Raw genomic sequence first — 72,089 nt, forward strand, 5'->3', positions numbered from 1 at the left:
TTAGGTACTAGAAACGGAACAAATTTACATGATATATCCAAAATCTGTAGAACTACACCACTAATTACGCAAAGAAAACTATAGACAGTAGGACAAGGATGGCAGAAGTAAGGTATATTTTGGTCCCAAAATATCGTGTAACTCGTGCCTAACTTTTATTTTCTACTGTGTAAGGTGCAGTTTTGCTTATTCTAGAACTGAGAACAACTGTGTAAGGTGAAATGACAAGTTTAATGTCCCAATTTTTCTCACAAAATTACACGCTTTTACACAGTTTTCAACCCTACAACAAAAACCTCGCAATGGATAACGCATCTTGCCAGAATCAAAAAGTGAAATAATTTTATGCACAACAATGTTAAATATTAACTCTCAGAAAGAACATTAATCCTGAAAACAATATTATGAAAGTTTAATTGGAAGTTTCTTCACAAAATTGCCCCTACACATACATTATGATGTTGGTCAGTACTACGAAAATCGTACGATTCCGGTTCAAAGTTTGGTACTATTTAGGATGACAATCCAGTCAAAGGTGGTTGGTTACTTAAGTGACAAATCTGAGCGAAAGATTACCCAAGGCCGCTCGAGTTTACAGTGGACACAAGCTGGCGAACCAACAAAGTTTACGCCTCTGCACGCGGCATTTATGAGAAAACATGTACTCAGCCGTAGTCTTATTATGTGGCGATGTACATGCGCATGGTTGGAGCAGCGTGCATATTATAGTGCAGTTCTCGCAAGAACAATTAACTAATCTGGGTGGTTCGTTTCTCCACAGTTGGAGCTAAACATTGCTACAGCTAATTTCTAGCTGAAGAGTAGCCACTGTGAACACAATGTCCACAGAAATTTCTTCTCTGTGTCGTACAGAGCATTAAGCGCTCTGTTCTGTATTTGACGCCAGTTTAGAGAAGAGTTCTCGAAAATTTCTCTCTCGTCCTATTCATGGCAGAACTGCCTCCCCCAACTTGGGTTCATTCGTTTTTCATATCACGGCCCTTTTCGACCAATAGGAGCGTTCCTGTTATTTTGCAGCAACTCTCTCTACCAATTGCAATGTCCCTTCAACCAAACTGCGTCGAAACTTCAGTATTTTTCTCCTTCCTAGTGTGTTTCCTCCAATCGTATGTTTCGTGCCCATTCTAGATGCCTGAAGTACATTGACCTTCCAGTGTGTTGCACTTGCTGGACAAAATGCGTCGCTGGCTCTTGTTCGTATCCCATGGGAATTTAGAAATGCAGCTTTCTTAAGCTTTTTCTCTGTCCCTTGTGCAGATGTGCCGCTATACATGGTCCTCCAACCCAAATCACCTGGCTCAGGGTCAGTTACCTTCCTCCTGCCACCCCTGTAAGTGGTTTCCGTTGTAACCCAAGCAGCGCGCCTTTGCTACGTAGTTGTACGGCTGGCTTTTCAAAACTAAAATTGACTCACATTGCCTGTTCCACCTTCCACTCAAAGACATGCATTCTATAGGAACAGTGTATTAATTAGGATCGATTGGCTGTCATCTCTATTTGCATTCCATACTGATAGGTATATGTTCTCATAACCGCTGGATCATGTTAGCTATCTTCACCTTCTCGTTGCGATGTATGAAGGTCTCATGTAAGGTGTGAATCAGATCATTTATTCTGCCGCCTTACAAGTGGATGACTGTTTGGTTACAGTCACCCCAACCTCTGAGAGGGAACTTATATAGATTAGGTGACTGTCGCTTGTCTGCTTACTGTTACTGTTACAGGCGTGGTGTGGGTTGCACAAAACGAATTGGTAGGGGAAACATTCACTCTGTATACTACTAAATAGCCACTCCAGGCACTATTCTGTTGCTGGTTGCCTATCTAACGGCTTCCAGGCGCAACAAAAATTTTGTTTTCAATATTTCATACAGTTATTGACCAAATGTAAAAAGTCAAAATGCTGTGATAATCTACACTCATTATGAGCTATAATCTTATGAAAAACGTTTAACACAATACAAGTATTAATGTTAGGTACTGTGTATATGTCTTGAGGCAATGTATCTCGCAGTGCGCAAATTGCCGAACTATATTTGCCAGTATATGAGCGTGAAAGAACCTGGGGACTTCCAGCAAACTTTACACGTAATTTTAAACTATTCCGAAACTTTCTCTCACTGACACCAACCCACAAACTAACGAAAGGAAAAATGTTTATCACTACTACATTTTCATTGCGCATGCAGCAGAACTTCAAGATGAGGCATCTTGGTTACGCAAGCATCCACCATACGAGCACCAACAATTTGGCCACGTTCAAATTCACTTAGCTCAGGTATGACTCATCCATAACTACGCAACATTGTTCTGAACGCGACTAACACTTGCAACGCATTGAGGGCATTGCACAGGCTCTGTTCGTGGTTAAATGCAACAGCACAACCTGCAGGCTTTGTTAGTATCTACATTTATGTTCAGGTCTGCATTTCTGGCAGTGTTTCTATATTTTTGACCAATCCCGGCATGTCACTGAACGTGAGCTGCTCGTGCGAGGAACCGAACTATGCGTGAGAGCGTATCTAGCGGAGTAGTGTGTCGCCAGGAACACCCCTGCATTCAGACGTAATACGGCCACATTTTCTGTAGCAAACGCTGATTACCAGAGTTCACTCTTAATGCAGTAAATGCTACGGAGAGTGTAAAAGTCACTAAAGCCTCTTCTTCGCCTTATAATAATAATAATAATAATAATAATAGTAATAATAAGTAGTAGTAGTAGTATTATAATGTGCAGTGAAGTAATTAGATTAATAAAAGAGACGGCGATGGAGACGCTGTACGAATCCTTCTGATGTCGTACGAAGTTTGCTAGCGGTTCTCGTTGGGGCTTTAAAATTAAAAAAAAAAAAGAAATGGTTCAAATGGCTCTGAGCACTATGGGACTTCACTTCTGAGGTCATCAGTCACCTAGAACTTAGACATACTTAAACCTAACTAACCTATGGACATCACACACATCCATGCCCGAGGCAGGATTAGAAGCTGCGACCGTAGCGGTCGCGCGGTTCCAGACCGTAGCGTCTAGAACCGCTCGGCCACTCCGGCCGGCCTTAAAAGTCAGTTGGCCTTGAGACGTACATAGATGTTTGGACAACATGGTTCTGGAGTAACAGCGATTGATATAAAATTATCTTAGTATTAGGAAAACAGTCTTAATCGCTTTTTTTAATTTTATTTATTTAGTTCCGACCGGTTTCAGCCCATCGCAGGGGCCATCTTCAGGGCGAACATATAGTCGACTTCTGGTGGCGTCACGTCTACCAAGTCTCCTGCCACACCTTGGTAGACATGACGTCACTAGCAGTATGTTCGCCCTGAAGGTGGCCCCTGCGATGGGCCGAAACCGCTAGGCTCAAAATAAAAAAAAAAAAAAAACGCGATTAAAACTGTTTCCTTAGTACTGAGACGTACTCCTCGTCTGAGGTCTGTGTCAGTAGCGCTATCAGTTCTCAGTGGTATACGGAGTTCTATGTGTTACACATGGTAACTGCGTGTTATGTTACTGTGTCTACCAATAAATACACCGTAATGGCGTCCTGAACTATTATTTAGCGTAGAATTACTACCACTATGTTAAACCACAGGACAGAAGTAGACCTTTTCCAATTCGAAACTTTTCCAGAGGCTCAACTTTATCTCCTGCGAGGGACGACAGCAACGAGAGGATTACAGAGAACAGGTAGGTGCAACTCTTAAGTGTCGATTTGCAAAGTTCATCCACAAAAAGGGTTATCTTTTCCTTGCAGTCTCAGGTGAAAACAGAAACTTAATTTAACTGCACAGCTCCTACGTCACCGTCTGCAAACTCGAGGCTAATCTGAGAAAGATGCAGTGAGGTTTATTTCACCAGGGGAATTTGCAAGAGGAATAAGCGTTACACACTAGTTAATTGGCTGCTTGTCATTGTTAACAGTGTCGTCTACGGAACCGTCTGTAAAATAAAACGGACGTGACATCCGGACCTTGTTTTCATGAAAACTAATCACCAATTATTTTGAATTTAAGGAAGGTGTGGAAGAGACACGGGCAGGGGGGGGGGGGGGGGGGAGGAGAAACGCTCAAAAATTGGTGCAAGAAATCGTTGAAGTCATGATTTCTGAACTGTAAGTTGAGAAAGTACCTCTTTCGTTTCCGCCCATATCACAGGCTAGAAACTCGGACTCTGCATCGGTGGACACACTACGATGTCCAGTGTGTGAACAGACCATCATCCACATCCAAATTTTTGTATCACAGCCTCATTGTCGCGAGTCTTCGAACAGGCCCATAAGAATTAAATCTTCGGTTCCTGATTTCATCTGCCATGTTTGACTATTTCTCTATTACTTATCTGTCCTCGTTTTTCTTGGGCCAAGAATTTTCATCGTAATCCCTTGTTCTTCCCTCAGAATATTTTACAAATCTCGTATTCCGCTGAGGATTGAAGTTTTGTTTGTCTAATCTTTGTAAGTGTGGACATCTATTTATTGCTGGACGTCACGGGCTATCTCGTAAGCTCTATTGAGTTTCTGTAATCTCTCCGTGATTTTTTTTTTTTTTTTTAGCTCCGTTGTTTCTTAGAGCCCTCCGAGAATCTGAAAGTGTCTGGCTCATTTGATTTACCAGTACTTAATGCTTAGTTTCTGAATGTTAAATTTAGTGGAGATGAACCCAATTTCTTCAAAAGAGTTTAGGCCAAATTTTTCAGTGCATATCTTGAACTGTATTTAGAAAAACAGACCTTAATGCCATCTTTTGTTCGTCCCAGTTGAGTAGGCATCCGGTGATACTGTCTGTTTAATTCTTGTTCCCATTGAATGATGACTTTATCTAGGATGAGTTTAAGAAACAGTGGCGACAGTTCATGTCTGTGGCGATCAAAATGACAACAGAACTCTTTACGACCCCTGTTCAAGGTTGCCATCGGGGAGAAAAGTCGTGTCTGGCGGGCAGTTGGCCTTCGGTGGGCCAGCTCGGCTCGGCACAGCACAGCACGTAATATTGCGGCAGCTGTTCTGTGCTGCGGACCCCGCTAAAAGTATTGCCCCCTCGTTATGTATTCCCCCACTGGAAGTAACAGCCAAGTTCTCTTTAAGGGCGCAGCCGAGAATCGATAACAGCGAGGGAGAGAGGGATTAAACCCTACGCCTCCACAGCCTAAACAACGTTTGTAACGCAAACTGTACTCCTCTGGGACACTCCAAGAAAATATTCCGTTCTGTGAAATCGTTTACAATCTCTTTTCAGAGGTATTTTACGATAACATTGCGGGAATTATGTCGTACGATCGTCCTTCGTTCACACGTGCGTCATCCACACTGTGTTACACAAAAAGAATTGTCTAGCTGATCAGATGTGTCCACCCTACCCCTTTGTGACGGCCTATACTCTGCTAGGGACAATCAGTGAGGTATCTTAATGTCTCTGGAGGAATGGCTGCCCATTATTCTTTAAAAATCGAAACCACAGAAAATAGTGATTTTGGACGCTAGGGGCATAGAACGAAGTCTATGTTCTAACTCATTCCAAAGGTGTTTCATTGGGTTTAAATCGGGACTCTACGCAGGCCAGTCCATTTCAGGATTTATTTATTCCTATGGCTCACATGCATTGTAAAAATAAGGGTATATAATGTTGTTATATGTATACAACAAGAATGCTGAAGGACAAAGCTACATATAAAACTAAATGTAATATCTCAGTTCCTAACCAATATAAAAGCTGTATCGTCAGCTTTCATGAGGTCGCTCAAACTCCCCTGATACAAACGCAAGGGGGATTCATCTCTAATTGCTTGATTGTTTGGTTTGGAGCCCCACAGTAACAAACCGGAGACCCAGTGGCACCCCATTTGCGAAGTGAGTCTGGGAATCGACCATGCCCAATGCGAGCTCTGTTCAATCTGACCCATGGTTTCCTGCGGTATTCTGAGCCAGCAGCATCACAGTTATACTTTCGGAACCACCCACGGCCGACCACTGTGACCGAGCGGTTCTAGGCGCTTCAGTCCGGAACCGCGCTGCTACTACGGTCGCAGGTTCGAATCCTGCCTCGGGCATGGATGTGTGTGATGTCCTTAGGTTAGTTAGGCTTAAGTAGTTGTAAGCCTAGGGACTGATGACCTCAGATGTTAAGTCTCAAAATGCTTAGAGCAATTAGAACCATTTTGAACCACTCACGCTCTTCAGGATTTTCAATAAGTTGAAAGTTCTGATCCCACACGTCTCTGACGCTCATATTGCTGACGTCTAGCTGTTCTGCTTGCTGTAACGATGGGTTTCTTGAACGGAGTCTCTTTCGTCGTAGGCTTGGTATGTCTTCCTGAATGGGTAATTTCAGGTTCTCCTGTAGCTTGCGGTATTCCCTAAGCAAAGCCTCGCTTCTACGGATTTCGGATCGATAGATTATGCTCAGCAGAGGAAACAAATAGCTGGGTGTTGGTTGGATTGTCCCAGTTATTAACAGCATAGTGTGGTTGAACTGGACGTCGATCAAGTTGGTGTGGCAGCTGTTTAGCCACACAGGGGCAAAATGCACTGCTGCTGAGGAGACCATCGCAATGGATGATCTGCCGAAGCTCTCCATGTCATTCAATACAACTTTTGAATAATATTGTCACGAGTTTTTATTTTGGCAGTGGTATTTTCAAGATGTTTTTACATGAAGGGTGCGGTCGAGGGGGACACCAGGGTACTTAGGGTACTTGTTATGGCAAAGAGTGGCTCTGAGGTCATCAGTCCCCTAGAACTTAGAACTACTTAAACCTAACTAACCTAAGGACATCACACACATTCATGCCCGAGGCAGGATTCGAACCTGCGACCGTAGCGGTTGCGCGGTTCCTGACTGTAGCGCCTAGAACCGCTGGACCACCCCGGCCGGCTCAAAGAGTGTTTCCGTTAAATTTCATTCTGAGTTCCGTGTTAGTTTATTTGTTGTTCAGATGGAATGTAAATACTTCAGTTTTACTTGTACTGGATTTAAGCCACCACTTTCCAAAATAGGAGCTCATAACGGCTAGATCTTCCGTGTGAACTGTCTCCACTTGTCCGAGATCTTTGGTTCTAAAAGCAAGAGCGATATCGTCCGTGTAGCAGAATTTTGTTGATCTACGACTGGAAAGATCGGATATATATACGTAGGCTGAATAATAGGGGCACTAAGACGGAGTCATGTGGTAGACCGTTACTTAATATGCCCACAGGTTCTCTCAAGTAAACGCAGATATACCTATTCTTTATCATGGTGCTGGTGAGAGTTACAGTTTTTTGACATCGGATTGTTTTTAGTTGTTTGTATATCATCAATTTCCTCCAGACTGCGTCATATGCCACTGTTACGTCTACGAACGCAACAAGACGTTTTTACATTTTCTTGGAAACCAGTCTCCATTTATTTATTCGTGCCAGAAGCATTTACGGTGTAAAAAATAATGTACAATATTTAGATGTCGTGTGTATATACGAGGTGCATTCAAGTTCTAAGGCCTCCGATTTTTTTTCTAATTAACTACTCACTCGAAATCGATGAAACTGGCGTTACTTCTCGACGTAATCGCCCTGCAGACGTACACATGTTTCACAACGCTGACGCAATGATTCCATGGCAGCGGCGAAGGCTTCTTTAGGAGTCTGTTTTGGCCACTGGAAAATCTCTGAGGCAATAGCAGCACGGCTGGTGAATGTGCGGCCACGGAGAGTGTCTTTCATTGTTGGAAAAAGCCAAAAGTCACTAGGAGCCAGGTCAGGTGAGTAGGGAGCATGAAGAATCACTTCAAAGTTGTTATCACGAAGAAACTGTTGCGTAACGTTAGCTCTATGTGCGGCTGCGTTGTCTTGGTGAAACAGCACACGCGCAGCCCTTCCCGGACGTTTTTGTTGCAGTGCAGGAAGGAATTTGTTCTTCAAAACATTTTCGTAGGATGCACCTGTTACCGTAGTGCCCTTTGGAACGCAATGGGTAAGGATTACGCCCTCGCTGTCCCAGAACATGGTCATCATCATTTTTTCAGCACTGGCGGTTACCCGAAATTTTTTTGGTGGCGGTGAATCTGTGTTCTTCCATTGAGCTGACTGGCACTTTATTTCTGGATTGAAAAATGTCATCCACGTCTCATCCATTGTCACAACCGACGAAAAGAAAGTCCCATTCATGCTGTCGTTGCGCGTCAACATTGCTTGGCAACATGCCACGCGGGCAGCCATGTGGTCGTCCGTCAGCATTCGTGTCATCCACCTGGATGACACTTTTCGCATTTTCAGGTCGTCATGCAGGATTGTGTGCACAGAACCCACAGAAATGCCAACTCTGGAGGCGATCTGCTCAACAGTCATTCGGCGAACCCCCAAAACAATTCTCTCCACTTTCTCGATCATGTCGTCAGACCGGCTTGTGCGAGCCCGAGGTTGTTTCGGTTTGTTGTCACACGATGTTCTGCCTTCATTAAACTGTCGCACCCACGAACGCACTTTCGACACATCCATAACTCCATCACCACATGTCTCCTTCAACTGTAGATGAATTTCAATTGGTTTCACACCACGCAAATTCAGAAAACGAATGAATGCACGCTGTTCAAGTAAGGAAAACGTCGCCATTTTAAGTACTTAAAACAGTTCTCATTCTCGCCGATGGCGGTAAAATTCCATCTGCCGTACGGTGCTGCCATCTCTGGGACGTATTGACAATGAACGTGGCCTCATTTTAAAACAAAGCGCATGTTTCTATCTCTTTCCAGTCCGGAGAAAAAAAAATCGGAGGCCTTAGAACTTGAATGCGCCTCGTACATTTACAAGACAACTATTTACACTTTTGCCGCCCAGAAGTTAGCGACCTCTATTCCATTTGGCGCTGCATGTAGCAGGTCTTCTGTTGTGCATGTTGCTGGACACTGGGTACACTGGAGCAGGTGGAAGGTCGTCTGCGTTGCTCCACACTCACAGAATGGCGGCTCCTCCAGGAAACCCCATTTAGTCAAATTGCTCTTACATTTCGTGACATCCGAGCGTTGCCTGTTGAGGGATCTCCATGTACTCCAATTCTGTGTAGCCGGGTGGTAGTCTTTCGCTTGGTGTAATCCGCCCCACAGTACTGGTAAGTCTTGCATGCCATAGTTCGATTCGGCATTGCTGTGGTGCCCCAATTACAGCCTCTGTAAATCTGAGGGACCATTGCTAGAACCAGTACATGGCCGCAGCAACTTCTCTGTGGCCTTAAACTTGCTTGCTCCCTTGGAATATGTTCCAGAACGAAGCCGCTAATTCTGTTATAAATGAGCCTCTCCACAAAACACAGATGCTGCAGGGTGCATTGTTATGCTGATACCGGAACAACATCTAGCTTTTTTTTTTTGCGCAGTATGACGACCACATCCACAAACCGAATCACCAGTCCTCCGCACTTGACTATTGGCAACTACTCCTGATGACAGTTAACTTTTCCCCAGGCATTCGTCAAATCCAAACACTTCCATGGGATTGTCACATGGTGTAAGGCGATCGATTGCTCCAATTCACTCGTTTCCAGTTATCCACTGTCCTGTGGCGTCGCTTTGTACACCACTTACAGCCTCACCTAGCACTGATTACAGAAATATGTGACTTATGAGGAACTGTTCACACACTGTGCCCCAATATTTTTAGCTCGTTACACACATTCACAGTGTTAATGGGCTGCAGGTAGCACTTTACGACTCACGAGTGATTCCTTCCGCTGATTTCATGAGATTTTTTACATCCACCTTCCGCTTTGATCGTCGGTTCCTGTCCGTCAATACATGAGGTCTGCGTGGCATTAGTTTAGCTGTGTGTGCTACTTCAGGTTTCCACGTAACAATCTCGTCACTAACAGTGTGTCTGAGCAGGTGTAGAGGGGTTGAAATGTCCCTGATGGATGTGTTACTCTGGTGACATCTAATGACTGGACCAGTTTCGAATTCACTGAGCTCCGCTGGCCGACCTATTCTTCCGTACTGGTTCTCTACTGATAACACAGTACGCCACGCCTCCTTTTGTACGGATGCAGGGTCCTGCTCTCTTGAGATCTCTTCGTCTATAGTCCGCTTAAAGCCGGCCTGGGTGGCCGAGCGGTTCTAGGCGCTTCAGTCTGGAACCGCGCGACCACTACGGTCGCAGGTTCTAATCCTGCCTCGGGCATGGATGTGTATGATGTCCTTAGCTTAGTTAGGTTGAAGTAGTTCTAAGCTCTAGGGGACTGATGACCTCAGAAGTTAAGTCCCATAGTGCTCAGAGTCATTTGAACACCCTATGCGTTGCATTGTTTACTTTGTTCGTGTGAATAGACACATGAGCGGTTCTATCACACAGTGGGACAGTCCTCACGTAAAGCTTGTCTCTTACATCTACAAGCAATTTCGCCGGAAAAAGTATGCATTGTTGAGAAAAATGTGTCGCACTGAAGGGTTAGTATCTCGTGAAGGACTAACACCATCAAAATTATCTTGATTTCTCCGGAATTATAATTAAGAGTTTATAGCTACCGCTCGCAGTTGCCCATATCGATGACGGGCCGAACAACGCGTAAAGGAAGACAACGCCAAAGAGAATGTGGAGAACAGAAGCTGCGCCGTGATTTGGCGCGGAGGGAAAGGGGGCGCTACGCGCTGCTAATTAGCCAGTAGACAGCGGGAGGGTGCGGGGGACGGCGGGGGAGGAGAGGAGAGGAGCCGAGGCGAGGCCAGGACGAAGCCACGCGGGCCCGCGCGATGGATGGCACTTGGTAATTACCACATCCTCAGATTGGGTTAGGCCAATCATAAATGCAGATTGCGCACGCATCGATGGCCGCAGCCGCCAAGAACGGCCCGGGCCGCCTTTATAAATATTGAGTCCCCCGGCATGCATATGGAAAACGAACCGAAGCGGCGCCGCGCTGCTGGCGACGACGGTGGCCAGTTCGGCGTCGGCGGCAGAGGAGCGCCGAGGCAGCGGGGGGCTTCCCCGCGGGTGGCTCCATGGGAAGGGAAGCGCCGGACCGGGCGGCCGCGCATGCGCAGAACAGCGGCAGAGCGGAGAGTGGCGAGGCGAGGCGAGGCAGGGCGTGGGCCGCCGCCGGCGCCGCCGAATTAGCCGCCAATCGCAAATGTAAATCGCCGCCGTTCACCGAAAATACTGGACCGTTATTGGGCATTTTGTCGGCTAATGGAGCGCGAAGAGAGAGCCCGGGCGCGCCGCGCCGACTAGCGCTCTGCGGCCGGCGGACACACTGGTGTGAGCACACACAACGGGAGCGAGAGCGAGAGAGGGGCGGAAATCGGCTGCCGCCTCTGCAGGATGGATGCCGTTAATAGCCGCCACTCCCAGGCGAGACGCCGCGGCAACACGCTGCCGACGTCGCAGCTGCTAATCATTCAGCACCATCTCCCATCTCCTTAGCAGAAGTTTTCAGTACATTCCAGTTGTGCGATTAAAAAAAGTAATGAAATCACCGAGCGGGGAGGAGCAGTTTATAAGACAATGGGCTCGCACTTGGAAGGAGCAGTGTCAACACTCGTCCAGCCAGCCTCTTTCCAATGTTACTTTGTTTCCCAGTGGAGACGTCTTCAGTGGGCAGACTGGTTTAATGCATCTCACCGCTCTTGTCTCTCCTGCGCACACCTGATCATCTCTTAAGAACAACATACACAGAGGTGATGAAAGTCATCGGATACATCCTAATACCGTATCTGACGACATTTTGCCGGGCATACATCTACATCTACATGGATACTCTGCAAATCACATTTAAGTGCCTGGCAGAGGGTTCATCGAACCACCTTCACAATTCTCTATTATTCCAATCTCGTACAGCGCGTAGAAAGAATGAACACCTATATCTTTCCGTACGAGCTCTGATTTCCCTTATTTTATCTTGGTGATCGTTCCTACCTATGTAAGTCGGAGTCAACAAAATATTTTCGCAGTCGGAGAAGAAAGTTGGTGATTAGAATTTCGTGAGAAGATTCTGTCGCAACCAAAAACGCCTTTCTTTTGATGATGTCCATCCCAAATCCTGTATCATTTGTGACACTCTCTCCCATACTTCGCGATAATACGAAACGTGCTGCCTTTCTTTGAACTTTTTCGATGTACTCAGTCAGTCCTATCAGGTAAGGATCCCACACCGCGCAACAGTATTCTACAAGATGACGGACAAGCGTAATGTAGGCAGTCTCCTTAGTAGATCTCTTACATTTTCTATGTGTCCTGCCAATAACACGCAGTCTTTGGTTAGCCTTCCCCACAAGATTTTCGATGTGTTCCTTCCAATTTAAATTGTTCGTAATTGTAATACCTAGGTATTTAACTGAACTTACGGCGTTTAAATTAGACTGATTTATAGTGCAGCAACTCCACGTCGCATGGACTCAACAACTCGTTGAAAGCCCCTGTATAAATATTGACCCACGCTAACTCTATAACAGTTTACAACTACGGAAGTGTAGCCGGTTCAGGATATTGTGGACGAATTGCCGCTCGGTTATGTCACATAAATGTTGCATATGATTCGTGTCGGACGATCTGGGTGCCCAAATGATTCGTTCAAAATGTCCAGAACGTTCTTAAAAACAACAGTGAACAATAGTGCCCTGGTGATACCGCACATTGTCATCCATAAAAATTCTAGCGTTGTTTGGGAACATAGAGTCCATGAATTGCTGCAAATGGTCTCCAAGTAGCCGTATGTAGCCACTTCCAGTCAACTGATCGGGTCAGTTGTGCCGGAGGACCCAGTCCACTCCATGTAAAAACTGCCCACACCGTTACGGAGCCACCATCAGCTTGGACCAGTGCCTTGTTGACAACTTGGGCCATGACATCGTGGGGTCTGGGCCCCACTCGAACCCTACCATCCGCTCTTAGGAACTAAAATTGTGACTCTTTCGACCAGGCCACGGTTTACCAGTCTTCTAGGGTCCAATCGGTGTGGTCGCGAGCCCAGGAGATGGTCTGCAAGCGATGTCTGGCTGATAGTAAAAGAACTTCCGTCAGTCGTTTACTGCCATAACCCATTAACATCAGATTTCACCGCACTGTCCTAACGGATACGTTTGTCACTCGCCCCACATTGATTTCTGCGGTTACCTCGAGCAATGTTGCTTGTCTGTTAGCACTGACGACTGCACGAAAACTTCGCTGCTCTCAGTCGTAGAGTGAAGGGCGTTGGCGACTGTGTTGTCTGTGGTGAGAGGTAGTACCAGAAATTTGGTATTCCCGTCACATTCTTGACCCTCGGGATCTCGGAATATTAAGTTCCCTAATAATTTCCGAGATGGAAAGTCCCATGGGTCTAATTTCAAGTACCATTCCGCTTTCAGAGTCTTAATTCCCATCTTGTGGCCAGAATCACGTTGAAAACCTTTTCACATGAATCACTTGAGTACAAATGACAACTCAAGCACTGCGCTGTCCTTTTAAACCTTGTGCACGCGGTACTACGACCATCTGTACGTGTGCATATCGCTATCCCATGACTTGTTACCTACGTGTGGATTAATTTGATCGTGCTTACCCTGGCCGTGTCTTGGTATCCCTCTGTTATTTATTCCCCTCACTCATTTCCGCAGTACCAAACTGACGATACCTTGTTGCCTCATTGACTGTTCCCATGAAACCGCGTAGCAGACCTGCGGCCCTAATGCAAATCTAGAGCACTGCTTATGCCTCTCCTGAATGGGTCGCCTGAAGTTAAAAAGATCATTCGTTGTTCAACAAATCACACTCACGCTCAGAAAAAAACAGAACACATGGAACTACTAGACATAACACGTTCATATTCACAGGACATGACATTAATACAAGGTGTACGACTTTGCTTCCGCCGTTTGCCGATTGGTGGCGACAACGGTAAGTAGCGATCGAAAGAAACAGATCGCAGACGTCATGCAGCTAGCTTGGACCTCGGTCAACATAACCTCATTCAAACAATAGTCGATTTGTGTCTGTATCACACAGTTCTTCTTGATTGAAAGTGTCAGTTTCCGAGCCTAATTCTCGTCATTTTCGGGAGGTGTTACTGTTTAGTTTCAATATGAAGAAAACAGCGGCTTAGTCTCATCGAATGCTCTCAAGTACGTATGATAAGGACGCTATTAGTGAAAGAACGTGTCGTGGGTGGTTTCAACGCTTCAAGAACGTTGATTTTAACGTCGTAGACAGGCATAGTGGTGGAAGAGAGAATGTTTTCGAAGATGCAGAATTTGAGACATTGGTGAGTAAAGACTCCCGTCAAACTCAAGAAGAATTAGCACAGTAAGCCATTTCAAAACGTCTCAAGGCAATGGGCATGATTCAGAAAGAAGGAACTTGGGTCCCGTGTGAGCTGAAACCGAGAGACGTTGAACGGCGTTTGCGAACTTGTTAACAGCTGCTTCAGAGGCAAGACCAGAAGGGATTTCTGCATCGCATTGTGACCGGGGACAAAAAATGGGATCATTACGATAACCTTAAACGCAAAAAATCATGGGGATATCCCGGCCATGTTTCCACGTCGACGGCCAAACCGAATATTCACGACTCCAAGATCATGCTCTGCATTTGGTGGGACCAGCTCGGCGTCGTGTGCTATGAGGTGTCAAAAGCAAGTGAAACAATCACAGGTGCTCGTTATCGAACGCAATTAATGCGTTTGAGCAGAGCATTGAAAGACAAACGGCCGCAGTACAGCGAGAGGCACGATAAAGCGCAGAAAGCGTTTTTGCAGCACGGCAACGCTCCACCCCACGTTGCAAAAGAGGTCAAAACGTATCTGGAAACGTTAAGATGGGAAGTCCTGCCCCACCCGCCGTATTCTCCAGACATTGCTCCCTCTGACTATCACCTGTTTAGATCAATGACGCATGGCCCGGCTTACCAACACTTCCAATCTCATGAAGTCAAAAATTGGATCGATTCGTGGACCGCTTCAAAAGATGAACAATTTTTTCGACGCGCGAATCGTACACTGCTCGAAAGATGGGAGAAAGTAGGGGCCAGCGATGGAAAATACTTTGAATTATGCATGTGTAAGCAATTTGTTTCATTAAAGCCTCAAATGGGGAAAAACGGCGGAAGCAAAGTTGGTATGTTCTGCAGAAACGATTAGCATTTCAATCAGCTCGGTTCAGCCGGTGTCCCGTTGCCCAGCAAGCACCGGGAACGCCGTGGGCCCTGGTAATTTGCTCCACGCGCGATGGCATCGACGCGCATAAGGCGCGAATGGCGTCCTGTGGTATAGCCATCCATGCTGCTTTCACCTGGTTCCAAAGTTCATCTATCGTCGTTGGCACTGTGTCACAGCGCTGCACCTGTTGTTTCACCGTATCCCACACATTTTCGATTGGCATCAAGTCTGGCGGTCCATCCCAAAAGGCTGACTTCCTGTGACAACAAAAAAGCACGTGTTCGTGCAGCAACATGTGGTTGTGTATTGTCTTGACGAAAAATGGCGTGTCGTGCAGAGAGGATAGGGCTACGAATCGCAGGATGTCATTCATGTAGGTGTCCGCCCCCGGTAGCTGAGTGGTCAGCGTGACGGAATGCTAATCCAAAGGGCCCGGGTTCGATTCCCGGCTGGGTCGGAGATTTTCTCCGCTCAGGGACTGGGTGTTTTGTTGTCCCAATCATCATCATTTCATCCCCATCGACACGCAAGTCGCCGAAGCACCATGCGTACGGTCTACCCGACGGGAGGCCCTCGTCACACGACATTTTCCATATAGGTGACACTGGTCACAGGGGCAAGCACTCGCACCAACTGTAATTTGTGTAGGTACCAAATACCACCACACGCCATAAAGCCTTGAGTTGGCGCTGTATGTCTAGTGCGAATGCAGTCACTGTGATGCCGCTCCGCCTGTCTACGACGAACCAAAATGCGGGCATCTTTTTCAAACAAACGGAACCTCGGTTCGTCCTAAAACGCTATCTGGTGCCATTCCTGTCCCCAGCGACGTCGTTCAACACACCATTGTCGTCTATCATGTTTCTGTACATTCCTCAAAAGTAGGCGGAGGAGTGGACGGCACGCATATAACCAACCCGTGCCGTAAGAAACGGAGACGAACTGTCATGCCTGATGTATGTGTTACACTGTAGCACTGTTGCGCCAGAGCCGAGGAGGACGCAGATCTCTCCAGCGACATCATTCGGATGAGGTGTCTTCTCCGGGGTGCTCCGTATGGCGCGACCTCACCTATTTCGTTGTGTCCCACGGGCTTCCGTGAACCATTCTGCACACACCCGTTGCACTGCCGAAACACATCGTCCCACACGAGCAGCAGTTCCCCAGATGGATGCATCACATTGTCTCATGCCAATATTGCGCCCCCTTTCAAACTCACTTATTTGATGGCGCTATTCGCGCATACATCTGCGATGCATCCTGTACATCTGCTCAAATCACGCTGATCCATTACCTTCAGTTCATAATGACAACGAGAGCCGCAGGCACATTTTACCAGTAGGTGTTGTTGCGCCGCGATATCGAGGTTGAACTTCAACCCGCGGACCGACATGGTTCAAATGCTACTCATTTCTGCAGAACATACTAATGTATATGAATATGAACATCCTCTCTCTAGTCATTCAAGGTGTTCTGCTTTTTCTGATACAAAATGTCTTTACAAAGTATTGTGGCACAGACGTTCGTCCTCGACACTAGTGCTCAACTGGTTAGTTCATTCAGCAGTGATACATGAAGTGCTGTCGATCCAGTACCATGTTAGCCCTCTCATCTACCAATCTAATTATCACCAGTATTCTGGAGCACGACGTTTCAGGAAATACTTCCTTACCGTGAAATGTATATTCGATATTAACTCTTTTTTTTAATTTTCAAAAATGTTTTTCTTGCTATTACTAGTCTACATTTTGTACCATCGCCCGTCGTCACTATTTTTGCTTCCTAAACAACATAATTAATCTACTACTTTAGTACCTACTATCCTGATCTAATTCTCTCACATCGTTCAAATGGCTCTGAGCACTATGAGACTTAACATCAGAGGTCACCAGTCCCCTAGAACTTAGAATTACTTAAACCTAACTAACCTAAGGACATCACACATATCCATGCCCAAGGCAGGATTCGAACCTGCGACTGTAGCGGTCGCGCCGTTCCAGACTGAAGCGCCTAGAACCGCTCGGCCACACCGGCCGGCTGCTAGTCCACAGAGAAAGTGTAGTGTCACTTAAACAAGTGGGCAGAACAGATGTGTGAGACGACTAGAAACATGTCCACCTCAAAAGAAACATGTGTGGAGTTGAATCAAGCCGATCGTCGCATTCCTGTCAGGCGTACTGAAAGTGAACTTAACATCCCCATGGGTGGTGTAATGTGCATACAGCACAAATCAGTGGACTAGCGGAGGACAAATTCTCACTGGGTACTGAAGCAACTCTCGGACTACAATAAAGGCGAGCTAATAGATTCGTTTCTCCAAAACTTCATGCCCTATCAGGCGGAAGGTGTTCCGTTCCTGTGGCGTATAGTCTCACTGGACGAAAAGTAGGTCCATCCTATGACATCTGAGATGATGGAAGCACCAATGCCATGGTGTCGTCCCTCGCCCCTCCTCCGTAAGAAATTCAAAACAATGATATGCGAAAGTTGTGGCTATAGTCCACTGGAACACGCAGGGCCTGCTTCTGATTGGTTTCCTCGCCAACGAAGAAACCGTGAAGGCTGCCACCTGTTGTTGTGGAAAGTTACTCTGAGGAAACCATTTGGTTTGCTTTGAAAAAGTGTTTTGTTGCTATTTGACAAAGCCCGACCGCTTACAACATCGGCGACGCATGATTTGGTTTAGCGTCTCCGGTAGGCTGTTTAGGCACATCTTTCATAGAACCCGAATCTCACATCAAGTGATATTCGCCTCTTTGGACACTTAAAGGAGAACGTTGCAGGTCGGCACTTCACGACGAATGCCGACGTTCACGAGGCTGCTATTAAGTGGCTCCGAGACCTGAACCATGATTTCCTTTATGCTGGTGTCGACTGATGGGTCTAGTGATAGGAGAAATGCTTAGACAATCATGGTGACTACATGGAAAAATAATATACACTAGTACCTTAATAACTATGTTTATCTCTTCGATTTAATGAATAAATCTTTTCTCGTGGATGATCTGTTACTTTCGTTTTTCGAACACCCTCGTACTGACATGATCTAGCGCTTAGGAATGCATCAATATATCCTTTCCAACTGTTTGGTTTTCAAACTTATCGTACTGTAAAAAATTTAAAAATTGTAAGATTCTACTCCAGGTGGGTGTAAAATGAATGTGTGCAACGGAAAATAATAAACGCTAGAAAGAAGATTTGGCTATGTCTGACTACCCCCTGAAGCAGATGTTAGGATCTCTTAATGGACTTTAACATATAAATTACAATCTAAACATAAATGAACGATGAAGGCAACTAATCCTACTAAATGATAAAAGTTGTTCATACTTATATATTTATTGTAGATTGAAAAAACCCTTTAGATTACAAAGTTTACATTCCCTAAGCAAAATTACTGATCAATTGCCCAACTCCGCCCTTATTATGACTGCGCGGTCTAATATCAATAACGCGGAATGACTGACATAATCTACGTACCAAACACTAGAAGACACTACTTCAAAGATGATATACGGTGTTGTGGAACGTCAGTGGAAATAAGCTAACGTGATCACAGCTGTTTAGCTTTTAATAGCCCTAATAAGCCGACGCAGTTTGCGACATCACCGTATGTACTGCGCCCGGTGCGTCGCGGTGGTGGCTCTCGTCTGCGACGGTGGAAGAACTACAGGCACAAATGAACTCTTTCAAATACTAGGACGGCAGAAGGCGGTCCTCTGACTAATATACTCTAATACTGTCTTATCTTCTCTGTGTTCTACAGACGAGAAACGCGAACTCCCAACCACAAGGACGGAGTTCAGATAACGTCTCAACGTAAGTATAGGCAGAGGAAGTGCTCTCAATTACTGACCACTGCGTGCTCAACGACGACTTCCAACCCGGAGGTGAAGTCCAGAATCGTATAGCTTCGCAACAGTACAGTTCCTAACTGTTCTAACTATAAACTCTACTGAGAACAGAGACAGCAAGTCCGTCTGTACCAACAAAGCTGATATCGAGCGACCGTCACACACGGGCGCTCACAATGGAAGACCTCGTCTCTCCACCGCTGGCCTCCCAGCAAGGCTCAGCGCCCCACCACCGTAATTCCGAAACGAAACATATTCCCGAAACCACGGAATATTCTCACTCTCTACAGATTTTTTCGAATGTCGACCCACCATATTTTAGTCTTTTGTCGTCCAGCGCGGAAATTTTGCGAGGAAATACCTATAGTCATACAATGGTACGCTTCTGAGTAAAATCCTTGGAAATAACCAAACCTGCGTGGTCTCCGAGGCGCCGCTTCTTCTTTCCTCTCACCTGCGTCCAAGATTTGCAAAGTCCGGAAGTATTATCCGGTTATCCTACCGGCCCCTACTACGATAGCGGCCGGCGTCACCCTATTGTGCTCCAGAGCTCAGGTGCCAAGGCGTCCGTCTTGCTACTTCCTGTGTTTGAGTAGTGTGGGCCTTCCACCCAGAGCTTGAGTTCTGTCTGAGATTTCATCTCCACTGGCGTTCCAACCTCTCCTAGTATAGGCAATCATTCATTACGCCGTTTTTATAATAAAGATACTCCGTCACCTTTCATTCAATAAGCGTTAACAATTATTTACGAGACGTACGTGACAACTTCAGTCTCCTTTATATATTCATATATACGATGTACAACCTATCACATGATACCTAATTGTGTTTGTAGACCACAGCAAAGTATGTGGATGAGTTTTCGTAAGGTGCGAAATTATAGCCACCATACAAAATAGTTCTGCACTCTTCGCATAAAAATAGTCCGTGGTAAACTTTGTACTAACAAATACCTAACAATGATAACGGAACTGTAAATGTGTGACGAATGGACGGAAGAGGAAGATGTTCCTTTTACTGTAATGTTCTATTTCCATACTGTCAACTGATGGGCGTCTAAGTCAAAATATGGAGAATGCGGAAGTTTTGAGAGCGCCGGTACTCCACCTCGTCTTTCGTTCCGCTCTTCGCGGAGTACGCTCCTCTAGAAGGCTGTGGGGCGGGGGAATATCTCTCTACTCCCGATTCTGAGTCGCCTCGTTTAGCAACGTAATTATCCCCGTCACAAGCAGTTATTGCCGAGTAGCTTTGACCTTCCGAGCAATTACATGTTAAATTGTTTCGGCCGATTCGGCGTGACATTCCTCAGCTACATCCAAAGCGGGGAGGAGGCTGTGCTTTTGACAGCGCTGCCTGCTCCGGCGGTTCTCGAAAATTAATGACCGAGTGTCGCGGGTGCAGTCAGTAATGACGTGCTACAGTCTCGTGTTGGTTTCTCAGAGACGTTGACGGTACGGGAAGGTTCATTGCTGTTGCATGGGAATATAGAGAAGGTTTTCTTCATTTCTAGCGCCCACTGAATTACAGCCGGCCGGTGTGGCCGTGCGGTTCTAAGCGCGTCAGTTTGGAACCGCGTGACCGCTACGGTCGCAGGTTCGAATCCTGCCTCGGGCATGGATGTGTGTGATGTCCTTAGGTTAGTTAGGTTTAAGTAGTTCTAAGTTCTAGGGGACTGATGACCTCAGTAGTAAGTCCCATAGTGCTCAGAGCCATTTGAACCATTTTTGAACTGAATTACATAGCTCGAAGTTCCACAGTTTATTTCCTCCAGATTTCGAATAACACGATTAATACACGCACAGGAAATACAGTCGTCGCTGTCAAACATGAATGTCATCTCGATCACACTTCGTTAACTTAGTAACCGTTATGTCCGTCAACCTTTCGTTCTTTCGACTTTCGAAATATCGTGAGAGCCGTGGTGCGCCTCTTCTGGCGCACCAGCCCTTTGGCGCGACACTATCGATTACCCGGCTGCACTAGGATCTTTGCCCCTGTTGTGATCTCGCGGGCGTTTTCGCGCTCGGGGCAGGTGGTGGTGGATTCGCTACGAGGCTCAAGGACGTGCTTGCGTGGACGAAAGAGGAAAACACCCGTGCTCAGCCAGCAGGTCTACCTCGTAAGGCGGTCGCGAGTTTGTGGTGGACCTGCCTGATGTCAACTCCGGGCGTTGTTCGTCGCATTGCTTTGGTGCCTGTTTTCTCGGAGAGACCCATCCCTGGAGACCATCCCGAAGACCGCTCTCCATCGAAAGTGTGATTTTGGTGCCTTCGTTTCTTTAAACGATTTGCCGGCCGAAGTGGCCGTGCGGTTAAAGGCGCTGCAGTCTGGAACCGCAAGACCGCTACGGTCGCAGGTTCGAATCCTGCCTCGGGCATGGATGTTTGTGATGTCCTTAGGTTAGTTAGGTTTAACTAGTTCTAAGTTCTAGGGGACTAATGACCTCAGCAGTTGAGTCCCATAGTGCTCAGAGCCATTTTTTTTTTAAACGATTTGCGTTACAGCCAGTGGACTTGTTGCCTGGTTGCCCTAATGTACGTGCTGTTGAAGTAAGAACAGTCGGCAGAGTGTGTGACCGCATGGAGACCAGCAATTACTATTTATTTTTAAAAATACGTTGGTCGGATTAATATTAGGAAGCTGATTAGCTCGAAGGTGTGTGTGTGTGTGCGCGTGTATTTACATATATATACTACCGGCCATTAAAATTGCTACACCACGAAGATGAGCTGCTACAGACACCAAATTTAACCGACAGGAAGAAGATGCGGTGATATGCAAATGATTAGCTTTTCAGAGCATTCACACAAGGTTGGCGCCGGTCGCGACACCTGCAACGTGCTGACATGAGGAAAGTTTCCAACCGATTTCTCATACACAAACAGCAATTGACCGGCGTTGCCTGGTGAAACGTTGTTTTGATGCCTCATGTAAGGAGGAGAAATGCGTAAGATCACGTTTCCGACTTTGATAAAGGTCGGATTGTAGCCTATCGCGATTGCGGTTTACCGTATAGCGACATTGCTGCTCGCGTTGGTCGAGATCCAATGACTGTTAGCAGAATATGGAATCGGTGGGTTCAGGAGGGTAATACGGAACGCCGTGCTGGATCCCAACAGCCTTGTATCACTAGCAGTCGAGATGACAGGCATCTTATCCGCATGGCTGTAACGGATCGTGTAGCCACGTCTCGATCCCTGAGTCAACAGATGGGGACATTTGGAAGACAACAACCATCTGCACGAACAGTTGGACGACGTTTGCAGCAGCGTGGACTATCAGCTCGGAGACCATGGCTGCGGTTACGCTTGACGCTGCATCACAGACAGGAGCGCCTGCGCTTGTGTACTCAACGACGAAACGCAAAACGTCATTTTTCCGGATGATTACAAGTTGTGTTTACAGCATCATGATGGTCACATCCGTGTTTGTCGACATCGCGGTGAACGCACATTGGAAGCGTGTATTCGTCATCGCCATACTGGCGTATCACCCAGCGTGATGGTATGGGGTGCCATTGGTTACACGTATCGGTCACCTCTTGTTCGCATTGACGGCACTTTGAACAGTAGACGTTACATTTCAGATTTGTTACGACCCGTGGCTCTACCCTTCATTCGATCCCTGCGAAAGCCTACTTTTCAGCTGGATAATGCACGACCGCATGTTGCAGGTCCTGTACGGGCCTATCTGGATACAGAAAATGTTCGACTGCTGCCCTGGCCGGCACATTCTCCAGATCTCTCACCAACTGAAAACGTCTGGTCAATGGTGGCCGTGCAAGTGGCTCGTCACAATACGCCAGTCACTACTCTTGATGAACTGTGGTATCGTGCTAACGCTGCATGGGCAGCTGTACCATCCAAGCTCTGTTTGACTCGATGCCTAGGTGTATCAAGGCCGTTATTACGGCCAGAGCTGGTTGTTCTGGGTACAGATTTTCAGGATGTATGCATCCAAATTGCGTGAAAATGTAATCGCATGTCAGTTTTAGTATAATATATTTGTCCAACGAATAACCGTTTATCATCTGCATTTCTTCTTGGTGTAGCAATTTTAATGGCCAGTAGTGCATGTGGGATGTGATAGAACGTGGCGTCACAGCTCATCGCGTCCCTCCCTGAAAATTAGGGGAGTTACGTGACTTGTGTGTGCAGATGTGATGACAGCTCGCTCCAGCGACCTACTAGGCCACGTTGCCTCGAATCCACGATGCGCTGGCGCTGTTATGCGTGCCGAAGGTGCACCTACTGTCTTTTAGGTAACTGATTAGTGTATATTTAACAGCTATAGAAATACTGAGTACAGATTGGTAGCGCAGGGCCAAGGTACTGCGTGTAGCCTCGGCGACTGTTTCATATCTAGAGCTTACCTTCGGGACACAGCCTGCAGTTCGGGCATTCAGCGGTTGCCTGCACTGTGCGCGGTTGGCACGCCTGCAACGCGGCCGCTCCCCCGCGACCCAGTCAGGTGAGCGGGCGGCTTTTCCTGGGAGACGGACTGCGGCGCGAGGCGGGGGGGGGGGGGGGGGGGGTACTCGTGAAATTTAACTCTACTCGGGCTAATTAAAGGCACAGAAGAGAGGAAAGATTTCATTTAATTTCATTAACGTTTCTCGGCGGCCTGTGGGGAGGCGGCAGGCGGCAGGCGGCAGGCGGCAGGCGCCGCGCCGCGCGCCCCGTCTCCAGTTGCGCTTTCCCAGTTCCAGCTCCAGGCAGACCCGCGCAACAGGCAGCCGCGCCGCGCCAGCTCGCCTTCTTTCTCGCTCTAGACTGAGTGAAACACCGCCTGTGGTCGCCACGCTGACACAATCTAATTACCACTCCTTGCCTTTCTCGGCTGACGGCGTAACTGCGCACTAGCGTTACGTGTCTCCTGTCCTGCGCCCTCCCCCGCCCCCCTCTCAAGCGCGCTAGTCAGAAACACCGCTGCATAACGGTGGCGTAAATCTGATCTGCAATTTATCGCGTTCACTGAACAGATTAGTTGGTAGCCCTTTAAGCTGATACCACACAAATCTGGCTGCGTGGAAATGTCTCCAGTTTCCTTACATACGGCAAATAGCTCCTGACGCCTTCGTGGCCAGGCAGACTTTGCCCATTTCATTGTAAAATATATACTTTAACGGCCAGAGATATCAGTATTATTAAATTAGTCTGGGCTACATTGTCGTCGTCGGGTGAATTTTTTGTTCAAATCCAACATTTCGTAGCCGTCTGCGGAGGACATCTTCAAAAGCGTGTGTGGCTTTTTCGAAGGTCAGCAGTTGTTGACTGAAGTAGAAGTTTCCATGTCTTCCCGCTCGGAGGTCTGACGTCGTATGTTTTGAAAACGCTAGCCAAGCGCAAGTGGCCGCTGTCGGTGGCTTTCACCTCTACCACTATCACCCATTGTGGAAGACTGACACACATCTTTAGTATCAAAATGCAGATACCCTTTAGTTTCACACCATCCTCTTTCCAGTTAAAGCTATTTCAGTGTTCACCAAACCCTCTGTCAGTCCCCATCGCATAGGACCTCGTGGTATGCTCCATGTTGGTGAAGTCTGGTTCTAAGGCCTAACACACTTATAGGAGTAAAGAGACGCTTTGGAAAACGACTATCACTTTTACTGTTCTGGAGACGTAAATGATCTAGGTATTTCACGCGGTCGGAAGAGAACCGCTGGCCGCCGTCTGCATAAAACGGTGAGACCCCGAGACTTACTGGCTAGATCGGCCGCTGTGGCCTAGCGTTTCTAGGCGCTTCAGTCCGGAACAGCGCGACTGCTACGGCGGCAGGTTCGAGTCCTGCCTCGGGCATGGATGTGAGTGATGTCCTTAGGTTAGTTACGTTTAAGTAATTCTAAGTTCTAGGGGACTGATGACCTCAGATGTTAAGTCCCATAGTGCTCAGAGCCATTTGAACCATTTGAGCTTACTGGCTAGGTAACACAGCTACACGATTCATCTCCATTGCTAATATTTCTTCCGTTCGTCATAACCACATAGTGGGTTCCCTAATGACATTATGTAAATTTTATTTTTAAATGATGTTTGATCGCATGTGACATTATACCAAATACTAGTACGCTCATCACTTCCCATTTCAGTGCTTGGTATTCGTTTCCCTGTTTGTTGGTACCTCTTTAATGCAGGGTAAACTTCAGTTAATAATTCATTGTGGTACGGCCCTTCCTGTTCATCTAAGGGGTGTTCAGCCGGCCGGAGTGGCCGTGCGGTTCTAGGCGCTACAGTCTGGAGCCGAACGACCACTACGGTCTCAGGTTCGAATCCTGCCTCGGCCATGGATGTTTGTGATGTCCTTAGGTTAGTTAGGTTTAATTAGTTCTAAGTTCTAGACGACTAATGACCTCAGAAGTTAAGTCGCATAGTGCTCAGAGCCATTTAAGGGGTGTTCAAAAAGTCTCTCCGCAGTGCCGTATGATTTTTAGCCGCGCGTGCCAAATGATTGTTCGCTTGCCTAGGTTACTTCCCTCCATGTGGACTCTCCCAACATTCCACTGTTTAGTTTATCCCAGCCAGCGTCAGTAGCATCGTTGGTGTGCGTCGTTACGTGTTGACGTGAACGTTTAAGTTTAGTTCCTTTGTTCGCTTGTTTCGTTTTTGTCACTGTTAAAATGCTTGCCCCATTGAAGAACGTGTGTTTTTAGTCGAACAAGTGTTCAAAGCTGGCGGTAAATACACAGTTTCAGTTCGTCAAACATTTAATTCAGTTTTCCCGGAGACAACACTCGCACATCGCGATACTGTGCGAGGTCTGATTTACAAATTTCAAAGTACGGGTTCAGTGACAGATGCACAGAGAATTGGTCGTACTAGCGTTTTCACTGAGGAGAAACACGAGGTAATGGTGGTTTTGGCGCATTTATTAGAGTATGTTCACAAATTACAGCACGTGTTTGATATGGTCTCCCAACTCAGCAACATGCTGCATCCCTAACAGTGCATGGTCGACAGTTGATCGTAGCATTCCGGTGTAATCAGAGTGATATGTCGTCATATGCTATCCTTCAGGAGAGTTCAAATACATCCCTGATAGACACAATCTTTCATATATCTCCGCATCCAGTGCTCATATCGCTTCAGTTCGGGGAATTTGGGACACTACACATCTTGAAATTGCCTAGAGGTGATGAGGTCGTTACCGAAGGTTTCTCGAAGAAAATCTTTCACCTAGCAAGCGACATGTGGTGTCACCCCATCTTGCATGACAACAGTGGTGCAGAAACAGTTGTGTTTTTTGAAAAAGAACTAAGGCCAAAGCCGCGGCGTTGTAGCCTGTCTTGGGGCTTCATTTTCTGCCAATTCTGAATCTTTTACGGATACCCTTGTAAAATCCACTGCAAAAATATTTGGTACTGTTGACCGGGGTAGAGTCAGTTCCTGTGACACAGCTCGAGTTCTGGCTTCACAATTCGAGGCATGTGGCGCACGGTCGGCTAAGCCGAGACCGACCCCATCAACAACTGCCGTTGGAATAGGCCGCCTCCCTCCCTCTGCTGCACAACCTGATTCACCTGTTTCTTCAAACTACTTGATCATGTTCCTTAGCCCATTTATTGACATGGGGCCTCTTCACAGCTGTTTCTGTAGGCGGTATTCCCGCAATGGAGCGCTGCTATTGCTGCCACTCTCAAACAACTTTACCAGTAGTGCACATTCTTTCATTGTTTCGTACGTAAAACTTCAAATTTCTTAATCCTTCACATCAACAGTCACATCACAAAAAAAAAAAAAAATCAACATGCATCGCCAAGCGATAAACATGCTGACATCAAAACAGGAAACATTTCACAGTCTGACGACTTACATCGTCAAATTTTCGTCTCCCGGCAGAAATGGGAACTATTATTTCTTTCAGCATACTATGCGAGCGCACGGATTAATGAAGATATCTACATCTAGATCTACATGATTACTCTGCAATTCACATTTAAGTGCTTGGCAGAGGGTTCATCGAACCACAATCATACTATCTCTCTACCATTCCACTCCCGAACAGCGCGCGGGAAAAACGAACACCTAAACATTTCTGTTTGAGCTCTGATTTCTCTTATTTTATTTTGGTGATCATTCCTACCTATTTAGGTTGGGGTCAACAAAATATTTTCGCATTCGGAAGAGAAAGTTGGTGACTGAAATTTCGTAAATAGATCTCGCCGCGACGAAAAACGTCTTTGCTTTAATGACTTCCATCCCAACTCGCGTATCGTATCTGCCACACTATCTCCCCTATTACGTGATAATACAAACCGAGCTGCCCTTTTTTGCACCCTTTCGACGTCCTCCGTCAATCCCACCTGGTAAGGATCCCACACCGCGCAGCAATATTCTAACAGAGGACGAACGAGAGTAGTGTAAGCTGTCTATTTAGCGGACTTGTTGCATCTTCCAAGTGTCCTGCCAATGCAACGCAGCCTTTGGCTCGCCTTCCCCACAATATTGTCTATGTGGTCTTTCCAACTGAAGTTGTTCGTAATTTTAACACCCAGGTACTTAGTTGAATTGACAGCCTTCAGAATTGTACCGTTTATCGAGTAATCGAATTCCAACGGATTTCTTTTGGAACTCATGTGGATCACCTCACACTTTTCGTTATTTAGCGTCAACTGCCACCTGCCACACCATACAGCAATCTTTTCTAAATCGCTTTGCAACTGATACTGGTCTTTGGATGACTTTACTAGACGGTAAATTACAGCATCATCTGCGGACAACCTAAGAGAACTGCTCAGACTGTCACCCAGGTCATTTATATAGATCAGGAACAGCAGAGGTCCCAGGACGCTTCCCTGGGGAACACCTGATATCACTTCAATTTTACTCCATGATTTGCCGTCTATTACTACGAACTGCGACCTTCCTGACAGGAAATCACGAATCCAGTCGCACAACTGAGACGATAACCCATAGGCCCGCAGCTTGATTAGAAGTCGCTTGTGAGGAACGGTGTCAAAAGCTTTCCGGAAATCTATAAATACAGAATCAACTTGAGATCCCCTATGTTTCAGCGTCCTACGATGTATACAGCCCGCTCAGCAGCGCTCTGAACATCGTCAGTTTCAAAAAATGGTTCAAATGGATCTGAGCACTATGGGACTTAATAGCTGAGGTCATCAGTCACCTAGAACTTAGAACTACTTAAACCTAACTAACCTAACAACATCACACACATCCATAGCCGAAGCAGGATTCCAACCTGCGACCGTAGCGGTCGTGCGGTTCCAGACTGAAGCGCCTAGAACCACTCGGCCACCCCGGCCGGCGAAGTTACCTCATTTCAATATATTCATTAGGTTCATGACTAACCATGTTTACACGAAATGAAAGCTTTGTCGTCGAATTTCATTGTGGAGATCTTCTCGCGTTATCAGCCCAGTCGTGTCGTCGTGTTCTCGCAACGTTTCGACGAGTTTCCTTCTTGTTATCTTCAGGCGAGGAATCATATTTCGCCTCAAGATGACGAGTGGGATACTCGCTGAAACAAACCGGTATCTTCCGGTTGAGTGCCATACTTGCTATACTTGCAACCCGCAAGCTAGTGTGAAGCCTTGATTTCTATCGAGCACGGGCTCATTAAACATTACAAATGTGAAAAAGAGAGAGGAACGTGTTCGATACTTCCGACGGTCGTGAAAGGTCCAGCAAGGAATGTGACGGAGAGTGCGAAACGTCAGAAGGCCAAGAGGTACTCGATTGCGTCATCCGAGCAACAGCAGTACTGGGAAGGCAGACAAGCGCGCTCGCAACACACGGGCACCAGTTGTTGCTGCACTAGTGTTGGCCCTCTTTCACAGCCACTTGACAACTAGTGTTATTCCAGCTCGTTAGCGTGCCCAGCCGAAGTGGTTGTATTTTAGCGTCCACGTTAAAATGCGTAAGGGGGGCCTCCGAAACGGTTTGGCTAATGGAGCGCTATAATAAGCGGAGGAATGCCGCGAGGAGGGGTGAGGCGGGGGCCGTGTTTACTCCGGCCGCGGCCGTGCATTAGCGCCTCTGCCAGCGGTGGCGGAGGAGGAGGAGGCAGTGTCCATCAGCTGCCCCCGGGGGCGGCGCGTCACACGTCACGGCTACGTCACTGCACAGCACGGCTAGGACGACGAAGCAAGCAGGAGGTCCTGGATAGCTCACATGTGGGAACCTCTTCGATTCCACATGTAGTATGCGAAGGAATTACTCCGTAACGAAATTTTCACTCTGCAGCGGAGTATGCGCTGATAGGAAACTTCCTGGGAGATTCAAACAGTCTGCTGGACCGAGGCTCGAGCTCAGGACATCTACCTTTCATGGGCAAGTGCTCCACTGACCGAGCTACCCAAGCATGACTCACGACAGGTCCTCAAAACTTTACTTCCGCCAGTGCCTCAACTCCTCCCTTCTAGTAGAGCACTTGCCCGCAAAGCGCAAAGGTTCCGAGTTCGAGTATATGGGTCCGGCATACAGATTTAATCTGCCAGTAAGTTCAATGTCAGCTTACTCTCCGCTGCAGAGTGCTAATTTCATTGTGGAAACATCTCCCAGGCTGCGGCTAAGCCACGTCTCCGTAGTATCCTTTCTTCCAGGAATGCTAGTCCTGCTAGTGTTGCAGGAGAACTTTTGTGAAGTATGGAAGGCACAGTGAAAGTAAAGTAGTGAGGACGAATCGCTAGTCTGTAAGTAGGCTGTTTAGCTTTTTATGTTGGTAACGCCACGTAGCGCTCTGTATGAAAATCACTGACTGTGCTGTGAGCAGTCTGTGGCTGGTTGGCATTGTTGGAATTTTTGCTATTGTAGCGTTGCGCAGTTGGATGTGAACAGCGCGTAGCGTTGCGCAGTTGGAGGTGGACATTTTTAAGGTAAAAATACATTGTTTGTTCTCTATCAAAATATTTCATTTGCTAACTATGCCTATCAGTAGTTAGTGCCTTCAGTAGTTAGAATCTTTTACTTAGCTGGCAGTATTGGCGCTCGCTGTATTGCAGTAGTTCGAGTAACGAAGATTTTTGTGAGGTAAGTGATTCGTGAAAGGTATAGGTTATTTTTAGTCAGGGCGATTCTTTTGTAGGGATTATTGAAAGATTGCGTTGCGCTAAAATATTGTGTGACAGTTTAGTGTTGATCAGAGTAAGTAAAGAGAAAAATGTCTGAGTACGTTCAGTTTTGCTCAGATGTTTGAAAATCAAATAACGTAGAGGTTTTCCAGCACTGTCATTTGTAAAGTTTTTTCTAAGGGGAAGTCTTGCAGGGTAAGGTCAGTCGGTAGGGCACTTGTCCGAAAAAGACAAAGGTCCCGAGTTCGAGTCTCAGTCCGGCACGCAGTTTTTATCCGTCAACAAGTTTCAACTTACTCTTTTATTTAGTAAGCGCGAAAGCGTCATGTCGATGTTCATCCAACTTCACTGGCAGACATTACAAGAGGGGCGTTATGTATCACGGTTTGTTGTAATGTTAAAATCCATCAACCAATAGATTTCTTAGTTCATCTCGCGAAAGGCCAAGATGATAAAATCAGAGAACTCCAACCTCACAAGGAGGCTTGTTAATAATCATTCTTCCCGTACATCAATCGCAATCGGAACAGGGAAGGAGGAAGGTGACAGTGACGTCCAAAATACCACTCGCTACATACCATAAGATGACTTGCGGAGTAGAGATGCAGATCTAGATTTAAGTTTCGGCTTACTAAAAGAAAAGATTGCAGAGCTATGAGATCTCAGCAATTTACACGACAAACCTCTGCAACGATTTGGCTCAACCACCACAGTTTGAAAAATATTCAAGGTGTATCTAAAATATTCGGTGAACAAGGAGATGTCGAAACGGCAAAGTTATGTTAAAAATTCATATACAGAAAGAGAAATGCATTCGTTTTCTTGTGTTCCTATCTCTCCCACTAACTGCCGACAAGCATCGCTCCATTATTCGCTGAGTAACGCTCAATTTTCGAATGGTTTTCGCTTTAAACGCTCATGCCTCATTACCACAAGTCAAAACTAACTATACACACGTATTCTTAACATTTCATTTTTAGGCAAATTGCAAGGTTAGTTTTAAAAATCTTACTTAGCTTTCTAGAATCAGTGCAGACCTTTTTCATTCATCTATATGTTGGACAAAGTGAAGCTGGTTCGGAAAATATTTCACTCAGCTTGAGATGGGCAACCCGACTTACATCATCTGCACCTGAGGTGAGTGATGCAAGTTAGTTTGCCTATCTGAAGGAGCATGTAATATTTTCCAGATCCGGTTTATTTTACACTCCTGTATTTATTTCTTCTCTTATCCATCTAGTCATTATCTTCAATTGCCCTAAATACAAAACCTTCAATTAGCTTTATGATTTCATTATTAATTCCCACTATTTTCTTTTAGATGAGTTAATTATACATTATTTTAATCTTGTTATAAATGATTTTTTGGCCTATTTTCATATTTAATATATTACATTCTTTCATCGCCTGTTGAAAGCTATGTTAATCAGAGACAAACATTACGATATCATCATCAAGATTAAGACGAAAATAATTTAATTATCCGGCAGAATCAAATTTATTTCTAAGGAGATGAATCCTTAGATTATAAAATGTAGTCCCCGGTTTTACCATACCAGTGCGGCAACGTGGTTTTCGTTACCAATGAATGTGGTCGTGCTGGCTAATTATTTTCAAGAAGTCGCTGTGGACTCGACACAAATTCCATTCATTCCAAAATTTGCATGATCCCGATACATCCTATTAACACGCATTCCTTATTCGTTTTCCCAGTTTAAGGATCAGAAACCGTCCTCTCGGACTGCTGAGAATACTTTTAACTATATAGAATCTCACTGTCTTATTACCATTGCACAGGAAATTTCCTGTTATCCTGAGTTCATCTAATGGAGCACTGGAGTATGTGCCCTCAGTATACTAACAGAGGCTGCACCAGTCCCTTCATTAAGAACTGCTGTACGCATGGAGTCTGCTGAAACTGAGGCAAAATCTTTTTCAGATTCTATGAAACCCAGTAAAGCAATGTACCAAACTCATTAGTTCGTTCTATAATTTCACTCACGTGTGTTGTGCTGTATTTGCATGTAAATCTACGTTGTGCGTTTACTTGATCAAACTCTTGAGTTTTCACTGAGGCTGTTGGTGACCGTAGTGAATATTGTGTTCGTTGCCAACAGAAGGCTGATAGCAAAGACGGCTAAATGCGAGAACTACCTCGCAGTCAGCTTATCAGCCGATGTACTCAAGTTGCTGACTATAATAACACACAAAAGTTTGGAATCTAAAACTGAGGTTCTGGTAGATGACGATCAGTTTGGTTTTAGGGTAGTTAAAGGCGCCAAGTAGGCAATTTCGATTGATAGTTACAGCAGAACTTACGAAAAATTAATGAATTTTCAGCGGATTTGCTGACCTAGAGAAAGCGTTGGACGAAGTAAAGCGATGCAAGATAAATTAAATTCACTGAAAAATGATTACAAGCTAAGGCGAAGTATCTACATATCTGCACATATACTCCGGTAGCCACCAAGTGGTGTGTGGCGGAGGGCACGAATTCGCGCCAAAGTCATATTTCTCCCTATCCCCCCCCCCCCCCCCCCTGTTCCACTCTCGGATCGCGCGAGGGAAAAATGACTGTCTGAACGCCTCAGTACGAGCTCTTATTGCCCCTATCTTTGACTGGTGATCATTGCGCGATTTGAAAGGTGGTGGTAATAATATATGCTCTACATCCTTGGTGAAGATCGCATTTCGGAATTTAGTGAGCAGCCCCTTCTGTTTAGCGCGCCATCTATCTGCAAGTGTGCCCCACTTCAAATTTCTATGACATTTGTAACGCTCTTGCGATGGCTAAATGTACTATTCACGAATCTTGCCACTCTTCTTAGGACCTTCTCAATTTCTTGAATCAGACCCAACTTGTAAGGGTCCCATACAGACGAACAATACTCCAAGACTGGACGAACTAACGTGTTGTAAGCTATGCTACTTCAAGAAGCTGTTCAGAATAAAAACTGTAGAGGAAGACAGAGATTGGAATACATCCAACAAGTAACTGGGGGCGTAGGGTGTCCTTCAAAGTAGTGTAATGATAGTTCCAATGGAGAGGTCTGTTGTCCGACGAATCTCTGTAACAGCTCGGAAGCAAATGCCAGGAAGTGTTTACTTTATCATAGAAATCGAGTCTAACGCAAGTCACAATGGTTTATTTAAGTTCGGAAAGAACGGTAGATGGACAGCGCTTCCCCGCAGCATCGATCGAACTAAACAGTCACATCTCGCGCTGTATGCGAATGAGCATTGTACGGCAAACTGATGGGTTCATTCAGCGGGAAGCGTCGCCGCTTCGTCCTCGACGCCTGTTGCAGGTTGTGTTACAAAAATTAACCGTAATACAGCGCACTGACAGTCTGCCGCTAGGGAAACGTGTCCTTCAAGATCGCACCGTCACAGTGGTACACAAGAATCACCATAAGAAACTTCCTGGCAGATTAAAACTGTGTGCCAGACCGAGACTCGAACTCGGGACCTTTGCCTTTCGCGGGCAAGTGCTCTACCATCTGAGCTACCGAAGCACGACTCACGCCCGGTCCTCACAGCTTCACTTCGGCCAAGCTGTGAGGACCGGGCGTGAGTCGTGATTCGGTAGCTCAGATAGTAGAGCACTTGCCCGCGAAAGGCAAAGGTCCCGAGTTCGAGTCTCGGTCGAGCACACAGTTTTAATCTGCCAGGAAGTTTCATATCAGCGCACACTCCGCTGCAGAGTGAAAATCTCATTCAAGAATCACCATAATTTTGACACTGCTGAGGTTTGACCAAGTTTCGATTGTCGAGGTGACTTGTAATGACACCTTTCGTTTCACTAGCGCTCCAGGTGTAGCTCCAACAATCTGGCCGTGATGATACGCGTTCATATCGTTCCAAGTGGGTATTAACAGCGTCGTATCGTAGACATTTCTCCGTTTCCGTCAAACCACGTGGAACCGATCGTTTAAAAAATGGTTCAAATGGCTCTGAGCACTATGGGACTTAACATCTGAGGTCATCAGTGCCCCAGAACTTAGAACTACTTAAACCTAACTAACCTAAGGACATCACACACATCCATGCCCGAGGCAAGATTCGAACCTGCGACCGTAGCGGTCGCGCCGTTCCAGACTGAAGCGCCTAGAACCGCTCGGCCATACTGGCCGGCCCGATCGTTTAGCAATTTTCCTTACGTCCACGTGTTTCTTCAGAATGAGAAGCATTATCGTATGTGCCACACGTGGGTCTCGAGCCCGCTGACGAATCGTTTGGCGTCGTTCACAGGCCTGTAACGCGGTAAGACCATACACTCTACTACTTCGCTAACACGGGGAAGGCCGGACCTACGAAAGTCTGCCACATTTCGGCATTTCCTGTGCGACGTGTAGAGCAGCCGCGCCGCCGAGGTCGCTGCCCACGGCACAGAATTGTTCCCGCCAGCTATCCGCGGTCTAATCGAGATCGACCGGCCATTATCAAGCCAACGGTGGAATGTCCTTTTCTTCTCCGTTCGGCAAAAAGACTAACACCGAGCAGAACAATAAGAGAGAGGGCAGAGCGGTGCGGGGGCCGAGTAGACTCAGGAAGGGTGCTGGCGGGTTAGAGGGGAGGGGGAGTGCGTTGGGGTGGGGTGGGGGGGGGGGGCAGTTTAGATAAGGAGAAGCTGTTGGCCGCGCTCCAGAGGGGCGAGGCCGGCGCTGCCGTCGCTGGGGCAGCGGCGTCTGTCTGGAGATGCCGAAGAGCGGTACCTTAACATCTCCCACATATCACTAAAAAGCTAATCGCATCTCGAAAGACGTCTGCTGTAAATGACTCTTGGCATGTACTAGTACGCAAGTTGTTAAGCATTTGTTTGACAAAAAGACCTTATAGTCAATATTTCAGTCTGATGGAGTAGCTTTGTCTCTTGATGGAAACGGCAAACCGTGTTTCCACGCAGTACTTTGAATGCTGAACGCAGCCAGCCACTTACACCACTTGGTGCTGGAGTCTGAGTTTGCTAGTGCAGCGTGGACGGCCAGACAAAGCACTCTTTAACCCTTTCGTGAGCAGTAGGAAACATGCTTCCCACTACAATGAACTCTCTCCTAGTCCCATGGGATTCACAGTTCCCCTCTCTGTACGGTGCCACCACCTAGTCAACAGTATAGGGTACTACTTCCAGTCTGAAGTTCCCGCCGTTTTTGCTGTACCTTCGTGCAGAGGCATTGTATAGCTGAGTGTCGCTCTGTAGAGGAGCCTTTCAGTGCTGTTTGCGTGACATTTTGTGATTTTTTTCCCTCAAAGCTATAGTATAAGGTAAACACTTTTGATTTACCCAAATTTATGAAGGAAAACGTAAAATTGGAAAGAGGAGAATTCCAGTTTGAAACAAAAGGAGCCATTTCTGCAGTAAAATGGATGAATAACCGTCCAGTCACTTTCCTGGCCTCAATTCATGACCCATGAGAAACAGCCCAGCGAAAAGGAAAAACAAGGATGGTACTAGTCCAGAGATTTCTTGTCTTGAAGTTGTGGCAGAATATAACAAAATAATGGATGGTGTCGATACGTTTCATCAATTGCGAGAAAGGTATGCTATTGGCAGACGTTCTATAAAGTGGTGGCACAGAATATTTTATTTCCTGGTGGACGTTGCTGCAGTGAACAGTTTTATCCTGTGGAATATAAGTAAATAAGAAAGTGGACAGTATGATCAGCTCACATACAGGATCCATCTAGCCAGACAATTGATCGCTAGCTTCTCATCCCAAAAAAGGCGTGGACAAAAACCTGTCTTTCTGGCAAAAAAGGGTAAAGTACCTGAAGATTTTCGTCATGTGGCTGTAGGGGAGCATCAACCCATTTTAGGAGAAACCTACTGGACGTGCAGTCATTGTAGTACCAAAGCTGCGGAAAAGAGCACTCGCTGTGTTTGTACATATTGTCAAATACTACTTTGCATAGATCTATGTTTCAGAAAATTTCATGGCAAGTAATTGTGAACAATCATTGTAACAAGAGAAGTAAATTTATCAAATAAATATGACATATATTGAAAAAGTTGTTTTTGTCATTTAACTCCAAGGAAGGGCAGTGGGAAGAATACTTCCCACCTTGTTGTGTGACCTCACTTTCACAGTTGGAGCAAATTTGATATTCTGTATGATACATATACCATTTGTTAACTACTATCTGCTCTCCATTAATTAAAAAAACTGCTCAATAATTTTGCCTACGAAAGGGTTAACTCTGCCTGGAACTGTAAAAATCTGGTGCCGATTTGTAAGATTCACACATTTGTCTTGTGGTCTTGAGATGGGCATATTGAAGTTACATCGTCCAGGGCTATTGGTGAGACGGTTGCTTGTTCTTGTTGCACTGGTGTAATTACATGTTACGTGATTTTTGAAATGTATTTACGGAACGTGCTTTGCTATTGTTTTTCATACAGTGTCAATTATTGAACTATATGAAAAAATGGTAAATTAGTTACAAACTACTGAAAGCACTCATTTTATTCAACATGTAAACGTCACTACAGATATTCGGATTTATGTTGTGACATGTTCGATATGCCTGCCATCATTGGCGATGATATAGCGCAGTCGAATAGCGAAATTCTGCATGCCCCGCTGAAGTGTCGGAACATATATGCTGTTGATGACCTCCTGAAGATCTGTTTTCAGCTCAGAAATGTTTTTGGTGTTATTGCTGTAGACTTTTTCTTTAATGTAGCCCCATAAAAAAGAGTCGCATGTGTTCAGATCCGGGGAATACAGCGGCCGATTGAGGCCTACGCCAGTGGCCTCTGAGTGCCCAGGAGCCAGAATGCTGTTCCCAAAGTGCTCCTCCAGTACACCAAACACTCTCCTGCTTTGATGGCGTCCAGCTCCGTCTTGCATGGATCACTTCTAGTCAAAATCAGGGTCACTTTGGATAATGGGGATGAAACCGTCTTCCGAAAGCTTCACGTGCCGCTCGGTAATCACAGTGCTATCAAGGAATGTCGCATCGATTATTCTGTCACTGGACATTGCACCCCTCACAATCATCCGTTGTGTAGAGACTTCTCGATTGCGAAATACAGATTCTCAGTCCCCCAACTGCACTAACTTTACTTATTGCCCAACCCATCCATATGAAAGTTGGCTTCGTCGCTAAACCAAACCACATATGCACATACTAATTCCCATCATGCCCCGCGGCCAACCGTACAGTTTGAACGTTCTAACGTAAACCGTTCAGAAGTTCTGACGATTTTATTTCATACAGTTCAGTAATTGTCATCCAGTATGAGCAATGTTGTTCAGTTCACGTCTTCGTTAGGATGCGTGGGGATCAGTATCTACGTTTCTTTCGGTCATCCGAGCATACCAGTCCCTTATCACCTTACTTCCCCATTAATTAAGGGGGGACGTTGATGAAACACACATACTTATGCACCAAATCCACAGTTTTGGAGATATAGCAAATAAATTTTGTACCACGCTTTACATGAAAGTAACACATTTACATATATAATCTTTTGATTATATATATATTCAACTTCTTTTCATGAAATTTGAAGTTTCATTTTCAAAATTAATGTATGTTCCTTTTTCTCAGGAAGTATTAGAGAGATTTATACAAAAATTTCTCTATTTCATCTCTTTATATGTTGTAAGCTTCTCTCATGAGGTTTTTGGAATATGCCAAACAGGAGAATTTTCATATTTTTTTAATTATAATTCCACATGAACAATTTTAAATTCAAGCAAAATTCCAAGCACTTTGTCCCATATCTCAGCTTGCAATCAGAATTTCAAAATTTGCTCTTGAGACAACGCTTATTAGGTTTACCGAAATATGTGTACAAAATTTCATAATTCTAGCATTTATAGAATCGGAGGAAAAGGTAAATAAACTTTAAGAAACAAACTTTTCAGGAAACGCAATTTAAAGTTCAACCTAAATTTTTTCCTTATGTCACTTCTTCAGAATGCACCACATTTGTACTCTGCGTCGTCTTTTCCTTGAAGACTTCTCTTCTGGTTTCTTGTTGTCTGTCATCTTTCCTTTACCAGGTCTTCAACTGACTTTTCAGCTGCAGAGACGTGCTGTAAATATATTTTTTCTCCGTCTTGAGTAAAATTTCCTCTCTTGAAGCCCACTGTTTCTAAAACCTTCGTCCTCCCGACGTTCCCATCATTAAATACAATAAATGCATCCTAAGTTGGAAGTCTGACAACTGTAGCAGATGCAAATATGTTTCTAGGGCATCGTTTCCATATGAGTCTATTTAGCGACTCATTTGGATTTTGGGTTTTGCTATGAACAATTTTTTTGAGAAGTTCAAGATCGACCAGAAACCTGTAAGTGGGCTTGACAAGATATGGTTATCATCATCACCATCAGTTATCATGATCACCATCAGTTATCATGATCACCATCAGTTATCATCATCACCATCAGTTATCATCATCACCATCAGTTATCATCATCACCATCAGTTATCATCATCACCATCAGTTATCATCATCACCATCAGTTATCATCATCACCATCAGTTATCATCATCACCATCAGTTATCATCATCACCATCAGTTATCATCATCACCATCAGTTATCATCATCACCATCAGTTATCATCATCACCATCAGTTATCATCATCACCATCAGTTATCATCATCACCATCAGTTATCATCACCACCATCAGTTATCATCACCACCATCAGTTATCATCACCACCATCAGTTATCATCACCACCATCAGTTATCATCACCACCATCAGTTATCATCATCACCATCAGTTATCATCATCACCATCAGTTATCATCATCACCATCAGTTATCATCATCACCATCAGTTATCATCATCATCACCATCAGTTATCATCATCATCACCATCAGTTATCATCATCATCACCATCAGTTATCATCATCATCACCATCAGTTATCATCATCATCACCATCAGTTATCATCATCATCACCATCAGTTATCATCATCATCACCATCAGTTATCATCATCATCACCATCAGTTATCATCATCATCACCATCAGTTATCATCATCATCACCATCAGTTATCATCATCATCACCATCAGTTATCATCATCATCACCATCAGTTATCATCATCATCACCATCAGTTATCATCATCATCACCATCAGTTATCATCATCATCACCATCAGTTATCATCATCATCACCATCAGTTATCATCATCATCACCATCAGTTATCATCATCATCACCATCAGTTATCATCATCATCACCATCAGTTATCATCATCATCACCATCAGTTATCATCATCATCACCATCAGTTATCATCATCATCACCATCAGTTATCATCATCATCACCATCAGTTATCATCATCATCACCATCAGTTATCATCATCACCATCAGTTATCATCATCACCATCAGTTATCATCACCACCATCAGTTATCATCACCACCATCAGTTATCATCACCACCATCAGTTATCATCACCACCATCAGTTATCATCACCACCATCAGTTATCATCACCACCATCAGTTATCATCACCACCATCAGTTATCATCACCACCATCAGTTATCATCACCACCATCAGTTATCATCACCACCATCAGTTATCATCACCACCATCAGTTATCATCACCACCATCAGTTATCATCACCACCATCAGTTATCATCACCACCATCAGTTATCATCACCACCATCAGTTATCATCATCACCATCAGTTATCATCACCACCATCAGTTATCATCACCACCATCAGTTATCATGATCACCATCAGTTATCATGATCACCATCAGTTATCATGATCATCATCAGTTATCATGATCATCATCAGTTATCATGATCATCATCAGTTATCATGATCATCATCAGTTATCATGATCATCATCGTCATCATTATCTTTTTCGTTACGATCATTATTGTCATCTTTTTCGTTATCATGATGAACATTGTCATCATCGTCACTGTCGCCATTGCCGCTGTTACTATCGTCGTCATAATTACCATCAGCATGGTCATTATCGTCGTCGCCCTGTCGTCGTCGTCGCCGCATCATCATTATTATCGTAGTCGTCGTTACCAACACTATAGTTATCGTTGTTATGGTCTCCGTCGTCACTAACGCCGTCGCTGTTCATAATTAACAACATAACTACGACACTGCAGTCTACACATACTCATCAGTCAACGTCTGACAAGAAGGCTCAGCGAGAAGCTGTTCCATTCGAAGGCTTGCTCCGGGCAACGTTCCCATGGACAGGTGTATAGCAAGGAAGCCAGCCAGATAACAAGGAGTTTACCTGTATCGGGTACAGTGACAAGTACAGTGAATGCAGAACGTAGCGGTAACTGTGTAAGCCCTTAACGCGGGCGGCCCGCTGCGCTGGCGTCAGGCAGACGGGCAGCCGCTTGCCCGCCAGCTGGAGTGCGTCTCGAGGCGTAGCACGAGCCGAGTGCGCAGTGTGCCCTGCCAGCCAGCTCTTTATTCGCGGTGGCCACAACTCTGCTCGCCAGACAATGGCCGGCGCTAAGTGGACCGCCGGAGACCTGCGCCCCGGCGCCTTCAAAAACTTAATTGAAGCTGTGGCAGCCGGCCAAGCGTCATTAGCAAACAAATAACTCGTGCCCATGTTCTTCGCTAGCACTGTTTACTGGCACAACTTCCACCAACATCTGCTCCTCCCCCCCCCCCCCCCCCCCCACGGCATATACTTACTACTCCCCTCACTAATACACACACCCGCCTCGACCCTTGCGGCCGAGTAGCTGAAATGCGGCAATGTTGTAATTTAAGGAAACCACTTTAGGAGTAACTCTAATATTTTTTTGTTCTTTCCTTTTGGAACCTCCGCGCGCTCAGCCCCCAGTAATGGAGGCATCAGTCACCACCGGAGTGTTTCTCCACTCTAGTGCGCTCCGAAAAAGCTTTCTCACTCTGAAGTTCCCTACATTGATCTCCACCACGCCAGCTAGTGGATGTCGGCATCACTAAAAGCTAGTAGGTGGTAATTGCGGAAAGGGTTTTGCTTGGTCGAGAGCCAATTATGATCAGAAATAGCACAGAAAACTAGTGCCGGTTCGTAAATTCAGAGCCACCTTCTCGGTGTCACTCAAACATCAGCACTCAGTTTTAAGTACCGAGTGAGGTGGTGCACTGGTAAGAGACTCCCACAGAAACCTATTCGAGTACACGCCGGTTCAGTACTCTTCCGGCCATTTAAATTCATTTTTTCCTAAATCACTTAAGGCAAATGGTGCGATGGTTCCTCTGAAAAGCACTGCCAGTTGCCGTCCCATATCTTCCGAACACACCCCATCTCTAATGACATCGTCACCTGTGTTCCATCATAAGTCGCTGTAGTTTGGGTGACTGGTTAGTTAACTCTGCTGCGGAGCCAATACTTCGCTCTGTAACTGTAAAGCAACTTCATTAACGTGAAAAGCGTCTACGTCAGCCAACTTTCATGAAGTTATTATTTGTAATGATTCACTTGGCCTAATGCAGTCCAGCAGGCCGGTTTTTTGCTGTTTATCACACCGCCGGTGGCTGGGTTAAGGGATTGGGTGAGGAACCAATTTTATTTCGTTTTATCTCGTATCGGCACAGTATGTTACCATCACCCACAACCTGATCAGTGTTAACTATATGCTGTATGGATGTATGGTTAACTGGTGCTCACCGCAGAAGCGTGGGGACGTCCGACGAATTTTTAGCTCTCCAAGCTGGCCTGTGGCGTGACCGGGCTGTCCCGCTTGTTTTTCAAAGTTCGTCTTTTGATTGGTCAGTCAGACAAACGCATGATCTGTGCAATATTGCGAACTCTTGTTCGAATTTTTGCTTTGTAAAGTGGTGGGGGGCTGAGTGACAGGCGCTGACATTTTTAGTGTGAACCCAGTTGAGTGAAGCTTTTTGTGCGGCCGGTCGTTTGTCATGGCGATTGGTTGGCGGTCACCCCCACTCAACAAGGTTGCACCAGCTCACAGCGTCTAGGATGTTTCAGGAAGTTTTTGGGAAAAGTAAGTTGCGGTCTGACGGTATGATGAGTGGCACGTGTTCCTCTCGAGTGCCCTTAGGATAAAACATTTTGATTGGGAATCCAGGTTGTCGTGTTGGCAGAAGAGCCAACACCGTGTTACTACGAGTAGTGAAGGCCGAAATGCACGCGTTTTAGCTCACGCAGGCTGGCGTGAGGAGGGAAGAACTATACTGACGTGAAGTCTCGAACATGACAAGGAATGAGAATTCAGAAAGCGGACGTAATTAGTTTGATACTTAACTTTAATCCATTAATGATGAACGTCGCTCTTGACGGTACATGATTCACAATATTATCTGTTCAGAATACATTCTTGAAGAATATGGCGCCTTGCTAGGTCGTAGCAAATGACGTAGCTGAAGGCTATGCTAAACTGTCGTCTCTGCAAATGAGAGCGTATGTAGACAGTGAACCATAGCTAGCAAAGTCGGCTGTACAACTGGGTGAGTGCTATGGAGTCTCTCTAGACTAGACTTGCCGTGTGGCGGCGCTCGGTCTGCAATCACTGATAGTAGCGACACGCGGGTCCGACGTATTGTAACGGACCGCGGCCGATTTAAAAGCTACCACCTAGCAAGTGTGGTGTCTGGCGGTGACACCACACAAGTTGTTTGTTTTGTTTCGTAATGGAGGTGATCTGCACAGTAATGAAATTCAGTTATAAAGGGAGTTACGTAGCCAAATTGCGCATGTGTGAATTTTATCGGTTTTCATCTCAGCTTTTCGAAGGGCTTTTTCACTAACGAACTGCACTAGGATTTCTCCGCTGCACTCAACACATTTTCTCGAGCAGAATCAACAACGGCCACTAGCCATAGTCGACTGCTCAGAATTCGTAGGAATTATGGGTGAATTTATCATCTAGTCACTCCCTTCCACTGCTGTAGCGAGTGCTTAGGTTTTTAATGTTTTCAGAATACCAAACGAAATGGCTCTGAGCACTATCGGACTTAAATGGTCATCAGTCCCCTAGAACTTAGAACTACTTAAACGTAACTAACCGAAGGACATCACATACATCCATGCCCGAGGCAGGATTTGAACTTCCGACCGTAGCGGTCGCGCGGTTCCAGACTGAAGCGCCTAGAACCGCTCGGCCACAACGGCCGGCCAGAATACCAACCGTATCCCACCTACCAAGCCGCGTGATCCTTTGCTGACTGACTAATGTTCATAGAATTTGTTGACATATCTAGGTTCAGAAATAAGGTTAATCTAATGATAAGAAGAACGGTCATCTTTTAACAGATTTAATTGTGATTCGGACAGACAATCGAATCCTGCCTCATGTTGTTCACGGACAGCCCTGTTACCAAATGAGCTACCCGAGCACTCCCCGCAGCGAGACCTCACAGTCAGTGATTTTTTTCTCTCTCTCTCTCTCTCTCTCTCTCTCTCTCCCTCTCTCCCTCTCTCCCTCTCTCTCAGACTCGGTAGCAAAGCATAAGCTTAATTTGAATTCTTATATTTCTCGTATAACATAACACATTGGCTTACGTTTGCATTTGTCCGTTTCATTCGGAACGCTTGAAAATTCTCAGGAAGTTTTGTTTCCTTAATGCAGCTGATAAAATACAGATACAGTATTTATCTGAACCATGAAACATGTAATATTAAGGTTTTCCGAACGATTTCGCTGAGACTGGTATGACTAAATACAATCGGATCTCTGTACTCTTTTCTTTAATGTCCTGATCTACATTCATACTTCGCAAGCGAACGTACAGTGCACGGAGACGGTATTTCGTAGCTTTATTAGTTATTTTATCGCCTGTTCGATTTTCGTAATCAGCGTAGGAAAAAATGACTGTCTATATGTCTCCAAACGTGTCACATTGTTTATTATCTTTTGATCAGTACGTGATATATATGCCGGCTGCAGTGGTGTAGTCTTACACTCTTTCTGGAATAAAGGTTCTTTAAATGATCCCAAAAGCGCTCGACGACAATTAATTAGTCTTTCTCACAAAGACTGACACTGAAGTTTTTCGAACATCTCTATTATAAACATCAGACCTGTGCCGGTAGTTAAAAAGAGTTCTTTCATGAAGTGTACATTCCACACCTCGAGACGCTCTTATCGACGTGTCGTGGGACTCTTTGGAAAATGTGATAATGACCCTATTAGTCCATACGTGACGAAAAGCAGGAACAGGACATATTTAAGCATTTCTCAGAATCTCGAGGAGCTAAGGAGATTGAGGGTAGTTCACGTGAGTTGATAATAACAAACATACAACGATGAGTTGTCAGTTCCCTTTCAGTAATAACTGAGTTAACCCTAAAAGTGTACACCAGGGTCACTCTGAACCTGGAGGTGTTTTGTTTGGTAATGTGCATGTGGCACGTCACATACACAGCACCTTGTTACCACTGTAAATTCAGCATTGAGTGAGACTTAGAAGAGGACAGACGTTGGAAGTTGAGAGACACTGTCGTTTAATTAACTTGACAGAAATATTTTTGAAGAGTCACTGTGACTCCAGAGTACACATCATGTAACTATTCTGCCGTTGAGTGTGAAGTACATTCATTTGAAAATGGCACTTAGGAATGACATTTCATTCACGGAAGAGGCTTTATTGAGGAAGCATTGTTAGAACTCAGTCGTGAAAGTGACTCTTGTGATGTAAGTGCTTCTAAAGTTGATGCTTGTGCACCAGAGAGCGATGAAGAAAATATAATCGTCTACGGTAATAATGGTCATTGTTGGAACAGAGCTGTCCATAATTAGAAGAGGCCTGCCAGTTGCCTACTCCATTGTAGTCCAAATTTAAAGAGTACGTATGGAAATAAAGAATAAATCGATTTGTGGATAATTGAGACCACCTCAAAGTATTTGTTTAATGTCTGCAGCTTATTAAATGATTAGCATCTTAATTTAATTAAACTACAAGTAAAATCTCGAAATCGAGATGACTTTCAAGTTCATCAGTGAAGATAGTAGTTTTTACTTATTCTCGAATTTTGGATCTGTTGATGTCGATACCGATTGAAAAAGCACATGACAGAGGAGAAATAAAATGCATTTAGTATGTAAGAGTCGAATTTCATTACAAAATAGTCTATATTGAAGGCAATTTGTCCAGAAAATAATTGAGGGTCACCGTATCCATGGTGTACAGTTTGGAGGCCAGTTTCAGAGGTGTATACGGGAATTACGTAATGTTACATTTCTGCCTCGGTGTGGTGTAGGAAACACGTCTGCGATTTTGTAGAAGTATTTTTATACAACCTGTATAACAGTACTCGTACTCTGTATAACCCTTTCTTTCCTCCTTTCTTTGGTATTGATAGGAGCATTATTTAGAGCCATATAAAATTATCAATCATAGATAGTAAACAACTGCGACATTTATAGCCGCGCGGGGTAGCCGCGTGGTCTCGGGCGCCTAGTCACGGTTTGCTTGACTGCCTCCGTCGGAGGTTCGCGTCCTCCCTCGGGCATGGGTGTATGTGTGTTGTTCTTAGCTTAAGTTAGTTTAAGTTAGACTAAGTAGTGATAAAGCCTAGGGACCGATGACCTTAGCAGTTTCGTCCCATAGTACCTTACCACAAATTTCCAAATTTGCAACATTTATAAATATGATACTAGAAAGAGAAATGAATCAGAGTATCCATCAGATAGTCGTAATGTGACACAGAAGGAAGTGAGGCATCCAGCCATGAAAGTCATTGCACATGTTCCCAGTCATGTAAATAATGTTATGGATATTAAAATTAACTTCAAACATGAACAGAAATCATATCTTTATGATACCCGTTGCCACTCCTTGGGAGAATTTCTGCCTGTGGGTGCCTGCATGTTTCTTTTAAGAAATTATGTGAATGGTCAGCATGCTGCCACATTTTCCGCTGAGAGAGTGTACAGTAGTTGTTAGAATTGCTCTCTCCACATCATAGCGACATGTCGCAACTTAAGATACACGAACATTTCAAAAATCTGAAGTTGTCTTGAACGGAGAACGATAAGAAGTGATTAATACTGCAAACGGATTTCGTGGACTTAGGCCAAATAGCGCCCTCTTTTGTGTGTCCGGACAAGACAGTGCTGTGCCACGCTCAGTCGATACACGGCTGTCAAAACACGTAGAGAAACGTGCAGGCAATTGCGATATGTCTCGTCGATGTCAATGGACGCAATATCAGCATGTGAGCGAGTTCTGACTGGGCAGAATGACTTGTCTCCGGCAAACGGGTTTGCCGTACAGTGATTTTGTGTGTGTGTGTGTGTGTGTGTGTGTGTGTGTGTGTGTGTGTGTGTGTGTGTGTGTGGGATCAGTGGATAGAAGACGGTCGTACACAGCGACGAGTGGGTATTAAATCATACAATGTGACCACACGGCGGGATGCTGCGAGTCTTGTCTACATGGCCGCAACGAACAGAGCAGCTTTCCCCACAGCGTTAGCTCGACGTTGGCGCTCTACAAAGGGTGTCGACATTTCAGCGTGGACGGTTAGAGGCCGTCTGCAGAGGGCTGAACTGATGTCATGTATGCCATTGAGTCGGCTTTGGCAGAACATAAACCGTCACAGCTCAGACGGCAATGAACAGGTCAACCACATCTTTGGTGCGCTGAGTCTCAAAATGCAGCATTTGGACGAGTCTCGCTTCAACTCGGCCTACAGTGACGGGGGTCACGTTCGTGTTAGATGCTACCGTGGTGAATGCAGTGTGACAGACTGCATTGTTGAGTGACCTACCAGACAAAAGCCAAGTGTGATTATTTTCAGCCTCCATTAGCTATAACAATTTTCCTCGTAAGTACTGACGACAATCTGAACAGCAACTGCTACAATTGTGAGTTTCAGAGCCCGAGTTACTGCCCCGCCTGCAGGCAGATCCGAATGACATATTTCAGCAGGACAATGCCCGGTCAAATTGGCGAGGAATGTGGAAGCTTTCTTCGAGCAATGTTGCCTACACGTTCGACTGACATGTCGCCCGCTTAACATATCTGGGATATCGCCTGTCGGTAACGTGGTTCTTTTGGTCCTCCTGCAACAACTGTGGATGCCGTGTGGACTCGCCTACAAACCGCGTGGCAGTGTTGTTGTGTCTAGACAAGACAGCCTAGACACAATGAGAGGAAGCCGACAGGCACGCGCTAAGTCAAAGCAGGGTGCGTGAGGTCTGAAACAGGATAAGTAATGAATGCTATAAAGAAAAGTACGTAGCTTCTGGAATACTTTAATCCATCCTTTTGGTACATCTGGAGATTGTGGCGATACAAGTGAGACTCTTTAGATACATGCAATGTTACGAATGGCGCCTTGCTAGGTCGTAGCCATGGACTTAGCTGAAGGCTATTCTAACTACCTGCTCTGCAAATGAGCGAGGCTTAGTGTAGTCGCTAGCTACGTCGTCCGTACAACTGGGGCGAGTGCTAGTTTGTCTCTCGAGACCTGCCTTGTGGTGGCGCTCGGTCTGCGATCCCTGACAGTGGCGACACGCGGGTCCGACATGTACTAATGGACCGCGGCCGATTTAAAACTACCACCTAGCAAGTGTGGTGTCTGGCGGTGACACCACAAGTGTGTTATTCAGGCATTATTTGATTCCATGCCACGACATCTAGAAGCTCTGCAACACGGGACGGCTTCATGCCGTACCGAATTCTCGTAATGAAAGTGGACAGTTCTGTAATTCTAATCATTTGTGTATTGTCATGTCCCTAATATTTGCAACAGATTTTATTTTAATCGCATGTCTCCTTCTTGGTGTTGCAATATTCACAAACAGTGCTGTGACTGATTAAATCGTTCAGAAAGCCACGAATGCTATATGAATAGTATGTGATGACATTGTCACTAGATTTAAAACATATCATGATACGTTCAGTTTAACACTTTCAGTGCCTTGCCCGCAATACTATGGGCGCAATATCTTCGTGCCTTAATATAACGGGCAGCGTTTCATAATCAGCAGTTAGCTCTTGTGAGTAATGTTAGTCGTTCAGCGGATAAAAGATGGTACATGAATGGTCCTGGCACGCATTTCTGCCAGTTTAATTCACGACAGTGCAGTCCGATAATTGAAAAAAGTCGAACTAGTGAGTTGATTGCGAGACGCCTTTGTTAGCGCAATGTGTAGACTAAGGAATATATCTGGCAACAGTCAACTCAGTGACGCAGAGGTTCTTCACATTCGAGAAGAATCTGAAAATCGAAGGGATTACGTCTATTCAAGTTTCGCACCAGTCGCATAGGACTGGCGCTAGTAGCCTCAGTAGGAGGATTCAAATGTATGCTTTAAGTACACGCTGTAATGATCTGGAATGTTAGTGGCCTTTGAGATTTGACTTGATGTGCTGATGAACCTGTGTATAGGGCCACGAGCAACTGGATGTCCCTTTTGCGATATTACAGAAAGACATAAGGAATAAAAACGTCTCAAAAATGAGATCGACAGGAAGTGCAAAATGGCTAAGCAGGGATGGCTAGTGGATAAATGTAAGGATGTAGAGGCTTGTCTCACTAGGGTAAGATAGATACTGCCTACAGGAAAATTAAAGATACCTTTGGAGAGAAGAGAACCACTTGTATGAATATCAAGAGCTCAGATGGCAACCCAGTTCTAAGCAAAGAAGGGAAGGCAGAAAGGTGGAAGGAGTATATAGAGGGTTTATACAAGGGCGATGTACTTGAGGACAATATTATGGAAATGGAAGAAGATGTAGATGAAGATGAAATGGGAGATAAGATACTGCGTGAAGAGTTTGACATAGCACGGAAAGACCTGAGTCGAAACAAGGCCCCGGGAGTAGACAACATTCCATTAGAACTACTGATGGCCTTGGGAGAGCCAGTCATGACAAAACTCTACCATCTGGTGAGCAAGATGTATGAGACAGGCGAAATACCCACAGACTTCAAGAAGAATATAATAATTCCAATCCCAAAGAAAGCAGGTGTTGACAGATGTGAAAATTACCGAACAGTCAGTTTAATAAGTCACAGCTGCAAAATACTAACGCAAATTCTTTACAGACGAATGGAAAAACTGGTAGAAGCGGACCTCGGGGAAGATCAGTTTGGATTCCGTAGAAATGTTGGAACACGTGAAGCAATACTAACCTTACGACTTATCTTAGAAGAAAGATTAAGAAAAGGCAAACCTACGTTTCTAGCATTTGTAGACTTAGAGAAAGCTTTTAACAACGTCAACTGGAATACTCTCTTTCAAATTCTGAAGGTGGTAGGGGTAAAATACAGGGAGCGAAAGGCTATTTACAATTTGTACAGAAACCAGATGGCAGTTATAAGAGTCGAGGGACATGAAAGGGAAGCAGTGGTTGGGAAAGGAGTGAGACAGGGTTGTAGCCTCTCCCCGATGTTATTCTATCTGTATATTGAGCAAGCAGTAAAGGAAACAAAAGAAAAATTCGGAGTAGGTATTAAAATCCATGGAGAAGAAATAAAAACTTTGAGGTTCGCCGATGACATTGTAATTCTGTCAGAGACAGCAAAGGACTTGGAAGAGGAGTTGAACGGAATGGACATTGTCTTGAAAGGAGGGTATAAGATGAACATCAACAAAAGCAAAACGAGGATAATGGAATGTAGTCAAATTAAATCGGGTGAAGGTGAGGGGATTAGATTAGGAAATGAGACACTTAAAGTAGTAAAGGAGTTTTGCTATTTAGGGAGTAAAATAACTGATGATGGTCGAAGTAGAGAGGATATAAAATGCAGACTGGCAATGGCAACGAAATAGTTTCTGAAGAAGAGAAATTTGTTAACATCGAGTATAGATTTAAGTGTCAGGAAGGCGTTTCTGAAAGTATTTGTATGGAGTGTAGCCATGTATGGAAGTGAAACATGGACGATAACCGGTTTGGACAAGAAGAGAATAGAAACTTTCGAAATGCGGTGCTACAGAAGAATGCTGAAGATAAGGTGGGTAGATCACATAACTAATGAGGAGGTATTGAATAGGATTGGGGAGAAGAGAAGTTTGTGGCACAACTTGACTAGAAGAAGAGATCGGTTGGTAGGACATGTTTTGAGGCATCAAGGGATCACAAATTTAGCATTGGAGGGCAGCGTGGAGGGTAAAAATCGTAGAGGGAGACCAAGAGATCAATACACTAAGCAGATTCAGAAGGATGTAGGTTGCAGTAGGTACTGGGAGATGAAAAAGCTTGCACAGGATAGAGTAGCATGGAGAGCTGCATCAAACCAGTCTCAGGACTGAAGACCACAACAACAACAACATGGCAGGAATGCAGCCTCTGTACAACGATTGCTGGCAGCGGTGGTCACGAGAATATACGGTCAGAAGTCGACAGGGTTCTGGACGACCACGTGGCACTACTGAGGAGGAAGACCGTTGTGTCTGGAGTATGGCTCTGGCATATCGTACTGCATCTGCAGCAGTAATTTGAGGAGCATTTGGCACCACAGTGACAGAACTGTTACAAATTGATTACTAGAAGGACACTGCAGAGCCATACGCCCTGTAGCGTGCATTCCACTGACCTAAACCACCGTCATTTGCGACTTCGGTGGTGTCAACCGAGAGCTCACTGGAATGGAGGGTGGAGGTCTGTTGTGTTTTCTCATGAAAACTGGTTCTGCTTCGGTGCCGGTGATGCCCGTCTGTTGGTAAGATGTAGGCCACTTGAAGGTCTGCAGGCAAACTGTTCACGAGCTAGACACACTTAACCTGCACCTGGAGTTATGGTCTGGGGTGCGACTTGGTATGACAGCAGGAGTTCTCTCGTGGTTATCCCATTCACATTGAATGCAAATTTGTATGTCAGTCTGGTGATTCGACCTGTTGTGCTGCCATTCATGAAGCCGCATTCCAAGGGGTGTTTTCCAACAGGATAACACTCGGCCACGTACCGCTGTTGTAACCCAGAATGCTATACAGAGTGTCGACATGTTGCCTTGGTCAGCTCGATCAACAGATCTGTCTCCAGTCGAGCACGTATGGCACATCATCGGACGAGAACTCCAGCAGCATCCAGAACTAGCATTAACCATCCCTTTACTCACCGACCAAGTGCAACAGGCATGAAACTCAACCCCACAAACTAACATCCGACACCTGTACCAAAAATGCACTCATGTTTGCATGCTTGCATTGAACAATCTGGCGGTTACAGCGGTTATTAATATACCAGCATTTCGCATTTGCAATTGTGTATCTCTCGCTTACATTAACCTGTAATCTTGTAACGTTAGTCACCTAAATATGTTACCTAGACAGATGTTTGGTGGTACGATTTTTTTCCGTCGGTCTATATTCTTTCTTTTCGTTGTAGTCGTATGTAGAGACTTAAACTAATAAATTCTCAACGAAATGCCTTTTCTTGCGCCTGAAGGCAGTATTTATCAGCCTGTGATGATGAGAGGTTTAACAGAACACTAAATTCACATTTATTTAAGCGGCAATTAACTATCTTTGTTTCTCGTTGCTTTTGTAGAGTGCAAAAGGGTCCTGTAGCCACCTTTCATTAATCTGGTAGCCCACTTTCACTGGCATTTCTCTTTCTTTTCCTTGTTTCTCTTTTTTCATAAATCTCATAGTGGTGTGATTGAATGAATGTGGTTGTGTTTCACGTTGCTAGACGGTGGCGTAGTCTGCTGCAGAAAGTCTGCGATAGTCATACAGATTCAGCAGCAGTTGTACAGAATAGCCAACTCTCGTAGTGGTCAAGTAGGTAATGAGGTTTGCGCTACTTGTGAGAAATCTGCGCCGGCCGCGGTGATCTCGCGGTTCTAGGCGCGCAGTCCGGAACCGTGCGACTGCTACGGTCGCAGGTTCGAATCCTGCCTCGGGCATGGATGTGTGTGATGTCCTTAGGTTAGTTAGGTTTAAGTAGTTCTAAGTTCTAGGGGACTGATGACCACAGCTGTTAAGTCCCATAGTGCTCAGAGCCATTTGAACCATTTGAGAAATCTGCCTGCGTTAGGTTGGTGGCAGAAATGTCATCTTTCGGTTTTCCGGGCCACACGGAGCGTGGAAAAGGCTGGAGAAGTAAAAGGGAAGCTGGCTGCCGCCGGTACGGGAAGCGTCCACAGCTGTGCTCCAGTCGAAGAAGGGTGAGTTAGACTGACCGCGTGGCGCGTTGTTAACTGGCGAGAGGAGAGCTGTTAGCTTTTGGTCTCGCTTTTCAACTCTGAAACATTGCTTTGCTTCGTCGCAGCAAAGAATGCAAAACTGGGGAAGATTTTTATTTTAGTAAATTTCTATAGCAGACTTGGATCCGCCAGAAGGGCGCCACACAAAGGTGTCAATAAGAAGTGAGCACTCGCTTCTGTATGAATGTGTTTGCCTTCAGCTGTGCCTGTATAAGCTTTCATTTATCTAAATATTAATAGCTTTGCTTCTCGTAAATTTTCCTTGCTTTGTGTATCTTTCGTCCATGGGAGACAACCACATGGTTGAACATTAGAGTTGGTCGGGCTACCGTCATCACCAACTGTCCGATCTCATGATTGTTTTAAGGAATGTTAACTGTTCATGACTGAGTGATGTGATATTGTTGCAACTTGGCCACGATAACTAGAAATTGCGACTCCACAAACCACGTGGGCACGCGGGTGTACTGCGAAACGTGTACAGTTTCACGAGTTATTGCGATCAGTTATCAGGCAACAGCAGTTGTATGAATGATTCACGCCAATGATTTTAGGTGTAGATTATAACGGTGAATGTATCGATGCTTTTCTTTAATGTTTTAGGAGTTAATGTTATCAGGAATTTTGTACATGCCTCACATCCATATCTCAGGAATAAATGATTTTATCCACAATTTTCTCTTGTATTCCGATGTTACGTTCTTGCACCTAAGCCACTCACGTCGTAGCTCTCCCGTCAGCACATCCAACGCGTTTCCTTACGCACAGGTCCAGTGATCAGTTTCGCCTTTTATTTTAAAAGAAATGCTTTAGATTAAGTCTTATTTTCAGGTGTGTTGCTGGGAGCTGATCTTATGCACAGCGTTCATGCATTTTCTATTTTATTTTAAATGTTGATTCTCGTGAACAGTGCCTGGGCAATACTATTAACTACATCGCATCCCCTACGAGCGATATCACAACGTGTGCATTTTTATGAGTTTTTAATCTGTGATCAAATTAATTTATTTTCCGACTCGGCCAAAACTTTGATTAGTTGTATGGTTAAGTCGGTGTCGACCCTAATCTTGACGTAGTAACCCGTAGAAACAGGCTACTTACAAGAGGGTCAAATTACAGTGAAAATAACGGGAACAGGACGAAGGAGGCGGGGAGAACGGGCTGGCACTGGGGTAAGTTTATTTATGTAAGTGACTGGCACTCGAAAGTGTTCAGTATTTCGAAAGGTACACATCCTTTCGAGAACTTGTGATTTAGTTGGAAAATCACATCGTTTCATTTAAAAGGCGGTAATTGGCTAAGATTCTTCACAGGCACCAATTTTTCTGCGTGATATACACACCTTATTCCCCTACCTTGTGCTTAGAGCGAACCTCATTTCGTAAGTGAATACTGAACGTAGACTCTACACTTAGGACATCACAGAGGAGCATACACACACAAAAAAATAGAAGAATCAAATCTGCGACGATGGGGAGGGAATGAAGAGCGCGTGGTGGAGAGGAAGCAATTTGGCAGGAGAAGGAGAGGAGGCAGGGAAGACGCCGGACAGCGGAAGAGTTGGGAGTTTATTTACCGCGCGCTGGCGCCGCCCATCGAACGCCGCCGGAGACGACCTCCTCACCCCCCACCCCCACACCCCAGCACTGCCGCCCCCGCGACGCGGCCGCCTCGCTCGCTCGAGGACTTGTAGTATCAATTAGACAACTAATGAGCTAATTAAATGGGTATTCAGTGTAATGAATACCGGAGGGGATTATTATTAACTGAATGCAATGCTAATTACCGTACGGCGGGGGTAAGAAAGAGTTATTTAATTAATATAAGACGCCAGCAGCAGCAGCTGCGGCAGGCAACAGGACGATAAAAGGACGGTGGCTCTGCCGGGGCGGGTGGTATGTCTGCGCACGAGACGGCGAGGCGTGGAGCGTGGAGCGTCGCGACGCCTGGCGTCTGGAGGGGGGACAAGGAGGGATGGGAAGGGGGGATAGAGGGAGGGAGCCAGGGGTGTCTCCTGCTAATTGTGCTGCTCTGTGCCGTCTGACGCGCCGACATCGCCACACCCTCTACCACACCGTCAGCTCTGTTACACTTCCACCCCAGAACCAATGGGCGAGGCGACTTCTTCAGGAAAGAACAAATCTCATCACCACGACGGAGTCACAAAAACAGCATGCAGCACGTGGCACGCATAACTAGCGGTGCTGTACCAACTGCAAACTCCTGTTTCAGTGCACGCCACCTTGGTTCTGAAGTGGTAGAAGTTTGAAGAAGCGGGGCCTAAGTACAAGGTTACACTCGAATATCCACTAATTCACTGACTAATAGGTGGAGTGGTTAAACTTGACACATTTTCCTGAAATGACATGGGGTTTTACTGAAATCAAAAACAAATCCAAAAGCCGGCCACCAGATGGCGCTGAACACCAACACGTTAGTGACGCCGCGTCAGAATCGTCTATAAAATGAGTTGTTGTAAGGGACGGAGTCAGATGTGCCAGCAGTCGCGGCATATTGACCACAAAAGGCACTGTTAATGAAGTTTTACTGCCAGAATGGAGAATCTGCTAATCCAGTTTTATGATTGTATTGTATTGTATTGTATGTTAACCGGGGACCTAGAAACGACGGAGAAGCTCCGAGGCTCCGTCCCCGCCGCAGCCGCAGTGGTCCAGAACCCCACGACGACTACCGCAGTGCACTTCACCCCTGCGCCGCCCCACACTGGTGCGGTTCGCCCCCCTCCCCCCCCCCCCCCCCCCCTCCCAGGGAACGTCTCACACCAAACGAGTGGTGGAGTAATGATGGTGCACGCGCACGTGGAGAACTTGTTTACGCAGCAATCGCCGACATAGTGTAGCTGAGGCGGAATAAGGGGAACCAGCCCGCATTCGCCGAGGCAGATGGAAAACCGCCTAAAAACCATCCACAGACTGGCCGGCTTACCGGACCTCGACAGAAGTCCGTCGGTTGGATTCGTGCTGGGGACCAGGCGCTCCTTCCCACTCCGGAAAGCCGTGCGTTAAACCGCTCGGCTAACCGGGTGGGCATCCACTTTTATGACACGATCGCCATAAGAAGGATATTCGAACGGGTAAAGGTATTACAACAAGTGTCGCAGTGAAGAAACTGATCACGAAGATCGAAGCCACAGGTTGTCTAGACGATCGGCCCGTAGTGGGCGACCAGACACAAGTACTACACCTGGCCAAGCAGTTCAGGAAGAAATGGAGACTTCAGCGGTTGATCTCCATACGGTGAAGTCAGCGCTCGTGAAGTCGCACGGCGCACCAGCATTCAATCAAGGCATTACTGTTTGGAGAACACTATGGTGTGCCCTCCATTGTTATTTTACAAAATTATTTACAAAAATCGTCACGTATCGTTAGCCACCGATTTGGCGATGCGGAGAGCATTTGCTGACTGGGCACAGGGGTGGAGGGGGGGGGGGGAGGAAGTGGCGATTCATTGTCTTATCTGGTGTGGACCGACGGAGGCCACTCCACACTCCGTGGGTTTGCCAACGCCGTCAACTGCAAAATTTGGGCTACCGTAATTCCTAGAATTGTCGTGGAGAACCCACTGCACTGGGGAGAAAAATCGCAGTGTAACGTGGATTTACCACATCAATCGTGATAGGACACTTCTTCTTCGAAAACATGCGGGTCCTCCTTTTCAGACTGTTAGCGTGAGGGGGTGTGAGGTACATCGATATGTTACATAGTCGCATCATCCCTAAGGGGATGTGCTTCGATAAGTGCCGAAGTGATAAGGAATACCACTCAATCCATGGTAAGAAGATTGCAGCACTGCATTGATACCGATGGTCATCAATTCGAACACCTTCTGTAAATGGACGTTGATGCTACCTTTTCGACCTTCGTTGACCTTCAAAGACCTTACAGTTACACATCATTGGATTCATCTTGATATCCGCTAGAAAATAAGTACCGAACTATAGCAGCCCATTTAGAAAAGCAAAGTCGACCTTCGTATCTCTGACGCGACCCCACTAGCAACAAAAAGCCAACGTTATATTATGGCCCCCGTTGTCCCATACAACTTTTGTCCCACAAACTTTTCAGCTCCTATCATACTTTCGGAGTTACACTTTGTGGCAATAGACAGCGACTCACCCTGTTTATCCTGGGAGGGGGAGGGGGAAGAGATTGTGGGGGATGTGTTTGAACGTCACTTTAGCACTTCTGTCTTGAATAGCTCGAAAAGCACCGTCTCTAGCAAAGACGCATCGCAGTAGAAGATTAAACTGCATTTAATTTCCTACAAAAAATTCATTTATTCTCCTCGACCAGTATTTCGCTCACGCCTACGTGCTGCTGCTTAGGTGGTTTTTGTAGTCCAATTTGATGTCGTTTCTCGACTTGATGGACCATATGTATCCTGCATCAACCTGTTCGTGTCGGCGCCCTGTACATCACCGTGGTACATTGTAAACAGTTACCGTTGACACCCGGTATATTTGTCATCGACGGACGAATACATATCGATGACAACGTCCGTGGGCACCTTAAGTTTAGCTTCACCACAGGTGGCGGTAACCGCATCACACGACCGCCGGCCACGGAAGTCGATCACCTGGGACACTAAGAATATGACAATATAACCTGCTGCCGAGTAGGCGGAAATATGTTCTCTTCGAGCGACTATCTCAAGCAGATCAATGGCAACTGGGGCGCTCACTTGGACTCTGTAGAAATCGTCGTCTCTGTGCGTTGCGGTGAACATAATATGAATATTTCAGCTGAAAAACTTGTGTGTATTTAATCATACATGGAGACATATATTGCATAACAAGATACACAACTAAAGGAGGAATAGCCCGAGTCCTGCCGTATGTATTTATGTTCCTGGCTTTTAACAAGATCAATGTGTAGTTCAGTTTGGGTGAAGGTAAGACTTTGTATAATAGTATTTAATGTTATGTATACTGTATTTTAATAAATAAAACTACACATTGATCTTGCCAAAAACTGAGAAGCGATTTCTTGTTTTGTAGTCACTCTCCACTCTAGACCCTCAGCACAATACACTGTGCCCTGCTGCTCTCTCTAGGTTCGCAGTTGTTGTGCAATGCTCTGATGAGTAAATTATAGGACAGCCTACATGATCTCCTCTTAATGAAATCAAGAGGTCAAAACTTCAACACGTACATGGCAGGCCTTCTTTAGTTTTATGTTTCGTGATGCAAAACACGTATCCATGTGTGGTTTAAATAAATAATTTTTTGATATGAAATTCTCATAGAATGTATGCCACAGCATATTAAGGGATCTAAGGGTCCTCCCTTGAGGTGACACATTGATCTTGACAGAAGCCAACAAGTATATGTTCATATCTGTGAGTTTAAATTCCTTGGAACAATCCAAGCAGCGCTCACTGCTGTTTCTCGCCACATCAGCACTCATGACATATGGTAGGTGTGTGTGGGCAGGTGGTTGGGTATTTTAATATGGCTGAGATGCGTACAAACCCTCCTTAATGGAAGCAAGACTTTGACTGCCAGCTGTGCTCGACTGCAGGTGACAAACTCGGACATTTCGTGGGAATATCATTGCTACGGTGACGTACGGCCATCCTGATTTAGGTTTTCCGTGATTTCCCTAAATCACTCCATGCAAATCCCGGGATGGTTCCTCTGAAAGGGCACGGCCGACTTCCTTCCCCATCCTTTCCTAATTCGGTGAGACCGATGACCACGCTGTCTGGTCTCCTTCCCCAAACAACCAAACCACACCAAACATCACACACATCCGTGCCCAAGACAGGAATCGAACCTGAGACCATAGCGGCCGCGCGGTTGCAGACTGTAGCGCCTAGAACCGCTCGGCCACTCCGGCCGGCTACTCACATTTGCCCCACCCTGTATTACTGTTGGGTGGCCAGTAAATACTGTAAGAGATTACATTTATTACTGTAGGTTGCAGCACTCCGGACGATCGTATCTTGGTTAGTAGATAACGACGTGTCGTACACCATTTGCAAATTTAGAGAGACAAAATCGACCTATAGAGAAACTCAACACAGCACGGACAGTGTGTTTAGAAGCACGATTCCTTGCCTTTCCTCACTTCATTTTCTTTCCCCCCTGTTCTCCCCAGCAATTAATTATCCAGATTTAGTACCTAACTAGCGGCCAAAATATTACAGAGATGTAAACGGACGCAGTTTGGTGGAGAAAAATGTCGCAGCGTGTATGTGGTTCACCTGTAGCCCCGTACCGCGGGCCGCGGAGTAATCAGGTTGGCGAGCAAGCAGGCCACTTTAACGTTGGCGGGTTGTGGAGGGGGTGGGGAGGGGGGGGGGGGACGCTGAGCGGAGGAAAGGCTGAGACGGCCCGGCCCGGCCCGGCGCGGCGCGGCCCTGCGCGGCCTTTGAGGTTTCCGCCCGCGGGCCGCCGGCGAAATGCAATCACCGGGTCACAGCGCCTCGCTTGATAGTGTATTAATAGCAGCCGCGCGCCGCATTAGCCGAGCAGCCCAACAAAGGCATCAAAGAGCGCCGGATTACCGCCCAAGATCGCGCCGGCTCTCAACCCGCGACCTTTGCTACGCGCTCCGGCTGCGGCTCGGGGCTACCACGCGTCAGGTGCGCTACCGAGGCGCGCGCCCTGCTGGCGACTTTCAGCGCTTTTCGATCACAGATCAGAGGTACTAGAGGGAGCTACAATATCTGGTAGAAAGTATCAGGACACCTCTACGTTATGCGGTTCTGACCACTAGATGTAACGAGAGATGGACCCGCTGGTATTAAAGGAGTTGGAGAATACTGTTTCGTCAGTAGAGAAGTAACAACAGCGGAATCGATCAACCAGGAGGACTAAGTGGACTAGTCATTGGCTGTCGCCTCAATAATAAATCCATCAAGGACATTACAACTGTTGTAACAGCGACCGGGACGGTCGCGGGTTTGAAGTGATGGAAAACGCGGCGGGACAGGCGGAGCGGCCCACCGACAACACAACAGGAGAGGATGGACACGACCAACGAAGGACACAACCAACAGAAACAACATCGAAACAACGGAGTAACAAGAAAACCTAACAATCACGTCCACTCGTACACAGAACAAGTAAATAAGCTGTCTAAGGCGAGGCGATGTGTCCAGAGAAGTAGGCAAGGTTAGACTGGCTGGCTGAGAGAGAGGCAGGCGCTGAAGCACTCTATCGGGGGCGCCGCTATTGGCCGCTGGAACCACGTGTTCCACTGTGGCGCCCTCACACTAAACGCGGGCCAGGAGGCGGACGCCGCCACAGCTTACGGCGCGATGGTGCAGAGACCTCTAGGGGTCATCGACGTCCATGACGTCTGGCTGGGATTCAAATTCAGCGGCGCGCGGTACCAGAACAACTATTCTAATGCTCCCCAGGTCGTCTGTGTTGTGACTGAAATGGAAACGCAAAGGACCAGACACAGAAAATCAAGACAAGGCAAACCACATGTACTGACCAACAGGGACAGTCAAACATTATGGAGGGTGGTTGTAAATAATTGCACCAAATCACCGAAAAGAATTACTGGTAAGTTCCAAAGCGTTGCCAGCAGCTCATCTCGCGAAGTCAGTGTATGTAGAGAGTTAAAGAGCTACGTACGCACACAGCTACGTACGCACACAGCTACGAATGCACACAGCTATGTATGTAACGAGCTATCTACACTATGTGACCTAAAGTATCCAGACACCCCCAAAAGCATAGTTTTTCATATTAGGTGCAGTGTGCTGCCATCTACTGCCAGGTACTCCATATCAGCGACCTCAATAGTCATTATACATAGTGAGGGAGCAGAATGGGGCACTCTATGGAACTCATGGACTTCGAACGTAGTCAAGTGGCTGGGTGTTACTTGTGTCATACGTCTATACGCGAGATTTCCACACTCCTAAACATCTCTAGGACCACTGTTTCCGATATGATAGTAAGGTGGAAATGTGAAGGGACACATATAGCACAAAAGCGCACTGGCTGACCTCGTCTGTTGACTGAAAGAGACCGCCGACAGTTGAAGAGGATCGTAATGTGTAATAGGCTGACATCTCTCCAGACCATCATACAGTAATTCCAAACTACATCAGGATATCAGGATCCACTGCAAGTACTATGATAGTTAGACTGGAGGTGAGAAAACCTGGATTTCATGGTCGAGCGGCTGCTCATAAGCTACACATCATGCCGGTAAATGCCAAACGACGTCTTGCTTGGTGTAAAGAGCGTAAACATTGGACGATTGGACAGTGGAAAAACTTCTATGGAGTGACGAATCATGGTACACAATGTGGCGATCTGATAGCAGGCTGTGGGTATGGTGAATGTCCGGTGATAGTCTTTGCCAGCATTTGTGGTGCCGACAGTAAAATTCGGAGGCGGTGGTGTTATGGTGTGGTCGTGTTATTCAGGGAGGGGGCTTGCACCCCTCGTTGTTTTGCGTGGCTCTATCACAGCACAAGCGTACATTGATGTTTTAAGCACCTACTTGCTTCCCACTGCCGAAGAGCAATTCGGAGATGCCGATTACATCTTTCAACACGGTCGGGCACATGTTGGTAATGCAACGCCTGTGCCGGAGTGGTTACACGACAATAACATCCCTGTAATGGAGTGGCCTGCACAGAGTCCTGACCTGAATCCTATAGGCCATCTTTGGGATGTTTCCGAACGCCGACGTCGTGCCAGGCCTCACCGACCGACACCGATACCTCTCCTCAGTGCAGCACTCCGTGAAGAATGGGCTGCCATTCCCCAAGAAAACTTCCAGCAATTGATTGAACGTATGTCTGTGAAAGTGGAAGCTGTCATCAAGGCTAAGGGTGGCACCATACTGTATTCCAGCATTACCGATGTAGGGCGCCACGAACTTGTAAGTCATTTTCAGCCAGCTGTCCAGATACTTTTGATCACATGGTGTATGCATGCAGCTACATACGTAACCAGCTACGTATGTAAACAACTAAGCATATAACTAAGTACATAACTAATGAACTGCCCATTAGGCTGTGGACCAAAGCATATTTGTGTGCCTAATCTTTCGTCTGCTGCAGACATAATCGAAGGATTGTTTAAGTTCGAAACCGCCGGTCGTTGGCATGTCTCAAGCATTATGAGTCGAAAAGGTAGGCACAGAAGCAGGGCTTGGAGCACGACCTAACACCTCTATGGTAACGCGTTGTTGGTATTTGCTTGGGGCGTATGTGACCTGCTGACAGTGGCACAGAGCTAGCGGGAGCAATTGCCTGCAGGCTGCCAGGGTGGCATATTCTTGCGCTGTTCCGTGTAAAACGACCGCTGCGGAGCAGAAAAGCCGTCCTCCCACGCGCCACGCCTCGAGTGAAGACAGCGGTCACGCGTAACCGTGGGGAAAGGCGATGTCGGGAAATTACGAGCTATTATATAAGTAATAAGGGCAACGATTTATCTGATTTAATAAATAGAAAGAAAAAGAAGGGCTCGTATAGATGCTTAATGAGAGGAGACGTACCATCGAGTAAAAATTCATAGAACATAATTTTACAACAAACATAAAATGACTGGTTTGTAGTCGCGGATTTGGCAGTCGCCTGTTGGCTCAGTTCGAAATGGAACAGTTGGTGGCAATATGGACGGCAGCCTGCTAGAAACGATGGGCCAATAGTTCACTCTTGATCTCACTCTTAGCTGCATGTTCCCACCGAGCGGCATAATTCGTGCCAATTACTACGCTCCATGGAAGCTTGCTGGCACCCATGGTGACGTAAACAGCCTTAGCCGTACATGGATTTATTCGTTAGCATTTAAATTGTTTATAGGACAGTTTTGCATATCTAGATATTTGGCTAGTGGAGTTCGGGTGGTATGATGTTCTTGAAGTAATAAATATACCTATTGTTGTTTGTTAACTACTGTTTCACTGTACATTGCAGTACGGCTACCGTAACATCCTATCGATAGAAGTGGGGCTTCACTGTTAAGAGATTAACATCAAAAATACTGGATCTTACTTTCATTCTTTTCTAGGTGATAAAGCCTAGAGGCGACTCATATGTGCAGTTTAACAACTGTTTGTAATACAACTCCGCATCACCTCCTGCTTTGTGAAAGGGCAAAACCAGTACACAGACTGGTAAGTGGTGGAGCAGTGCGCAAGGGAAATAAATCAACAACCCAAGGAAACCATGAAGCCCACGCAGGCATAAAATAAAATTCAGAAAGGAAGCAAATACCAACCATCAAAGCTTGCATTGTATTGTATTATTAGACTCCTATTATTTTCCCTTGAGAATGAGATAAGCGATCTAAAAAGTTTAAGTTCAGATAAAGATACCTAATCTTACTATTAGACACAACATTCTAATTGAAAACTGATCTGAATGTGGGCGAATGCCCAGCCAAAACTAGTAACATCTGAATGTTATACAGTTGCGATGTTGACTCTTGAAAGATTATGTCAATAGATATCTTTTGCTTCAGTAATGGTTTCTATTAGTCAAATGTTACGAAGATCCTACGTATGACTGCATCTTGGTTAGTCGTCGTCAATGTAGCACTCTGTCGAACGCCTTTCGTATGTCTTGAGAGACAGGATCTGCAAGGTATTCCAGAAGTGACGGTCAGTGTTCAGAGATATGAAAGGAATAATCATTCGAAGCAAGAAAGTCTAGTAAACATGGGCTCTAAGATGCATAAATTAATAGCTATGAGCACTTGCTCATCTTGACTACTGTGAAACATTCTCTTCACTGAACAACTGCTCCTAACTCTTAAGGTATGCATTTTAAAGCCCGTTTTTACTAGACTTTCTTGCCTCGAATGCTCGAATGGTGGTTCCTTTCATATCCCTGAACAATGAGCATACTTCCTGAAACACCCAGTGTATTACTAAGCTGCTGTCCTGGAACGAAGTCCAGTTGTAAATTGCCTATCTAACGCCGTCCAGGGATAACAAAAATGTGATTTTCAGTATTTCGCGAAATCGACAGAATTTAAACTTTAAAATGCTGTCATAATCTGGGCACTAAGCGGTATAATCTTTTGTTCCAGGTTTAACACAGTGAGACAAGTATTACAATTAGAAACGGAAGGTTTTTCTTGAGGTAGCGTAATTGACGGCGCGCAAATACCCGGTCTATATTCTTCCTGCATTTGAGAACGACAGCCTTTAGCGATTTCCCACTAACTTTACACAATTTCAAACATTACGAAACTTTTTCCCGCCGCCGTCCCCCACAAAATAATAAAGAAAAAAGTAGCTCTGTTCATACAGTCAAACTTGAGCACCAGGCATGACAATTTAATTTATTACTTCTTCATAACCAACTCTATTCGCAACACAGTTTGCAGACAATATACCACTGAATTTATCCGCAAAATTTTGTCACTGTACACACACGTAGCTCAGGAGTTACGTCACAATCACTCAGATGTGTTAAAAACTAGCATTTGCTTAAAATGGAGGACAAATTACTTAGACTATATTCATCCGGTGTTTCACATTGAGAGCACTTGATAATGTGCCAGAAACTGTAAACATTATTTCAAACAATTCTTAAATTTAAAAATTTAACACAGGTGAACTCATTAGTCAAGTAGAAGGCGTATATGGAAAGTAAGGCCCGATTAGGCGCGAAATGGAAGCCACTGTGAAAATCTGATGGAACTTTGCACAGATGTGTTGGGTAGTGTCTTTAGTGTGCCTGTCGATCGCTTCAAGTCGCTCTTTTCAGTTCAGAGCGCAAAGTGATCACGTAGAAATCTACATCTACACTCCTGGAAATTGAAATAAGAACACCATGAATTCATTGTCCCAGGAAGGGGAAACTTTATTGACACATTCCTGGGGTCAGATACATCACATGATCACACTGACAGAACCACAGGCACATAGACACAGGCAACAGAGCATGCACAATGTCGGCACTAGTACAGTGTATATCCACCTTTCGCAGCAATGCAGGCTGCTATTCTCCCATGGAGACGATCGTAGAGATGCTGGATGTAGTCCTGTGGGACGGCTTGCCATGCCATCTCCACCTGGCGCCTCAGTTGGACCAGCGTTCGTGCTGGACGTGCAGACCGCGTGAGACGACGCTTCATCCAGTCCCAAACATGCTCAATGGGGGACAGATCCGGAGATCTTGCTGGCCAGGGTAGTTGACTTACACCTTCTAGAGCACGTTGGGTGGCGCGGGATACATGCGGACGTGCATTGTCCTGTTGGAACAGCAAGTTCCCTTGCCGGTCTAGGAATGGTAGAACGATGGGTTCGATGACGGTTTGGATGTACCGTGCACTATTCAGTGTCCCCTCGACGATCACCAGTGGTGTACGGCCAGTGTAGGAGATCGCTCCCCACACCATGATGCCGGGTGTTGGCCCTGTGAGCCTCGGTCGTATGCAGTCCTGATTGTGGCGCTCACCTGCACGTCGCCAAACACGCATACGACCATCATTGGCACCAAGGCAGAAGCGACTCTCATCGCTGAAGACGACACATCTCCATTCGTCCCTCCATTCACGCCTGTAGCGACACCACTGGAGGCGGGCTGCACGATGTTGGGGCGTGAGCGAAAGACGGCCTAACGGTGTGCGGGACCGTAGCCCAGCTTCATGGAGACGGTTGCGAATGGTCCTCGGCGATACCCCAGGAGCAACAGTGTCCCTAATTTGCTGGGAAGTGGCGGTGCGGTCCCCTACGGCACTGCGTAGGATCCTACGGTCTTGGCGTGCATCCGTGCGTCGCTGCGGTCCGGTCCCAGGTCGACGGGCACGTGCACCTTCCGCCGACCACTGGCGACAACATCGATGTACTGTGGAGACCTCACGCCCCACGTGTTGAGCAATTCGGCGGTACGTCCACCCGGCCTCCCGCACGCCCACTATACGCCCTCGCTCAAAGTCCGTCAACTGCACATACGGTTCACGTCCACGCTGTCGCGGCATGCTACCAGTGTTAAAGACTGCGATGGAGCTCCGTATGCCACGGCAAACTGGCTGACACTGACGGCGGCGGTGCACAAATGCTGCGCAGCTAGCGCCATTCGACGGCCAACACCGCGGTTCCTGGTGTGTCCGCTGTGCCGTGCGTGTGATCATTGCTTGTACAGCCCTCTCGCAGTGTCCGGAGCAAGTATGGTGGGTCTGACACACCGGTGTCAATGTGTTCTTTTTTCCATTTCCAGGAGTGTATATCTATACTCCGCAAGTCACCTGACAGTGTTGGCGGAGGGTACTTCGAATACCTCTATCGCTTCTCCCTTATATTCCAGTCTCGAATTGTTCGTGGAAAGGAAGATTGTCGGTATGCTTCTGTGTGGGCTCTAATCTCTCTGATTTTATCCTCGTGGTCTCTTCGCGATATACACGTAGGAAGGAGCAATATACTGCTTGACTCCTCGGTGAAGGTATGTTCTAGAAACTTCAACAGAAGCGCTTTCCGAGCTACTGAGCGTCTCTCCTGCAGAGTCTTCCACTGGAGTCTCTCTATCATCTCCGTAACGCTTTCGCGATTGCTAAATGATCCTGTAATGAAGCGCGCTGCTCTCCGTTGGATCTTCTCTATCTCTTCTATCAACCCTATATGGTACGGATCCCACACTGGTGAGCAGTATTTAAGCAGTGGGCGAACAAGTATCACTCCTAATGCCTACTCCCAGATAATTTATGGAATTAACAGCTTCCAGTTGCTGACCTGCTATATTGCAACTAAATGATAAAGGATCTTTCTTTCCATGTATTTGCAGCACATTACACTTGTCTACATTGAGATTCAATTGCCATTCCCTGCACCATGCGTCAATTCGTTGCAGATCCTCCTGCATTTCAGTACAATTTTCCATTATTACAACCTCTCGATATACTACAGCATCATCCGCAAAAGCCTCAGTGAACTTCTGATGTTATCCACAAGGACAACAGTGTCTCCCGCCAAGTATATGGATCTGGTGAGAGATTTCGCGTGAGCTACGCAGCCCACATCATACAAATGTCGTACGTTTCTTTCTTCATGACAGTTTTCAGCCTCATTCTGCAGGGGCAATGAATACGCTCCTGTAGCGTCCTCGATGTGTTTGATCACCCGCAATACAGCCCTTAAATGGCTCCCTCCGTTGTTCATCTCTACTCACATGAACCGCTAGCTACAAAGACTACATTTTGGCAGAAACAACGGAAGTCAGACCAGCGTAGAGAATTGGCGGAAGAGGGTATTGGAACGTTTGTACGAGGGTCATTCCAAAAGAAATGCACACTATTTTTGTAAAAATACAGTTTTCCTTCTGCATGTGTGAAAGTTTTACAGTGTGTAGATACATCCTTCTCTCTTGTTTCCAAACTTAGGTCAACCTGTTCCCGTGAGTGGCGCCGTCACAGGATGTCTTCAAGATGGATGCTATTCTTGACGTTAGTCAGAAGCAACGTGCTGCCATTGAATTCCTGTGCTGTGAAAACGAGATAGTGGGAAACATCCACAAGAGGTTGGAAAAGGTGTATGGAGATGCTGCTGTCGATCGCAGTACAGTTAGTCGGTGGGCAAGCAGGTTACGTGATGAAAGCGGGCACGGCAATATTGAGGCCGGCCCCTGTGACCGAGCGGTTCTAGGCGCTTCAGTTCGGAACCGCGGTGCTGCTACGGTCGCAGGTTTGAATCCTGCCTCGGGCATGAATGTGTGTGATGTCCTCAGGTTAGTTAGGTTTAAGTGGTTCTAAGTCTGGGGGACTGATGACCTCAGATGTTAGGTCCCATAGTGCTTAGAGCCATTTGAACCAATTTGGCAATATTGGGGATTGTCCTCGCAGCGGCAGGCGTCGTACTGCATACACTCCAGACAATGTGCAGAGAGTTAAGGAATTGGTGACAGCTGACAGACCCATCACAGTGAACGAATTGTCACCCTACGTTAGGATAGGAGAAGGAAGTGTTTGCAGAATACTGAAAGTGTTGGCGTTAAAAAAGATTGTTGCAGGTGGGTTCCCAGGATGTTGACTGTGGCTCACAAAGAAACAAGAAAAACGATATGCAGCGAGCTTTTGGAACAGACGAGAATGGTGGAGATGAATTTCGAGGAAGAATTGTGGCAGGTGATGAAACATTTTTCACCAGAGACGAAGAGGCAATCAGTGGAATGGCATCATGAATTCACCCAAGAAAAAAAAATTCAAAACCACTCCTTCTGCTGGAAAAGATATGGCTACGGTGTTTTTCAATTCCGAAGGACTCTTGGTGGTGGACTTCATGCCAAGCGGAACCACCATAAATTCTGATGCATATGTGTCGACACTGAAGAAACTTCAAGCTCGACTGCGTCGTGTTCGACCACATCGGCAAAAGCAGAATGTGGTCCTGTTGCACGACAATGCACGGCCACATGTCAGTCAAAAAACCATGGAAGCGATCACAAAACTCAGATGTACAACACTGGTTCAAAAATGGCTCTGAGCACTATGGGACTTAACATCTGAGGTCATCAGTCCCCTAGAACTTAGAACTACTTAAACCTAACTAACCTAAGGATATCACACACATCCATGCCCGAGGCAGGACTCGAACCTGCGACCGTAGCAGTCGCGCGGTTCCGGACCGCGCGCCTAGAAGCGCTAGACCACCGCGGCCAGCTACAACACTGAAACACCCTCCATACAGTCCTGACCTGGCTCCATGTGACTATCATGTTTTTGGGAAACTGAAAGACACTCTTCGTAGAACGAGGTTTGAAGGTGATGACTCAATTGTGCACGCTGCCAAACAGTGGCTCCAACAGGTTGGTCCATAATTTTACCGTGCCGGTATACAGGCGCTGGTTCCAAAATGGCGTAAGGCAGTTGAGAGGGATGGAACTAATGTGGAGAAATGAAAATATTGTTCCTAAAGGATGTATCCACACATTGTAAAACTTTTAAACATGTAGAATAAAAGATGGATTTTAAAAAAAGTAGTGTGCATTTCTTTTGGAGTGACCCTCGTACAACGCCACGACAAATATCTAAGTTGGAGCGGCGACTATTTAGAGAGGTAGCTGGAAGGTGTGGCTAACTGTGGCGAATAAAAATTTTTTGACTTTCACTGTTTTTCATTTCGCGACCGATCTGACCTTTCTTTCCGGACAGACCTCGTTATGAAGCTGTTTTATGCATGGGAGTTCGATTTTGTAAGGAATCCGGGGTTGACTGCTATCTTCATAACAGCAGTGTAGGGTTCCTCTGACATTCCAAAACTCTCACTGCTGAAGCTGCGGCCATCTCTGATGTGGCTGAAATCTTTGGAGATGTAAAGTTCGCAAAATTTCACCGGGTTGCCCTAAATATGAGGATGAGACGACGCAGTTTCTGCACAGTGAATCTAGCCCGCCAGGTCGAGTACCATCGCTCTAGGCAGGCCGGCGGCGAAGAGGTGGTGCCGGTGATGTTTGTGGCGAGCATGACGGTGATGACGATTGCCCGCGGCGGGCACCCAGAATCAATAACACGTGCGCGGCGCCCCCTTGTCGCGTGGAGACGCAGACAGCGGCTGTAGCAGCGGCTCGGCGCGGACCCGCGCGGCTCGTCGATATTCATGTGTACAGAGAGCGGCGGCGGCTATTATGTAAATGCGGGCACTGCGGGCCCGCCGATGTAAATTGGCGAAATAGCGGGCCGCGCAGGGCACAGCGCAGCGCAGCAGAGCAAGAGGACGCGGTGGTCGTGCCGAAGCCAGCGCTGCAAACAAGTGACGCCCCGTCTGCCGGCCACGCGCCTACCGCCTCTGGCGCTCTCACTTGGAAAGAACTGGGCACGCGGTGCTCAGCTGCGATCATCTGCGATTCTCCTGTACAGTGCTATCGCAGATACACGATGCTGGATTACGGAGATAAGTAGTCACAAGGCTCCTAACTCCTGCATCGTGTATCGGTGTTAGCGCTGTGCAGGAGAATCTCAGAAGGTCGCAGCCGAGGACCCCGCGCCCATTTCTAGACAAGCTCAAGTATTGTGGCATGAGTGGGACAGTGCACAAATGGTTTAATTCGTACCTAACTGGAAGAGTGCAGAAAGTTGAAATACGTAGTTCTCATAATATGGAAAGATCAGCACATTCCTCAAACTGGGGAACTATCAAGAATGGGGTTCCACAAGGGTCAGTCTTGGGTCCTTTGTTGTTCTTAATGTATATTAATGACTTGCCATTCTATATTCATGAAGAGGCAAAGTTAGTTCTCTTTGCTGATGATACAAGTATAGTAATCACACCTGACAAACAAGAATTAACTGATGAAATTGTCAATACTGTCTTTCAGAAAATTACTAAGTGGTTCCTTGTAAGTGGACTCTCACTGCGGTATATTGATAATTTTCACTTATGGACCGTCTGACAGCAACTGAATAAAACACAGTTTTAGTGCCATACGCGTTTCGCCTTTATTTTCTGCAAGGCATCATCAGTGGCAGGTTGCGTAGACAGTTTCTTACATATTACGCTCCTGTTGCATTTTTGGTGTTGTTCTTCTTCCTATGAGCGCCAATTTGCTGTTTTTTCCGCATTCCACAGCACTATGCACTGAACGCTTGTTTTAATGCATGGCGCTCATAGGAAGAAAAACAACACCAAAAATGCAACAGGAGCGTAATATGTAAGAAACTGTCTACGCAACCTGCCACTGATGATGCTTTGCAGAAAATAAAGGCGAAACGCGTATGGCACTAAAATTGTGTTTTATTCAGTTGCTGTCAGACGGTCCGTAAGTGAAAATTATCAATATACCGTAGTATTACGCGCAACTGAGGAGGACAGGACCACAAAAGTTGAAGGACTCTCACTGAAATTAGATAAGACACAGTACATATAGTTCCGTACAGTGAATGGTATGACGCCATTAATAAATATAGACCTTAATCAGAAGCATATAGCTAAGGTAGAATATTCCAAATTTTTAGGTGTGTCCATTGATGAGCGATTAAATTGGAAGAAACACATTGATGATCTGCTGAAACGTTTGAGTTCAGCTACTTATGCAATAAGGGTCATCGCAAATTTTGGTGATAAACATCTTAGTAAATTAGCTTACTACGCCTATTTTCACTCATTGCTTTCATATGGCATCATATTTTGGGGTAATTCATCACTGAGGAGTAAAGTATTTATTGGACAAAAGCGTGTAATCAGAATAATAGCTGGAGTCCACCCAAGGTCATCCTGCAGACATTTATTTAAGGATCTATGGATATTCACAGTAGCTTCTCAGTATATGTACTCTCTTATGAAATTTGTTATTAACAACCAAACCCAATTCAAAAGTAATAGCAGTGTGCATAACTACAATACCAGGAGAAAGGATGATCTTCACTATTCAAGATTAAATCTAACTTTGGCACAGAAATGGGTGAATTATACTGGCACTAAAGTCTTTGGTCATTTACCAAATAGTATCAAAAGTCTGACAGATAACCAACGAGTATTTAAGAAGAAATTAAAAGAATTTCTGAATGACAACTCCTTCTACTACATAGAGGAATTTTTAGATATAAATTAAGAAAAAATAAAAAACAAAAAAATATTTAAAAAATAACAAAAATAAAATAAAATAATATAAAACACAAAAAAATAAAAAAGTACTTATATTAACATAAGTATGTTGTTAAATTAACTTAATTATGTCATGTATTGGAAAATTTGACTCGTTCCACATCATTACGAAATATCGTATTCATGATCCATGGAACTATTATTAATCTAATCTAATCTATCAAATGACTCAGCACTAGATGCGGTAGGCATACCACTTCCTGGCCATCCGTATGTGCTGACACTGTCCGCGGTTGTCGCCTCAGCCGGTTTCCGATAGGGGGAAGGGGGCTTGTGCTCGGGCTGAATAGACAGGCGGGCTTTCCCTAATCCTCCTAAGTGGGAGGACGGCTGGAGCCGACTCGGCTGACCTCAAGGACGAGCAAATTCCCCTCAACGGCCCGTGTTTTATGACAACCAGTGCAGAAAATATTCTAGAAAGCCTCCAAGAATGTAGCGCCTTATAGAAGCTCTGTTCGCGGCAGTAGGAAATGCCGAATCAAAATGCCTATGTCAGTGGTGGCCAAGAATTCAGCTCACGGGCCGTGTCCTGGTACGAGTGCCATAGTGCTCAACCTCTCTGCACATGTCCCCCACCACCAAGGCACGGTGTGCGACAGCGAGAAGGGGGAAAAATGGTTCAAATGGCTCTAACCACTATAGGACTTAACATCTGAGGTCGTCAGTCCCCTATACTTAGAACTACTTAAACGTAACTAACCTAAGGACATCAAACACATCCATGCCAGAGGCAGGATTCGAATCTGCGACCGTAGGAGCAGCGCAATTCCGAACTGAAGCGCCTAGAACCGCTCGGCCACAGCAGCCGGCAGCGTCCATGAGCATCTGCATATGTAATTCACTGATATGCGAGATAATTCACATTTTAAAGACAAATTCTTTTACGTTAAAACTATTCCCCAGGTAGAGAGTCCATATCTCCATGATGTGTGTGCAAACGAGCCGTAATGTTACAACCAATATATGTGTGTGAAAGACTTTTTCTCGATTATGAAACTAAACAATTCATGATCACTTGGCAACCTGAGTGCGCTTGGAGCCGACTCGGCTGACCTCAAGGCGACCACAGCGACCGGCCCTACTGTGAGCTGTGTGCAGTCAAGTTCAATTAAAATGCCGTAACCTATATCGGATGTTCTAATTTTCGTTCTTGCACTCATTTTTGCTTCAGAAATTCAACAGCAGTGAATTGTAAATATAAATATCGTTACAGTCATGCCCCTTAACCAACGCACTTTCCAGAAGTATATAAATTCTCCATACTCTTCTTTGAGTTCCATCGAAAATTGTTGCACTAACATTGAAATAATGCGTGCGACTTCAGAAATTTTGCTATCCGTACCACCAATCTCTTCACGTGCTGCATGCCTGCAAATTTAGCACCAAGTGCTTCTTTGCACACCGATCAATGAATACCGACTGTCAATCATCGTAATTTTTTGCTCTTTCATTGTCTAAATCTTTAAATTGTTTCCTACTCGCT

The sequence above is a fragment of the Schistocerca serialis genome, chromosome 6, assembly GCF_023864345.2.
Source record: "Schistocerca serialis cubense isolate TAMUIC-IGC-003099 chromosome 6, iqSchSeri2.2, whole genome shotgun sequence".
In the NCBI taxonomy this organism is placed as follows: Eukaryota; Metazoa; Arthropoda; class Insecta; order Orthoptera; family Acrididae; genus Schistocerca; species Schistocerca serialis.